This window comes from Ricinus communis, chromosome 7, assembly GCF_019578655.1.
Source record: "Ricinus communis isolate WT05 ecotype wild-type chromosome 7, ASM1957865v1, whole genome shotgun sequence".
Lineage (NCBI taxonomy): Eukaryota > Viridiplantae > Streptophyta > Magnoliopsida > Malpighiales > Euphorbiaceae > Ricinus > Ricinus communis.
The window spans coordinates 14,939,232-15,011,320 of NC_063262.1; the positions used below are offsets into that span (position 1 = coordinate 14,939,232).

At 36.8% G+C, this 72,089-nt stretch overlaps 1 long non-coding RNA gene and 2 other non-coding genes across 5 annotated transcripts; 1 reads left to right on the forward strand and 2 right to left on the reverse strand.

The window, feature by feature from the left end:
- The first annotated feature begins 9,665 nt into the window (after positions 1-9,665).
- LOC125370547 lies at positions 9,666-23,345 on the forward strand. 3 transcript variants are annotated; one of them, XR_007216588.1, is made up of 3 exons: positions 9,666-9,888; positions 9,983-10,059; positions 23,072-23,345. It is a non-coding gene; the product is annotated as an uncharacterized LOC125370547 (long non-coding RNA). The 3 variants fall into 3 exon arrangements; XR_007216587.1 differs by lacking the exon at positions 23,072-23,345 and adding an exon at positions 18,381-18,777; XR_007216589.1 differs by lacking the exon at positions 23,072-23,345 and adding an exon at positions 16,298-17,139.
- A 24,565-nt stretch (positions 23,346-47,910) lies between these two features.
- LOC112535444 lies at positions 47,911-48,018 on the reverse strand. The gene has a single exon (XR_003079572.1). It is a non-coding gene; the product is annotated as a small nucleolar RNA R71 (small nucleolar RNA).
- Positions 48,019-62,562: 14,544 nt separating this feature from the next.
- LOC112535446 lies at positions 62,563-62,669 on the reverse strand. The gene has a single exon (XR_003079574.1). It is a non-coding gene; the product is annotated as a small nucleolar RNA R71 (small nucleolar RNA).
- Between the last annotated feature and the right edge of the window lie 9,420 nt (positions 62,670-72,089).

Genomic DNA, 72,089 nt, shown 5'->3' on the forward strand with positions numbered 1-72,089 from the left:
AAAGAACCCAAAAGGTGATGATTTTTTCCATAAATTTTAAACACATAAGGACTAGAAGTTTTGTTAATTTCATAATCTCTTTTTTCACCCATTGATGTAAAAGCAAACATAGATTTATAAAGCCTTATATTCTCTCTAAATTTTGCTGAAACTGGATCATTATTATAAGACAACAAATTATCAAGGAAATCGGAGTTTTGTGAAGTAATGGTAATTTAATTTTTCCTTTTCTGTAACAAATTGTATAATATTTTGCTGCATCGTTAGTTAATTCGCCAACACGCTCAGCAAACCAGTACAGCAAACCACAATACTGACATTGATTGTCTAGAAATCCTAAGTCTGACTTTTGAAGATATGCCCCCATTAAATGAGCTAGATTTAATATTAATATTATATAATAAAAATATTAGGAAATAAGCACATATTAACTTTATACTTATGTTACTGGTAGAACTTTGAGCGTCCATCATAGAGATAGAGGATGATTGTGTAATTTGCCTTCTTTTACGCCTTATTACTTCTGTTTTGGCAAGATATTATAATCTGGAATGTTAATTTTTTAAAAGATATAAGCAAACTGTGCTTTAAACTATTATTCTATTAAAATAAGAAATGAACTATAAGCTGCCAACCTATAAATTTTGAACCTTCAATGACTATTACATCAACTAAATCTAGCTCCATCCCCCAAAGGTAAACATAATGAAATATTGTTATAGAAACGACTAAAAGTGGGTTTAAAAGCTTGAGTTGAAGGGACTTCTATAGATAGTTGAATATTTATATTAGACTATGATATTTTTCGAGTAATTTAATAAAGTATTTAAATAGCCAATTATACCTGAGCGTGTAATATCTAATTCTATCGGAATGCTAATTAGATTATTTGAGGCCTCTAAATTAGGCTCTATGCTATAATTAGAAAGACTCCAAATTTTTAAGTAATTGAAGATGTCTAAGACTGCAAATATAAACATGGAAATTAAAAATTGCATTATGATGCATATTAAAATATTTTACTGTAATTTAAAATTACAAAAATAAAGTGTCAATAAACAAAACAAAATATTAAAAGATAGATGATTAGAAAGTAGTGATGAGTTTTAACTATGAAAATAGAAAGACAAAGAAAGATGTATGAACCGAGCCAACTCACCATAAAAAACTGTGTGAGTTGCAATATAACATTCAGTAACAATGCAGTATTTATAAATAGAAGCATTATAAGTTTTGCTTAATGAGAGAGGAACTGCTTAGAGGCATTTTAGTAAGGGCGTAGGTTTCTAGAGGAGGTGGAGTGATCATTGCATTCGTCACTATTACAATCTCAAAGTCCACTTTTAAATAGCAAGAAAATTAGCAAATTACAAATACAATATTAAGGAACAGTAGGATGCATAATTGAGTAGAAAATATCTCTCATCGTTGGGACATGCATGCATGAAAGAAAGGTTAATATCCAAGTATCTTTTGACAACCCAAATGCAAGAAGATATGTATGACATATAGTATGACCCTGTTAAACGAATAAGTAATGTAAAAAATGCATGAACCAGTACTTTGGAAAATATTAAATTAGAGTTATAATTACAATGACACAACTAAAAATATTAGGCAGTCATATAAGCAAGTGGGATATGAAGTATACTAATTAACCTAATTTGTTTCACAGGCTTAATAGTTCTAAGCAAACGCATATTATCCAATTAGTAAGCCCAAAAATAAAAAACAGAGCCCATAACATTTTCATCAAAACATAGCAGCCCAAATTACTTAGACCTTGCAAAAACACGTATGGTGTCAAATGTGTGTGCAAGACACCACTGAAGGCCATGGAGATTGGAAACCCAAAAACATAGATGAATCACCAAAACATTCCACACAAAAAGTATCCATAAATTGCACTATTCAATATCCACAGCATTATTAATAGTAGGACACGTATTATTTTGTTGCGAGAAGTACTAAATTGCCCTCCAATTGCACTGTTCAATATACTACTGTTCACACTTTTCTTCTTTTATTATATACTATTGATGACAAACACATTAATCCTTTTACTTGTGGTTTAAATTTTGCACACCAATCATATTGAAAAGATTGTTCTTTTTTAATTTTACTGAGTCTAAATCTCTCATATGATTAACCAATTTCGATCAATATAGTTAATAATGAAAAAAGGCTTAAATTTTATACAATGCATAATTATTATTATTGAACGAAAGTAGTTATTTGCATGAAAGAGTAAAAAGTATTTAGATTGAAAGAACAAACAATAATAAACATAATATGAAAATAAACGGACATAGTTTAGGGTAAAGTTTAAAGCAACAGTAGAGGAACTAAAGCCCTTAGGAAGGAATAAATATAAAAATAGTGTGTAAACTTGTTAAAATTTAATAATCCTGTTTAACTTTTAAAAGTTACAATTTAATATGTGAAACCGAAAATTATTAACATTTAAGTGTATTGAACCAGTAACCTATATAAAAAAGCTGGATAATTATAAAAATAATATTTGAACTTGTTAAAATTTGACAATTAAGTATTTAAAGTTTCAAAAGTTACAATTTGGTGTGTGAATTTAGTAAATACTTACAATTAAATGTACCTAGCAAGTCAATAGCATTTAAACTTGTAATCTTAAAACACATATTATCCTCTTAGTAGATTAAAAAGAATAAAATGTTAAAAAAGTCTTTAAAAAGTATCTATTTTAATTGATTAATATACCATTCTTACTACCACCATTATTACACTTTCCTCACTATATTTTTATCAATTCTTTTAAATAAATTTCTATCCAACTATGAGCGACACTTTATCTTCTTCAACCCATCACTATAAACATCTAAAATAAAATTGATCATTATTGATAATGATAATCTTAAATATAATATTAATTACTAATACATCTTCAAATGACATGTGTAGTATTTATTATATATTTATATGTATCTTTGTAATTTTTCATTGTTTACATGAAAAATTTACCCTCTTTCATGTAAATATTATCTTTCACTATGAAAATATAATAGAGTTTCATTTGTCTACAATTAATAATTTTTAATCTTACATACTAAGTTGTAATTTTTAATAGTTTAAATACTTGATTATTAAATTTTAACAAGTTGACACACCATTTTATAATAAGCTGATATTGATAACTTGTAACCTGTAACCTGTTGTTGACCTGCTATATATACTTATTGTAAATATTTACTAGGTTCATACATTAAATTATAAATTTTAAAAGTTTAAACACTTAATTGTCAAATCTTAATAAGTTCAAACACTATTTTTATAATGATCTCTTTTAGAAATATAAGGTCTTTAATCGCTACTAGGATAAAATATGAATTGAAGTGTTTTTTTAATCTAGGGTATACATACCCTGCTCGATCACGTGCATACAAATAAAACAAAATCCTAACTGACTCTTTTTTTTTCTCTCCTTTTTTTATTTTCTTATTCTTTATTAAAATTTTATACTTTTAGGTGATCATCAATCAGCTTTTAAATTGACAATGACTTGATTTTTTCTTATTTTATATTTATTTTATTATTCAATAAATACTGAGTTTTATATATTTTTTATTTTATATTTATTATGTCATTTTATGTGTTTCTTCTTCATTAAGGTTTTAATATCCTTATGAGATTATGATAACCTAGAGCTAAAATATTAATACTGAAAGATTTTATTTAATATTCTCATAATTAAACTCATTTGAAGACTAAAAAGTAAATATATAATTAAAAATACTAAATGAAGCGAACTTATCATCAAATTGCAAATCAGAAGAGCATTATTCTAAGTGAAGAACATGAGCATAATTTTTTATTAATCAAGTGAGATTTTATCTTCTAATTTTTTGATCATATTTTTTCATATTTTAATCTTGATAAAAATATATTATTATTTGTCAATGAATGAAAGTAAAATAATTTTCAAAATAAAAAAATCACATGCAAACAAATGAGAAAACACTTTGCAATAAAAGAGAAGCCTAATCATCAACATAAACCAAATCATTTTGAAACTTTTACTTAACTTTATTTGAAAAATGAAAGTCCAGAATATACATAGTCTATTTAGGACCTTTTGGAACTAAATTTATGTAATTTTATGTTTAATTTGATGAGTATTAAATAAATAACTCAGTTGGATGCGTTTGTCAAGTTTCAAGCAATTTGAAGTGAAAGTTGAGTTTAAAGGGTAAAATTGCAAAGAAGAAGACTTCAGGGACTAAAATGTCATTTTCCAAGCCAAGTTGCTTAACTCAATGGAGATGGGGAGCAAATAATTGTTGGCGTGCTTGCACAAGCCCATGCAATAAACCTACGCGGACGCCTCGCGTGACTTGCTGTGAAAGATGGAGCCACAAGTTGCTGCCGCGATTGCATGAACCTGTGCGAGGTCGTAGGACGCGATAAAATAAGCCCGCACGACCTAGGGCAAAGTGACAACTTTTTAGGAGTATGATTTTTATCAAATTTTAAGGGTATTTCAGTAAGATTTGGACATGTAATTAGGGTTTTCTTTTAAAATATTATTTCTTAGCTTAAGTCTTTTCATGATTATAGTCACCCTTCTTTGACCTTGATAATTAAATTGAGTGTCTCTAATCATGATCTTTAAGTGTTTTCCTTGAAAGATTCATCTAAAGCTTCAAAAGGTAAAGTATCCTTTCTGCCTCCTAACTCGCGACTGCTATCAATTAGTCGCTACCACGACATTCATATCCATATGACTATTGAAGCTGAAGGATACATCGCAACCGTGAGCCAAGTATTCGTACTCGTGAAATAGTGAGAAATGGAGACATTAGGTTTAGTAGCCAGTGTCGCGACTACGATAAAGCTCGCTATTTTAGATGCTTTATCTCTACCAAATTGTAATAATGCCAAAGCCATCACAATTGTAAAAATCATATCCATTAGGAAGACTGCCAACCTTTATCTTTGACATGGTGAATCATGGACTACCACGTGGATTATAGTCGTTGCTACTTTAAGAATCGCGGTCGCAAAATGCAAGTTTACTAGCGCGAGCAAATTATAGTGACCACGACTATGCTCTAATAGTGCATTTAATGACTATTTAGAGCTTGAAGCCATGACATGGCCTGTATTCATAAAAAAACATCTCTTTGACTTTAAAAGGCTATAAATATCCCTCCTAAATGACATTTATGGTTGAAAAAACAACCTCCTATTATTCATATCCATTGTTCAATTATTTCACACCTTCTTTATCATTTTTGTATATAATTAACCTTAAAAAGATTGTTATAGAGCTTTGAATGTTCTTGTAAGGCTTTGAGTGTTAGCCTAAACACTTGGGATTAGGTTTGAGAGTTAGTCGAGGAAGAAATCTTGTAAGGGTTGTGTGTGAGCCATTAAAACATAAGTGTAAAAGTTTGGTGTGAGCCCTAAACACTAAGTTGGGAGTGAACTTGGAAAAACCCTATTGTATTGTGAAATATAGTTAATGAAATACCCAATTGAAGATTGGGGAGTGGATGTAGGATTGGTTAATACTTGAACCACTATAAACTTGTGTGTTCTTCATTTTTCCCTACTCTTCTATTCTTTCACATTAATCTTTAATTAGTCACTATTCTAGCATTCACCAATTCAACCCCCCCTTCTTAAAGGGCAAACAAGTAGTATCAGAGCAAGGACTCTTCATCAAGCTTAAGTGTAAGAGTTAAAGATCAAGATGGCTAACAAAAGGATATAACACCTAAGACCTACTTTGACGGGTCCAAGTATGCCCATTGGAAGTACAAGATGAAAATATACTTGGATAGTGATACAGTAGATATTTGGGAGAAAAAATAGAAACCAGCAACAAAGCAAGAAGATGGTATGGACATTCCTCTAGATAGAGATAAATGGGTAGATGCTCATAGAAGAGCAGGTTGCAAAAAACAAGAGAGCCATAATTATCCTTCTTAGCTCCTTATCTAGAGAAGAATGTGAGAGAGTTCAATATTTTCCACTATATATAAGATTTGGAAGACCTTGAAAAACTACCATGAGGGTACTAAATAAGTCAAGTCCAAGAAAACCCAACTATTAGTGATAAAATATGAGCTCTTTAAGATAAGCCTAATGAGAGTATCATTGATATGACCAACCGGCTTCTCACCATCACCAGCAACTTGAGAAAGTTGGGTAAGCACTATGAACTTATTTACTTAACAACAAGATCCTCAAAGCTCTATCACTCAAGGACTATAGTTCAAGCATGGCAATTATTGTAGACGCTAATGAGGACTTGGAGAAGGTGTTAACGAATGAGCTTATTGGCAAGCTACGAACCCATAAGATGGCTTTTAAGAAAGAGGAAGAGAAAGAAAAGGAAAAAGAATTGAGGAGGAAGCCATTGGCTCTCAAAAGATGCACAAGAAAAAAAATAAGAGAGTGATAGCTATAGTGCATTCGAATCTAGTGAAGATGAGGATGAAGAAATGGCTATGCTTTCAAGGAGAGTCAAGGAGATTATGAAGAATAGGAAGAGGGAAAAGAGGCTCTTTAAGAAAAAAATCCTCAAACTCTAACTCAAGCTTTAAGGATAACAAGGAGAAGAAGAGTGACCTTAATTGCTATGGTTGTGGAAAATAAAGGCACATTAAGGCCGACTGTTTTAAAAGTAAGAACAAGAAGAAGTTTAAGAAGGAGAAGGAAAAGAGAAAAGCCTTTAAAGCTACTTGGAATGACTCTTCATCAAATGAAGATGAAGATGAAGTAGTGGCCAACATATGCTTCATGGCACTTGAAGATGACTTTAATGAAGTATGTACCATATTCCACTGTTATGATGATTTAGATTGTGAAAATAACATGCATTGTGTGGATGACAATAAGCTTTTTGAAGCCATGAACTTAAAATGTAAAAAATACCGTTTAAAAATAAAAGCTTATAAACATAAATGCTCAAAGTTTGAGCAAGATTTAAAAGATCTTCAAAAATAAATCTCTTTGCTTACATTTTCAAATGATAATCTAAAGAAGTCTTTAAGTGAGCTCTCATCTCAAACCTCATCCTTCAAATGTCTTTCAAAAGAAAATGAAACTTTATAATTGGAGGTTGAAGAGTTGAGAGGCTGAATTTCAAAAGTCACAAGGGAAAGGAAGCCTTAGATACACTAATTGTGTCACAAAGGCGTCCTTTGATCAAAGATGGATTAGGCTTTAATAGTGCATCATCATCTACCTTATCCCCTCCTATATTGAAATTTATGAAAGGCTCAACACCAAAAACCTCTTTAATTGAGGGTGTTGATAGAAAGGCTAAAGCACACATTAAAGCTCTTAGTCCTAAGAAAAAGAAAAAAAGCTCCACATGGTCCAAAGAGTAAGCTTAAAGAAACAAATCATGCTTTTATGTCTAAGAAACATGCATCTAATTACACCCTAAAACATGTTCATGTGTGCATAATAAAGAATAGGGTGTGTTGAAAATCATATCTCAAGCAAAGAGGCATGTGAACAAAAGAAAATCCAAACCCAATGTTCAATGCCGTTGTTGCATGAGATTTGGGCATATAAATGTGTTTTGCTATGTTAGGAAGGCACACCTCTAATTAGTAGAAACTTCCATGACACCTAATTATGCTTTTATAGGTGTGCTTCAAGTCAAGTATGAAAAAGGATGATTGGCATGTAGATAGTGGATGCTCAAGGCATATGGCCGGTAATGTCAACCTCTTCTCACACTTGAAGAAAATTGATGGAAGAAATGTTACTTTTAGAAACAATGCCAAAATGTAAGATTATAGGCATTGGATCCATCAGTAAGAAAGACTCTCATCTCATTGATGATGTGCTTTTAGTTAATGGTTTAAAGTATAACCTCATGAGTGAAAGTCGATTATGTGACAAAGGTAACAAAGTTACCTTTGACTCTAAAGGTTGCCAAGTCACCTTCTTATGAAGTGACAAGGAAACACTTAGAGAAGAAAGGTTTGGCAATACCTACATAATTAACTTGCATAAAATTGCTAATGATTCTTTTGAGTGTCTCATGTTTGTAAGTAAATAGTCATGGTTACATCATAGAAGGCTAGGGCTTGCAAGCATAAAATTATTCATAGCCTCAAGAAGGATGATATGGTAGTTGGCTTATCAAAAGTGAAGTTTTCAAATGACAAAACTTATGGACTTTGCCAAATGGAAAAGAAAAACAAAACATTTTTCAAGTCTAAGAATGTAGTAACTACATCTAGACCTCTACAATTAATTCATATGGACTTATTTGGACCTACTAGAGTTGCTAGTTTAAGAGGAAAATATTATGCGTATGTGCTTGTAGATGACTACTCTAGATTCATTTGAATTAATTTTTTAGCTCATAAGAATGATGCTTTTGAAGTTTTTAAAAGTTTTACAAGAAAAGTTCAAAATGGAAAAGGATTTGTTATTTATAAAATAAGAAGTGATCATGGAAAGAAATTTGAGAATGCTCTATTAGAAATATTTTTGTGATGAAAATGGCATTTCTCATGATTTATTATCCCCTAGAACATCTTAACAAAATAGTGATGTAAAAAGGAAAAATAAAACTCTTGTTAAGATAGCTAGGAATATACTTAATGAGTATGAGTTACCTACATACTTTTTGGAGGAAGCCGACAACACTTCTTGTTATATAATCAATAGAGTTTTCAAACGATAATTTTAAATAAAACCTTTTTCGATCTGTAGAATGGAATAAAATTCAAAATCTCATATCTTAGAATATTTGGATGCAAATGCTATATTTTTAAATACTAGGAATAATCTTTGGAAATTCTCATCCAAAATGGATGACAGCATCCTTTTAGGCTATTCCTCCTCTAACAAAACTCATAAGGTGTTTAATAAGAGGTCCATGGTTGTTGAGGAGTATCATTAAAAAAAAAACAGCAGTTTAGCTACCACATTTAGAGACCACAATAAAATGGTCGATATTTAGCTACTACTAAGAGACCATATTGTTACCACTTAGAGACCAAATTGATTTTTTAGATTTTAGCGACCATATAAAGACCAAATAACTACCATAACAATGATGACCAATAAAAATGGTTGCTGATGGACCCACAAAAATTGGTAGGGAGTTTAGCGACCACAAACTGTGTCTCTATTGTAGAGACTACAAATTGTGGTCGCTAATGTGGCGCTAAATTTTGGAGGGTATATTAGAGATCATTTAGAGGCCACATACTGGGGTCTCTAATTTAGAGGCCACATCAAGTGGTCTCTATTTATTACTATTTAATAATTTTTATTTTAGTCATTTAAATGTTATTTTTATTATTATATATTTAATTATTGTTATATTTTTGTATTCTTTGATTTTTTGTTATAGTTATTATATATTTATATATATTCAATTATTCTTATTTATTATTTTTAATTAAATTTATTTATATTTATATATTAATATATAATTTGTAATTATATAATAAAATATTTATATATACATTTATAGAGGTTAAGACCACATGAGATGTGGTAGCTAACCTAAAATGGTATATCACAATTGCGTTTAGGTTAGAGACCACATCAAATGTGGTCGCTACTTAAGATAGAGGCTTTGGCATTTTAGTTTAATAAAAATGACATTAGAGACCACGTCATGTGGTCATTATCTAGTATATGTGAAAAGATAGAGAATTAAGCGTTTTAGTTTAATGAAGATCAAATTAAAGACTCTTGTAGCGATCACATCTTGTGGTCGCCAAACTAAAATAGAAATCGAGATAAAGTCCCTCTTCTCCCCAATTTCAGATACAAGAAAAAACCTAATTTCAGAGACAAAGTTCCTTGCTTCCTTACCATCGGTGACTGCTTAGCCATTCCGATTCCTTCTTTCGTCGCTCAAGTTCATAAGTCTCTTTCTCTCTCAAGTTTTTGTTGTTTCTCTCTCTATATCTCTCTCTTTTCTCTCTTAATTTTATATGTATCAATGTTACTCCAATGGCAGATTCAAGCTCCATTCTTTATCTTCCCCACACACACATTGCTATTAAAAAGAACTCCTCCTTCTCTCAGCAAGACAAGGTCAGCAACCATGAACTCTCCCTCATACAGTTTCGTTAATTTTTTTTTTAAATTTATGGGTTGGGTTTAATTGTTAGTTTTAATTAATTTGCTTTCATATGGGCAAGCATTAGTTTTTGAGTCTAAATGTTGAGTTTGAAGTTATGGATATGCAATAGCTTTTTTTGAGTGTAATTGATTTTTTACTGCTGTTCATAGTTAATTTTTATTGTTAATTTGTTAGGTTTTGAAATTGGATTTTGGTGTTGTTAATTTGGTGCTTTGTTTATCCCATATTTCTTTTCTTAGTTTATAATGTATAACAAAACACCAATATTATTTCAATTTGACTCTTGTATGCCTAATTTCATGTAGTTAATTTAGTGTTGAGATTAATAGTATTATCTGTAGATGTTTTAGTTTTAATAGTTGAACTATTTTTCCAAACTGTTTTCAAGAACAAATCATTTGCATATTTATTCTTTTAACAAGTTTTGTTTATTTTTCTAATTATTTGTTATTTGAAAACTAGTTTATAGAAATAGGTTGAGAAAGATTTTGCAAGTTGTTGATAAAATCAATAATTGATAAGAAATGCTCTGAGTAGGAGATAACAACTTTATTCAAGTCATGCAATAATGTTGTATGTGTATATGAACATGCATACTCGGAGGAAGTATAGATAAATATGTTTGTCTGTGTGTAAGTTGAGAGAGAGAATTAAGAGTCAGAAAATAAGTCATTGCATTTTTATTGAATTTGGACTGGTTTATCCATGTTGCATGATGAATTTAATAAGACATAAATAGAACAAATATGGAAATAAAAAGAAGAAAAGACAAACCAAATAACCAAATGCAGCAAAATCAATTATTTTTCAAAGGGCCTAGTGTTGATAGAGATAATTGTCCACAACATTGGAAAGATGGAATTCTAAAGGAATCAAGATCTTCACTAGATACATACAAAAATTGCATTCTTTGAATGTTTAGAGTCTTCAAAAGTAGACTTAGTACAGAGAACACGTAGATACCCAAGAGCTAGACTAGACAACCTCTTTTTGGCTGCAATGAATTAGTGCAATAGCATAGTAAAATGGGACTATGTTTTGTAACTTCATAGGTTCCTCAAACTTGTCATTCAGTAAATACATGCATGCACTGTGCTATATATTTATATTGGGAATTCAATTTGTTTTTTATGCATTTTCACATATTAAACCTTTATGGATTAGTGATGTCAAATTAAGATGAGAAAGATGAAAATCTTCAAGCTCTACGAATTGGTGGCAGTATCTGAACTTATCATCAGAGAACGAAAGAGATTCCGCCCCCGACCTCGTGGAAAAGATAAGTACTGGACTAGTAAGAGGGGACCTTGCAAAACAAAATTCCTCCATTGTCCGATCAAGGCTCTTATCTTTTCTTTCTTTATAGGCAGCATATAAACGAATGTTTAAATGGAAATATATATGAAAGGAAATCTGATGCGCGCTATCCGCAGACAAGTGCACCGATCGTATCAAGTAATATAATAATAAACAAGAGTAACATTCTACTAGGAACCTAATTGTGAGTACTACCTTCAATCATACACTAATGTTTAGAAATTAAAATATTGTTTGGGTGTAAGAATATTTACAAGTAAAACAATCTTAAATATAAAGATTAAAACAATTAGTAACTTATTAAGGATAAAGCCTATTTAGGTAGTAAATTCTCCTAATAAGTTAAATATTTTATGAAACAAATAACAATTAATTCAAATCAAGAGTTGAGTTGGTATTCTACAAAATTATTTAAACCTTTCTCAAGTGATTAAACCCCTAATTCCTAAGAAGAGGTAATGAATCTCTTCTCAAACCCACTCATTTAGGTTATGCATTAATATTAAGGAACTATTTAACTAAAGGATCTTGTAGATCTATCTCTAGTATCCCAGTCAATCCTCAATCTCTAAGATGTGATCGATTCATAAAAAGTTATCTCTAATCAGTTTATGAAAACAAATCCCAATCAATACATCGAATTATAATTGAAATATATAATTAAGCAATCAAAGAAAAAACACAACTCATAAAAAAATCAATTGCATTAACTTTAAATCAATCAGTACAAAATTAATTAGGGTTCATTAAACCCAAATAGCAAGAAAATTAGTTTCTAGACATGACGATAAAGATTAGGGAAAAAAGATCTCAAACCAGTCATGGAAGAGTATAAATGAAAATCTTCAATCTTGAATCCTCAATCTTCAAAAGCAATGAAGGAAATGATGTTCTTCCTTGAGAAAATAGTAATTAAAACCCTAAAATTGAAAGAAAGATGAAATTTCTAAGTGTTTCTCTCTCTAGAAGTGAAAATATGATGAAACTTCCTCAAAACAATCCTAAAAGTTCCTTTAGATAGTGTATTTTTATTATTGACACGGGGACCACATGGGCACCACACGGCCGTGTGACGTCCTTAGCTTTTCGTAGCTTGAATATGTGTTTCTGTCTGTTTTTTACTTTACGAGCTATTTTATGGCATCTTCGAAATCGAGTTGAGGCTTATGTCCTTCATCAAAGTTGTATATTTTGAAAAGTAGTTCATTTTATAATTTTGAATCACCTCAATTAGATCTCTCTAACTCTAGATAAATTCCAAACACCAAGACCGACTCAAATAGAAACGGACTGCACAACATCTAACTTCGATCTAATTTTTCTCATCTTTAGAAACCTAATATGGAGTTGACCCATTCATAAGAATTATATCTTAGGATGTCCTCTACAAAGTTTATGAAGAGCACTGTTCAATTATGGACCTGTAAGATTATGAAAAACTGGATTGAAGCTAATGCGATCAAATCTGCATAATGCTGAAATTCGCTTGTCAGTCTGACACTGGAAGCACATGCCCGTGTGGGCTTCCTGTGTGGACCTTTATGTAATCTGCCATTTTTCACAACTCATATGGGAAGACCACCTGCCTGTATAGCTTCCCGTGTTAGATAGAATTTTGGATAAATATGCCTTTTCTTTGCCTGATTCTCATGCTTTTTAATTCCATTTGACTCCTTGACATGTATTATCCTTAAAGTGCCTAAAGGAACTGAAAATCAAGTTTGAACAAATAAATCAAACTCAATTGAAGGTAAAATTAATTAAAATAAAGCTCAAAAGTAAGTGTCTTTAGCACTCATCAAAATCTTAAATTTAATGTCAATTTCTTTTCGTTCTCTGTGTATCTCTTATTGGAAAGGAACTATTAAGAAGATTATTGTTGAGGTCTACATTTTTCAAAACTTTCAAGTTAGTTGGATTTGTAATAAAATAAATATGAATATAAGTAAACTGAGTGAAAATTGATAAAATTTAAATTTCATAAAATAGATAATTAATACAGCAAATGTACGTACCGTCTTGAAAGGCTTCTTGCATCAAATTAAGACTAAGATCTAGAATTTTATGGGATGTGACTACCCCCAATGATTGTAGAATACTACTCTCCGTGAACTGGTTTCTAGTAAGTTTCAATGTCTTCAACTTCTGAAATTTTGATAAACATTAAAAATGAAGTAATACAATCAGTAATTATTTGCAGTAATTAACCAGGAAACTACATCATTACATTAATATTTCTTTATTTTAAGTACCTTCTGTACTTATAGAGCCATTGAAGTTGTTAAAGCTTAAATCTAAAAGTGTCAGGTTTTTTTATGGTTGCCAGTTCTGTATTCATCACCAAGAAATGAAAATTCATGGCAAGGAACTCAATAATCTTAAATTGTTTACATAACATCATAAAAATAAAATTAATTTTTTAATTTTAAAAAATTTATATTTAGAAAATAATAAAATAAAATATAAAAATCATAATTTATACTCCGTAAAGCTATACCAAATGGCAGTGGTATATCTACGAGTTATCAAAATCAGTACTAAATGAACAATGTAAATGTAAAAGCACAATTTGAAAGAATATAATACCTTCAACTGGAAAGGTTGCTTGAAATTTATTGCCAACAAGACTCAAACTCTCAAATTTGCGAAAACCCTTGGAAATATTAACAAATTGAACTTTTAAAAAATTAACAAATATGGGAAACATATGGTGATGATTTTATGCTCCACATGCATATTTTGCTTTTATAGTTTTAGTCCTTCAAATCTATTTGTATTTTTATTAGGTCCTTGCATTGTTAATGTTTTTGATATTCATGACCTTTCTAACTATTTTGAAGCACAAAATATAATTAGATTTGCTTTCATCAATTATTGGGGCTTTTAAAATGACATTGTTATAAATTGGTGAGAACTTTATAATTTTGATAGCTTCACTAGTATATACATAATAGATAACTGTTGTAATTTTAGTATTAAGACTTGAATAAATAATTATTTTTTAATATAGTTTTTGTATGAAGAAGTTTCTTAATATGACCTTGATTCTTAGAAATTGAAAAATACTTTGTTTAGTTATTTACTAGTATTGATTATGTTGTAATTATAGAAGAACATGAGTGATGATCGAAGCTGGATATATCAAAAGCTAATAAATGGCCTTCTCAATCCTAAGTTTGTTGATAGTATTGACAAATTCATTGATTTTACATGTACTCGTCTAGAATAGATGGACAAAGAAAAAATAAAGTGTCCATATCCATGCAATAAGTGTTAGAATCGTTAGTACTTAGATGTTGAGACGATGAAATTACATTTTCTAAGATATGGCTTCTTATCGGAATATTATGTATGGACAAGACATAGGGAGACAGAGGCAAGGACCCTTCAGCCAGTTTTTTTCATTTGAGGAACTTGAAATAATGGTTAACAACTAGTAGTAGACAATAGTGATGGATGCTGCTGGACCTTTATTGAATCCGAATTTCGATGGGCAAGAAAATCCTAATATCGTGGCACAAGAATTCTATGATATGCTAAATGTAGCAGATAATCTGTTGTGTCCCGATTGTCAAACCCATTCACAGTTATCTCTAGTTTCTAGAATGCTGAATATCAAGGCTGATCACTATTTGTTAGAGCATGCTTTTGATGCATTTGCTCAAGTAATCAAATAGGACGTGCCGAAAGACAATCTTGCCACTGAAAACTTTTATGATACGAAGCGCTTGGTTCTCGAGTTGGGATTACCAATAGAGAAGAAGCATTGCTGTTTTAATGGCTGCTTGTTTTATTGCGAGGAAGATGTGAACTTAACTCTGTACAAGATTGGTGGCCATCAACGTTACAAAAGATGGCATGCCACTGAAAGCAGTCAAAGAAGGAAAAAAATGTATTACTTTCCTTTGACACAACGTCTTCTTAGATTATACGCTTCAAAAGCAACTGCTAATGAAATGAGGTGGCATATAGAGCATGAGGTTGAGGACGGTGTAATGCAACATCCTTTAGGTTGCTTGAAAGCATTTTAATAATGTTCATCTTGATGTCTCTTTTGAAATCAGAAATGTCCATCTTGGCCTCTACATAGATGGATTCCAACCTTTTAGACAGTTCGGTCAATAATACTTATGCTGGTCAGTGATAGTGATAGTGTATAATCTACCCTCTTGGATATGTATGAAAGGGACATTGATGTTTTCAATCCTTATTCTAGGACCTCGAATCCTAAAACACATGATAGATGTGTATTTGTAGCCATTGATTAGTGAATTAAAGTAGTTGTAGGACTAGGGGGTTCAAGCATTTGACATTTCTTGGAATTAAAACTTTTAATTATAAGCAGTCTTAATATGGAGAATGAACGACTTCCTCGCATATGCAATGTTGTTAAGTTGGTCCACCACCGACCGTTTGGCTTATCCTTATTGCATGGAGGACTCTGATGCCTTTACCCTAAGTAAGAGTGGTAAGCAGTCACAGTTTGACAATCACAGGAAGTTCTTAGATACTGATCATCCTTTTAGAAGGAATAGGTATAGATTTCAAAAAAATCAAACTGCAACAAAAGTTAGATCCCTAGTTAGATTGAGAAAAGAAACATTAGGTATGCTTGATGATATCAGAATGAAAAAGGTAACAGATGTAGATATGCTGATGTAACGAATGATCCACTAAGTAAATCATGGGGCTGGAAAAAATGAAGCATCTTTTGGGATTTGCCCTACTGGAGCTCCAATCTAATTCAGCATGATCTCCTTGATATTACACATGTTTGCATGCTTAATTTTAAGTTTTTTTAAGGCAAATAATGTGTTTTTGTATTAAAATCACCCTGTTTTAGTTTCCTTTATGTCTCAAGTGTTTTTCTAGGTATATCATCAAAGTTAGAGAGAAATCAAACCAAAATCGGAAAGAAACAGACGAATCGGGTACGTTAGACTGTTCAACACTCCTTTCCAACACACCCGTGCTGAGGAGCACGGTCAGGGTCAGAGGGCATGCAGAAATGCCTTACCCTGGCAAGAAGAAGCAATTTGCAACACGGTTTCCGAGAGTGACACAGGCATAATAGCATGCCCGTGGTGAGCAGCACGGCCCAATTCTACATCATGCTGAAGAAGGCCAGATGTACAATTTTAGCTTAACACAACAAGGATCCAGGCCGTGCTGGTCAGCAGGGCCCAAATCCAAGCTGTGTTGGATTTTGAAATCTAATTTAAAAGAAAAGAAAAAGAAAGCAAAAAGGGATATCGAGGGATTCTAGAGAGAGAAATTTGGAGTATTTAAGACAGACTTTGAGAGCAACCTTCCAGATGATCAAGAAGAGAAAAACAAAGACGAATCCATTTTAACATCATCCAAATAGTTGTTTTTGAGGATTGGATTGAAGATTCAAAGGAAAGAAGATGGAGATCTTGAGCTGTAGAGATTGGATCCAGAGTTATTCAAAAGGGGATAGCATTTCCACCATTTGAGAAAAGAGTGTTCATGTTCTTTTCGATTCTTATTTATTTTGTATTTGATTCTTGTATTAGTTTAATTATGAACATGTATAACTAATCTTATTAAACCCATTTAGGAGTGATCTTTAGCTATGCTAGGCTTGTTTTAGGCTTAAATGATTGGATTGTTGATTTAAGATTGTAGTTTTCATTCAAGTATAACACAATCTATTGTTTCTTCTTCATTGTTGAATCAATTTTAGAAATCCTTTGTAATTGAGAAATTTAATTGAGTTTGGACAACTGCTAGTATGATTAAGTGATTTACATCTTAGAGATAAGTGTCATAACTTACTAGAATAAGAACTAGACAGTCTTATTAGTGGTAATTTAGAGATTAATGCTATTCTAAAATCAATTATTAGGAAGAAATTCCAACTTTAGATCTTTAGTATTAGAAATTGGTTAGCTCGAGAGAGAGGCCAATTCATTTAAGAAATTATCCACAGATCATAAATCTTAATCAATCAATTCATAATTTATTGTTTTTAAGCCAGCTAGCTAAAAGGATCCCAATTGAGTTAATTCATCTCATTGTCTTTTTTAAAGTTTCATTCTCTTTGTTAAAATTTAGTATTCATTTGCATTCTCAATCATTTTTAGTTAATGATTTTCACCATCTTTTGATCGGTTAGATAATAGGAATAGCATAGTAGTAGTAGCTTTTCAATTTCCGTAGGATATGACATTGATACTTACCATAGCTAGATTACATTTAATAGGTGCACTTGCCTATAGATTACTAATCGTGTTTAGCCAGCATCAAAATACAACCTTGTTGTTATGCATATTAAGAAACACTTTTTGGACAATGTCTTTAACACAGTGTTGAACATACTTGACAAAACAAAGGACACTTTGAAGTCTAGGAAAGAATTAAATGAGTATTATTGGAGGCTGGATCTTGGAAAGTCTTTATTAACTGGTAAATACCCAAAGGCTTGCTACACACTTGATAGGGAAGCTAAATTAGTTTTGTTCGAATGCCTTAAAAAGTTGAAATTCCCTGATGGATATGTGTTAAATATGGGAAGATGTGTGGATATGAAAAGGTTGAGGTTGTTTGGAATGAAAATCCACAACTGCCATGTCTTCATGCAGAGGTTAATGCTTATTGCCTTCCGTGAACTATTGCTAGGGAATTTATGGAGGGCTCTAATTGAGTTGAGCTTATTTTTTAAGACTTTAACTGCAACAGTCATTACGAATGAAGATATATCTACACTTGAAGCTGAGATCTCAATTATCCTATGCAAGCTTGAGAGAATTTTCTGTCCAAGTTTCTTTGATTCTATGGAACATTTTGCCAGTCACTTACCACACAAGGCTTGCCTTATTAGACCTGTTCACTTTCAGTGGATGTACCTATTCGGGAGGTTTGAAAGATCATTATAATCTTTTTAATATTCTAATGTATCCTTTCATTTTATATTGGCGTGCTAACTTTGTAGGGATCTTCGGAAGTACAAGAAGAATGTGAGAAATAAGGCACAAGTGGAAAGCTCAATATACAATGCCTATTTAGTAGAGGAGGTGTATGCTTTCTGCTCGTACTACTTTGAGGATCATGTGGCAGCAAAAGTAAGAACTATGCCTCGCTATTATGACGGTGGGGGTTGAGATGATAAACCAATTTATGAAGGAAATCTTTCAATTTTCAAATACATTGGTAGATCATTTGGCCATTCAAGAACAAGACATATGACACTAGAATAATATAAGGCTGCTTAGTCATACATTTTCTTTAATTAAAAAGAAGTAGATCCATTTGTGGGGTTAGAATTCTATTTTTATGAAAGACTTAATAACTGACATACAATTTTCTTAATAATATCATCTAACAGTACACTTTATAGTATTTACATGGATATATTACAGTAACATAGTTTAAACATTACGAATGAAGAAGTGGATGAAATACTTGAAGTGGACTTCCCTATATGGTTCAAAGCATACGTGAGTCTTCTTCTTCTAGCAATGTTTGTCAATAAAATGAATGTTTTTTAATACATTAACTGAATATATTTTTAGTCTTTCAAGTACACGATCCATCAAGCAATATTCATAATAATTTTCTCAAGGATCTCGCAAAAGAACCTTTGACTACTATTACAACATTCCTAGGGTATTTTGTAAATGGTTATAAATTTCACACGATAGAGCATGGTTCAATAAGAGGTTCAATGAATAGTGGGGTATGCATCAAAGGCTAAAATTATAGTGTTTCCGAGAATGATTTCTACGGTCAGCTAATTGAGGTTGTCCTTATTGAATATTTGTGGGTGGCGGTTTAAGACGCACACCTAAGTGTCTTTAGCGACTACGACATTGTAAGGCTTTTCAATCTAATCAGAAACACACTAACTAATCAATGAGACTAGCATGGTGATGGGAGTCGCTATCCTGATAATCATTGGAACACTTTTACTAATGAGTAGCGTTTCTCAGATTCTGTAAGGAAGCTTACGCCACAAATTCAGAGATGGATTTATAAGCCAACTTCCTTATTTGTGTACATTAGTCTTTAATTTTATTAATTAACAAATTATTCCCTATAAATTCATGCAATTTAGACACAGGCATGCCAAAATAACACACATAATTCACCTAAGTCTAGCCCATTTTATTCAAGCTAAGCCTTTGTTAGAGTTATTAGTCTAATTTACTAGTTAATTATGTATATAGCCCACCTAATCTAGCCCAATTACATATTATGGTTTTGATTTCCAGTCTTTAGACCTAATGGACTACTTATTATGATAAAGCTCGTTCTATGTGGACCTAATTCTAATAAAGCCCAATTCTAACTAAAACATGCTAAGTGCGGTAAGTTTACCTAGATCTTAGAGTTTTAGGCCTAGTTAATATTGATTAACCTATTGGACTATAATATTTATGTTGGCTACAGTTTTAACCCTAAGTCTATGTGGCCCATTTTAATTAATAAATCACATAAACATATATTTGATAATTATATAGTAAGCAAAATAAACAATATAAAGGTAGAAAAACAAACCTAATTATTACAACTCTGCCTACAACTAAATTGTGAAAGAAAAAGACCTAAAAACTAATATAGAATGTCAGAATATATTAAAATCGTCCAAAAGCCAAAAAATTGGGACTGAGCCTTGCATAACCGATCGACTCAACACAGAGCCAATTGGCTTTGCATTGAGCCGATCGGCTCAAGGGTTCCCGGCAGGCTTTCTGCCGATTCTCCAGAGCTGAATTTCACATGCACAGTGAATAAAATTAATTAGATATAAAAGAAAATAAAAATAAAGATAAAAGCAACATGATCAATCAAACGATTAAAAATATCCTAAAACTGATAAAAACCCTAAAATCTAAAAGTATAGTAATTACTAAATCATGCAATCCTATTAGAAATGTTTAATTAGTAAATCATAATAGAAATATAAATATGATCATTAATACTATTGCATGCATCTAATCATATTTAAAATCCTAATTGGAAAAATTATTAAATTTAAAAACCCTAGAGTTCTTATTATTAGATTCAAAACCGAATTAACATGCAAATCTACAAAAACCCTAATCTAATCATAGTGATCATAAATAATAACCCTAATCATGTTTCTAAAAATAAATAACAAAACGTGTAATACCCGAAATTTTTATATATTTAATAATGAGTTTCTATTTAAGTTAATTTTAGCTTTATTTTTATTTGGTTTAATTTGAAATGTTTTAATGGAAATTTGTGAGTTTGGTATTTTTGTAAATAAATATGTCGGTCAGGGGTATTTATGTAATTGTGTATTTTCAATAATTCTAATTTGGCCCAAATTGAATAGTTAGGGGCTAAATTGAAAGGCTAAAAAGAAGTTTAGAGGTTAAATTGGAATTTTGTAGGATGGAATTGTAAGTAATTAAGAAAGTTGAGGGACCAAATTGTGATAAGGAAAAGTTTGGGGGCTTAATGTCGATATTGAAAGAAAGAAAGAAGGATTAGGGAGAAAGAAGCGGGGAGAGAGAAGCGGGGAGAGAGAGGGAGACGTCGGGAAGAGGAAGGAAGAGGCGGCGGCGTCGTCCATCGGGGCACGCGGCGAGGCCGGCCGAGTCTAGCAGCGGTGGCGGGCAAGTTAGCATGAGGAGAAATAAAAAGAGAGGCAGCTTTGAAGGCCGTTCCGGTCGCTTCCGTACCGATCTTGGTGGCGATCGGCTCCCCTCAAGAGAGCTTCATTTGGCAGTCGGCGTCGGTTTGGTGGTAGGAGGAGGAGTTCTAAAGTGGAGGCGGTACCGAGCGCTTTTGGGTTTTTTTCCGAGCTCCGATGAGCTATGGACGATCAGAGGACATATCCCGACTCTCCTTAGCTCAAGCTTCACAATGGCACCGGTTTCGTGGCGATCGGGTTTCATTTTCAAATCGACGGTCGAGATCGTCCGCAAATCTCTCCAGACGATCGGGTGTCAGATCGGAAAGTCGGAAGCGAGGATCGTCATCAGCGCGTCGTTTCGAGTCCGATGGTGAGCTCGTATCGTCGATCGGACTCCGACGGCTGGAGGCGAGTCGACCGAGCTATCAAGCATCTCGGTAATTTTTCTTTGGCCTGTAATTTTGGAAATTCTAGGTTTAATTGTGTGTCTATTGGATTATATTGAGTATTTGATGATATTTGTGAGTTAAAAATAATTGTCTGTCAGTTTGCCTGCCTCGTGTTTTGTATTGTGGCGGAGTCGGGAAAATAGTGAAGTTTGGGGACCCGACTCCTGTTGTTTAAATTGTTGGATATTTGAAGTGTTTTTCTGGTAGGTCCTGGACCCGTTTTTACGGGGGTAATGTCCGTGTTGTAGGGGAGGTTCTGCCGAATTTTCGGTAGCATTCTCCCTAGTCGAGATTCTTAGACAGTCAGTCCTAGGAGTCTAGACCTAGGATTAATGATCGATTGTTTCAGCGTTTTGATAAATTGTTTTCCGTGACTAGATTGTCCGTTTGTTTGGCTCGCTCCAACCGAGGCACCGGAGCAGAGCTAGGAGGTCGCCTAATTCTGTGAATTAAAGTCATTTAATCATTGCACTATTGCTAAGTCTGATTTTAATATGCTATTTTAGAATTTGTGCTTAATATGATTATTAGTATCGCAAAATAAATGATTTCACTTGATTATTAATTATTGAAATAATATAAATATTATTATTAGTAACGTTATAATAATACAAACGTTATTATTTTCCCTCACGAATTGCACGTTGTTTTACCCTAAATCTTTAATCTTTATTTCGATATGTGTTGGATGATTTCATTAGACAATGATATTTATTATATGTGATGATTTCAATTTGGGGATGTGGCTTTCGTAAAACATGCCACCTGATGGGTTACATCAGGACCGCGTGCGCACCGGTAATGATCATGGACGGGTAATAAGATTTTTATGAGTTCACCCTGGTCGAGCATGGCTCTCTGGGCTGATTTGAGTAAATTGCGGTAATAAGATTATTATGAGTTTTGCCCTGGTCGAGCATGGCTTTCTGGGCTGATTTGAGTGAGATGCCGGAGTAAAGGACCCTGGTCGAGCTTCGCTCTCTGGGCGCCAGTCCTATTGGAATGAGATGCCGGAGTAAAGGTCCCTGGTCGAGCATTGCTCTTTGGTCGCCGGCTTGGCTTATTTGGATACTTAAGTGACCAGACTGGAGGTAAGGTCCCTGGTCGAGCATTGCTCTCTAGGCGCTAGTCTTATTGGATTAAGAGAGCCAAAATGGCTACTAGAATTTGGGGTTAGGGTTCTACTGAGCCACTCGTCCCGTAAAAGTAAAAATATATTTTTATTTATTCATTTATTTATTTATTATGGTATGATTATAATATGGGTTGTATTTACGTGCATGGTTGATATATTGATTCGAATGATTAATATTTTCTGTGAAGAAAGCAATAGGGTATGATTATAATATGGGTTGTATTTACATGCATGGTTGATATATTGATTCGAATGATTGATATTTTATGTGAAGAAAGTAATAGGGTAATGATTATAATATGGGTTGTATTTACGTGCATGGTTGATATATTGATTCGAATGATTAATATTTTCTGTGAAGAAAGTAATAGTCTCTAGATTATTTGATTTTAACTCACTCTCGAGAGTGACAGTCTCCATTTACTGTTTTTCAGATTTGTGACTGTTGGCCTTCCCGCGACTCTTATTCAGTAACCCGACTCCTTCATCATCGGGTGGTGTTTGTATTGGTATGTCAAATTGTAAAAAAAAAAAAAGAATCTTAGATCCTCCGCAGTAGTAATAGTAGGGACATCAGTGGTCAAATTTTCTGTATTTCCGAGTCTCGCCTAATTTTTATGGCAGCCCGAAGTAATTATGTAAAATATAACTATTAAGATAATATGTGGCTTTAATAATATTAATTTGAGATGAGATTTATTTGAGTTGTGAGTGTCAGGCTTACTGCAGGATTCGGTGGCCTTACGCCTACCCATTCCCTAGTGCCTGTCACGGGCCCACAGATGGGGTCGTGACAAAAAGTAAATAAAAAGGAATGAAGGAACTAATTTTAGGATGATGATGAATTTATGTTTGAAGGAACCCTCAGGTTGTCACCATAGTTGATGGATCTGCAAGTCTCAAGCAATGAGGACACAATTAAGTCAAACACCGGATAGAAATCCAGTTTTGGATCTACTGTTGAAAAAACTTCTGTTGATTTAGAAAAAAATTTCCAATTACATCGTTCTTTTTTCATTGGATTCTTTCTTAGTAGCTTGAGTTCTCAAGAACGACAATATTTTTCTTCTCTCTGGCTTTTCTCTCTATTTTTTCTTTTTCAAGTTTTCTTTTTTGTGTGTCATTATTATTTATTGCTAAATTTTAATTATTCATCGGTAATTTTTTTAACTTTAATCACCTTTTTCTATTTATAGAGATAGAGTTTCAAGGGAAACCTTAAGGGAGACGATAATTTTAAGAATAATGTTGATAAATATTCAAATTTAATTTTTAAAATTTAAATAATTATTATTAAAAATCATGATTATCATCGAAAAGATATTCGAGAACCTATATGTGGACGTAGAATCATCAAGAAAAGCGAGGTCGGATTGGAAAAAACCCAATTATATGTAGAGAAAATTTTGCAACACCTTGCAATTAGGTCCCTAAATTTATGAAAACTACTGTTTTGCCTCAAAATTTATTTTTCTTGAAAATTGAGTCCAAATTGATTTTATAGAGATAATTCTAGTTGGATTGACCTAAACCCTAGTCTCGAATTCGCCTGTTCTTCATCTCTCAAGACACGAGAAGGCAATGATTTTCATCATTAGGGTTATCTGTATTTCCCTCGATATCTAGATTCGGAAAAGAGGTACTGACAACTGCTCCCAATTTGTCAAAGTCTATGAGCATGAAATGTGTTAAATAAATTGAGACAAATTACAAACATCAAGGATATAGCAAAAGGATATGTGAGCTGTAGAAGCCATACCTTGTAAGCTCAAACTTCGATTGCTGATTCGATGTGAGGGCCACGCCTGCTTGAGTCATGGACATCGCTTGCTTAGGTTGAGGACTTCCCCTGCTTAAGTTGAGGACTTCGTTTGCTCAGTTTGAGGACTCCGCTTGCTCAGTTTAAGGACTCCGCCTACTTAGATTGAGGACTTTGCTTGTCGTTTGGGGAACTATATCTGTTGAATTGGGAGCTATGCCTGTTGAATTGGTGATTGTAGAGACTTCCTCTAGTTGTTTCCATTCTAGGAAATAGTTTGGCGCTTCGGGTTAATTTGGTAACTTTCTACTTTCGAGTACTTAAGTTAAAATTTCCCACCTTGGGGCATAGTTTGATTTATTTTGATGCTTTTTGGAAGCTATACCGGTATTTGGCCCATTTAGGGACTAAAAGTAATTTTGACGGGTCATGGACAAAACTTGTAATTTTCTCAAAAATTCCTGTCAGGGTGCTAATCAGGCTTTTTCATGTCTTTTGCGGATTTGTACCAACTTTTTGGTTGAAAACTCGATTTTGACAGGTTAGGGACATAAATGACTTTTTTGCCCCTTCTTTAGGACATATAAGTAGCACTTATGTCCATATTTCTTCTACTTTTCCATTTCCCTTACTTTTCTCTTAAAACCCTTTTTTGCTCTTTCTTCAATTTCTCACTCAATTCTTAACCAAATTCCATGAAATTAGTCTCAAAATGGCAAGCTCATCTTCTAGATTTGCTGGACACACCCCGATTGCACCAAATTGGGAGTTTCCTGCCCTGATTTCTCGTAAAAATGATCTTGGGCTTGTGAAGGGAGAGGAGATTCCATTTCTAGCAAAATTGTACATCTATCGCATTTTCTAGCTATTAGAGAGGTAATTTCTTAGCTTAAACCTTATTTTCTGCAACCTAGAGACTTGGTATATGCGTTATTTGCTCGAAATGTATGAAAAATCAATAAAAAATCGGTGCCCTGACCTGTAGAGCCGATTGGCTTTGTTTAGAGTCGATCGGCTCTATACAATGCAAATTGGTCATGCACAGGCTGAACGAAGGTTCTTCGGGACTTTTTGTAAAAAGTAACACTAGATAGTTGATAGAGGTATACTTACCTCTTTCGGGTCGTTTTGTATGCATGTGATGTTTAAATACTTGTATTTTGACCTTCTAGGGTGATGTAGTGTCGATCCGATTTGCTGGAAATTTCTACAGTGCTCGCGAGTGGTTCGATGAGCTTCTTAGCTCAGTTCAGGCCAGAATTGGAGACACGGGCTTTTGTCAATTTGTGGCCACACTCTCAGACTACTAAGAGGATTGATCATACTCTTGTCTACGCTCTGTTCGAGAGGTGGATGGACATAACTCATACCTTCCACATTTTGGTTAGTAAGCTGACTCTCTCTCCTCTTTCTTTTTTATTATCACTAGTATTGATTTCTCTAGTATGCTTGTGCCATTCGACGATGCGATCCACCACTAGTGTTTCGATGTTCGGGAGTGCTTTATTACTGACTTTCTTGGGTTCTTATCGACATTCAAGAACTCGAGATGCATCGCTTATTAGGGCATCCCTCAATATTATCGGGGCTTCGTTCCTCGTAATGCTTAGGAGGTTGATCAGACGGCCCGAGCTTTTCTAGTATACCTCTTCGATATGACATTGTTTAATGACTCGGGAAACTCACTGAACTTCCATTATCTAGCACCGTTGTGGGACTTGGACCGAGTCTCTTCTTATAATTGAGGATCTACGGCCTCTTATATTTGTACCATTAGATGGATATTACTGTCTAGGACAACAAGAGGATCTACAGTTTTTGGCACGTGATCTACATAAGTTGGCCGTTGACTTTTTTTTCCTTAGTTCCTTCTTATAGATATAATGAATGCTGACTCTTTATTTTGTAGGTTTGGGCCCTGGAGATCGGCCTTTTGGTGGGCTCACAGCCCATCTGCACCTCACAGGCTTTTCCTTACTTGAGTGGCTGTGGTTCGAGCTAGACAGTTACTCTAGAGTGGTTTTAGTTTCATGTGCACCGCATGTGGATCAATAGCTTAACCTAGGATAGGGTAAATACAATTCATTAGTTATATTCATCCTTTATTTATATTGTTACTTACCTTTTCTAGTTTATAGATTCAAAGTGATTGGCTGGGAGAGTGCAGCCAATAGGAGTCCTACATGCTTTCTGCAGTTGACCTCGAGCGGAGGAGGATCTTATTGACTAGACTTGCTTGTCGGGCCTTGTACTTAGAAGAGAGGATTTATGATTGGGAGTGAGGCCCCAGCAGGAGCCGAGTCCCATTATCTCCTCCTCTTTGCATGTTCTAGATAGTAGATCTTGCTAGGGAGGAGTTAGTAGATCTTGATAGGGTATGACGAGCCTAAAAACCTTACCATCCATTCCTAGTGGACGGACTATACTCCGTTCATCTCTCAGCTGTTGGGGCTCGTGCTTCTTGGTGATGATGCTGTAGCTCAAGTATTTTCTCAAATTCACTTAGGATTCTCTTTTTGTTGTGTGGTGCTCTTTTAATCATATATTTATAGCTTATCCATTAGGCTTTTGCTACTCGTGAGCCGATTGAGGGGCGTTCCTCCCGATGCTCCAGGCCTTCCCGTGTCGCTGGCTCATCTGCCAGTGTAGCCTCTAAGGCACCTCCTACGGTCATGTCTGATGTAGTTCCAGGGATTGCTTCATTCCTTCATGATCCAAGGGTGTCGTATTGAAGCCCGTATGATATGATGGAGTACCGCCTTTCCATAGAGCAGTGCCTCCCTCCGGAGTTCACTCCGAGCACTTGCAGTCATCTAAGCTAGTCTTCTCTTATGTGTTTTCACCTCTTTATTTTCTTGAAAGGTTAGTGACATATATATGTAGATAGAGGTTCAGAGGGATTAGTTCGAGCACGTATATCAGCTGGTTGGTACTATGAGGAGGCAGTTCTTAATCCTTGAGAAAGACTGGTGGGTAAGAAAATGACTTATGCAATATGTATGCATGTATGCAATGCACCAACTAATCTCCTTCTAGATTTTCAACAGAAGGACTATGAGGGCTTGTAGGGTAACTGGACGACTGATAGTGCCAGATTGATGCTTAGCAACATCGGATCGACATGTTGACCCTTCAGCTATCAGCCTTGCACACTAAAGAATGGACACTGACTTAAATGATGAGATGGGGGCTTGAGGAGAGAACTCTGGATTCTGATCCTTCTTTGTATTTTTCTTTTGTTGCGTGTAAAACTTGAGACTTCTTATTTATTTTTAACTTTTAAAGATATAAAATGTGGTTTTAGCTATTGAATTGTCTCCATTTTGCTTATTTCCCCTTATTATTATGTCTACAAAAGCTTGTGTCCATCGAGAATTAAGCGAACACCCGAAAGACTACCAAAACTAGGCCAAAAATCGCATCGTGAAGTCGTCGATAAGCTCTGTGGTTGTAGAGTCCGATTCAGATACTGATTTAAGGCCTATAAACCATGAGTCCTTCCTATTGCTTCATACACAATTTCATACTTCAAAAGTTAAAAAATATGTTTGAAGAAAGCGCTAAAAGCCTGCAAACTATCCTCAAAACCCTGATTGGTGATGATTGGATCAAACTTGGGAAAGTCCATCTTTCGTCTTTCAAGGCCATGCAACACACCAATCTTGATTATGGGTTCCTCCATTCTACTGTCAACATCTGGTGCCCAAGGGACCATGTATTTAGATTCAATGGATAAGGTTGTGCCTGATGATTGAAGAATTTTCTGCTATTCTTGGCTTTCCCATGGATTTTTCACATCCCATCACCCAGCCAAAACTCAACGAGCCCTCTCCTAGCAAACTAGTGGATTTGTTCGACATGCCTCCAGCTGAAGTACTTTCCCATTATTGTTGGTGAGTACAGTACCCTTATTTTATTAACGTCTTACTATGAGAAAAAGGAGAAGGGTACACCTTCTTGGATCCAGATGCTGGGCTTTTGCCTTTATGCCTAAATTTTTGTTGACTTCTCCTCAATGTGAAGGAGATATAAGAAATGCTGGCATTATTGACCAGGTGGAGCATGGAGCACCCATCAACGGTTTAGTGGCAACCTCGTTCTCTTACAGGTATATAGCCAATCTCTTTACCATCATGTTTCAGACTTTACCATCATGTTATCAATATACACCTCCACTTCCTTATGCATCATGTTGTGAAAAAAGGTAGTGCTACTCTCTTTTAAGTTGCCTCCGCATTCTTTAGTCCAAAAGGCATAACCTTATAACAGTACGTCCTCTACTCGGTGATGAACCATGCCTTCAGCTTGTCCACTACTGCTATCATGATCTGATTATGCCCGTAGAACCCATTTGTAAAAGGAGTATCTCATTCAAAGTAGCACCTTTGACTATTACATCTATATGGGGAAGACGAAAGTCGTCCTTTGGGCATGCTTTGTTCAAGTCCCGATAATCCACACACATTCGCACCTTACCATCCTTCTTCGGAATTGAAAAAATGTTTGCCAACCATTCGGGTAGTCAGCCACATCGAGAAATTTGACTTTAACCTGCTTAGCGACCTCTTCTCATATCTTCTCTACCCATTCCAGCCTTAGTCTTTATTTTTTGCTTGACCGGTTTGATGTGCAGATGAGTTGGGATATGCTGCTTAGTTATTTTCTTGTCTAGACCTGGCATGTCGTCCTAGGACTAACCAAATACTGCTTTTCTTTTTTCTATTATTTACTTAAGCTCTCTCCTCTCTTCAGGAGTTATATCATGTGCTATTAAAATGTTACGTGGATTTGCATATGTACCTAAATTAAATGAATCAACTTGTATGGAATTGATGTCAAACATGCACAAATCATAATTATCAAAATGCACACTACCATCAGAAAAAAAAAATCATATAAGTAAGAAAAATTATTCATATCATTGATATTAAAAAGAAAAGAAGCATCATCCTCATAAATGTCGAATGTTATTACATCATCATCATAAAAAACATTAATGATATTATTCTCAATAAGAGCAGCTAGTTCCTCTTGACTTATTTTCTTCGATTGAGCGGCAGGCGCTTCTAGTTTCAGCTCTTCTATCTTAGTGGTGACCTTCTCTTAAACTTCTTTGATACTCAGCTCAACCATCTTGTCGATAATTAGGTTCTTGAAAATCTTAAATCCTGGTACCTCAATCCCAACTACACTAACAAGTTTGGGCTTCCTAGAGTAGGGCTTGTACCCCTTGACAAACACGTCTTTTAGAGTCTTTCCCTTCAGTTTGCCCTCATCTTCTTCTTCAAAATATCCCAAATCTCACTAAGTCTTCTGACTTTTGAAGTTTGGCAGCTCCGCAACACCTTGTTGATTCTTTCCCAGTCCCGTTCTAAGCATGAAGTTTATTCACTTAAATATGCTTGCTACTTTATGATCCATGTATTCTTCATAGAGAATAACCACATGGAACCTAGTATGGGCATCCACCTCTTTTACAACTTCTTGGATTGCTGAGACAACCTTACCACCTTCGGTGTTGATGGAGACAATCTTGCCTTCATGAGGGAATTTTACCTTCTGATGTACTGTGGAAGGGACTCCTCCTAGGGCATGGAACAATGGCCTTCCTAATAACAATGTAAAAGTTATCAGGATGCCCAAGACGGTGAACTCTACCCAGGAAACGACGTTACACGGTTTTCAAGAGTCACACGGTCTACAACAAGGCCCGTGCTACTCTACACGGCCCGTGTCCTATTGCCCAGGGCGTGTTGAGCATAAAAATTGAAAAGTACGGTTTCTGAGAGCTACAGGGTTTAGAACACGGCCCGTGTTGATTTTAAGGCGTCTGAGAACACGGTTCTATTGCGAGCACGGCTTGGACACGGCCCGTATCGTGCATACGGGCGTCTCGGGTGCAGCGGCTATAGAAAGAGGGGAAAGACATGGGCGTTTGGCGTATCACGACTGTTTCAGAACAAAAATCTTTCTAATTCTTCTATTTTCTCGGGCACTGTCTACAAATTTTCAACTTTTTATGCAATTTTCTCGCATTTTTCCATTATCCAAGTAAGTTTTCTTCTTTATTTTTTCTAAGTTCTTTTTATTATTAATAGTTAGTTTTTTTATTACTTTTACTTTATTTATGTAGTTTTATCATTATTATTATTTATTTCTTTCTTTATTTTATCTGCTTTTCTATTTGATGTTATTTTGCTTAATGTTTTTTGAATTTTATTTTATTTATTATTTTTATAATTTGTTTTATTTTGTTATTTTATCTTATTTATTTTATTATTTTATTTTAATTTTTCTTATTTATTCATTTTATTTATTATTTTACTTTATTATTTTATTTTATTTTATTATGTTATCTTATTTATTTATTTTAGTTTATTTTATTTTATTAGTTTGTCTTATTTATTCAATTTTAGTATAGTGGTAAGTATTATTTTATTTTATTATTTTATCTTATTTATTTTATTTTATTATTTTATCTTATTTATTCATTTTATTTTATTATTTTGCTTTATTATTTTATTTTATTGTACTTTATTATTTTGTCTTATTTATTTATTTTATTTATTCTACTTTATTAGTTTGTCTTATTTATTCAATTTTAGTATAGTAGTAAGTATTCCAGCTTGTCTCACTTATTCTGTAATTCTGCCTATTCAGTCGTCATGCCATCAAAATTTTGGCTAAAATTTCTGTGTTGCTTGAATTATTTATTTGCTATGTATGCTCTGTTTCCTGTGCTTCTATCAATGACTAATATCTTTTCAGGTACAATGTCAGAACGCACCAAACAATAGCCTCTACGACAGGCACACTACAAGAGACATTGCAGTCGACGCTTCTTCTTCACAAGCAGCAGCGGCACCACCGGACCACCGGCCACGACCACCTAGCCGGCCGGACCTCGAGACCTTGGCACTACCGTGGGACATTGACTGCTTACATTTTAGTCGCCAGACCACGAGCGGTGCTTCCAAGCCCTTCGATGGAAGCAATTCGGGACTGGATGGTGTATTGACTTCATCTCGCTGGAGAGGGTCAGACTAGCCCCGGAGGTCAGATAGCTCTTTGAGACCCTACCATATGCTCGATTCTTCGACATTGTCGAGCCTACCTACTGGGACCTCACTATAGAGTTTTGTAGCACCTGCTTTCTTCAGCAGCAGATCACTAATTGGCATTAGCTAGATGCCATTTCTTTCAAGCTCGGGGGCAGAGAGTTCTCGATGACAGTACCTCAGTTTGGGATGCATCTAGGGCTATGGACTCAGCAAGATATCCCTGGAGAGGCCTACTAGGGGTGCTTATATACTCACCTCATCCCTGATAGGAGGATATGGGATGAGATTGTGACTAGACCAGAGCATTACTACCCGAGCCGCTTGAAGGCGTCCAACCTTCCAGACCGACTCTGCTATCTGTATACACCTCCGGTCTACACTATTATAAGCAAAGGGAAGAGCTTTGGGGTAGTGACGCAGACTGATGTCTTCATCCTTTGGGCACTACACCAGCGGAGGAAGCTGGATATGGGCTACCTCCTAGCAAATCAGATCAGGACCTTTGTAAGGGAGTCCAAGAAGATTCATTTCTATTTTGGCCCTTACATCACACGTTTGGCTAGGAGGTTGGACGTTCTAGATGATTATTTGGGTGACCTGACTCAGATAGGGGATATGTTACCAGTATGAGTCCACCAGATGGTTAACATGCGGATGGTGACAACTTCTCAGGGGCCCCTCGGTGTTGAATATAGATTAGTCAGACGGATCCTGCGGGAGGTTAGGGAGGCTTGGGCCAGAGCACTACAGGACCCCACTGTGGAGATACTAGAGATACGACCTCGAGATATGCCTAATCTGACATGTGCTTTCGCCCTCTCTCTTGGTGGTTCATCTTCATACACTGCCAGCACCTCCAGTGCTCAGATAGGCGCTCTTGAATATCCCTTAGATAGGCTTTCAGACCTTCAGCAGGAGCACTTCACTGAGTTCAGACAGTTCTAGGAGTGCAGCTCTAGGATTTTAACGACCTACTACAGCAGCTCTTGGAAGGCCTCTAGAGGCAAGTTACACAATCAGATCAGATGGCAGCTCAACGCCAGCGGATAGCTGATTCTGGCAGGGACGATGGAGTGTAGTGATTCTTTGATGACCTAGGTGATATTGAGCTGGACCTCAGCGATTGCTTCCCAGATGTGACCCAGCCTCTACCAGTTCCAGTTGCCACTCAGGACCCTCCATCGTCTACAAGAACAGCTCCTGCCGAGGATGCACCGATGCAACCACCAGCCTCACCTTCCACTCAGGACCCCCCCCATCACCTATTAGCACAGCCTCCATTGAGGATGCACCGATTTTCTCTCCACCAACTACGGCAGATGATCAGAGCAGTCTTCGTTAGATTTTATTTCATTTTCTACTTTTCTTTACTTTATTTTGCCAACATGTTATGTACTTAGATCTTATTGATTTTGCTTTCCCTATTTGTACTTTCCATGTGGGGTACCCACTTCATTTTACATAAAGGACAGTGTGTTCTTCAAGTGTGGGGTGGGTAAATCGTATGTTCCTTTCTCTTTGTTGCGACCTTCTTTTAGCTGTATCTGAAGTTACTACTGATTATGTATATTGTTAGGATGTTAGGACACTATGCCTTTATGCAATTAAGTATATATTTTTGAGCTGATTGACAATTTGATTTATAGAATTTCAGTTACTTTTCTTTGTCGATTCATTGTCCTTAGAAAACAATTAATGGTGATTAATACATCAACTCTGCTGGGGTAAACCGGTGTACTTAATTGTTTCTCGAGTTGTCGAATTTTAACTTAGAAGGTTGATTATGTCATATGCATGTGTTTCTTAAGTGGTGATTCAATTAATAATGTTGAGAACCAATTGCAACTAATACCACACTTCAAATGTGAGATCTTGAGCCAATTGAGCATTCATTATACATATGCTCTTTATATTTCTTGTTTGAGTATGCATTGTACTTGACTTTGCTTGTAGAACTTGCTTTGTAATGCTTGTTGAGGTTACATGAATTTGTGAATACCATGAGATGATTTGGACCAAAAGCCTACCATTTGTGTTTCCATTAGTTAGCCATGGTTGAGCTTTTACCCTTTTCTTCATTTTACACCATTTCACACTTTACATCTTAGACTTTTCATTTTACCTTTCTCTTATCTTTATGCTGAAATTTCTATGATTTGCTCACTCTTATTTGGGATTAGAATGCCATTTGCTATGTTCACCAAGTCCTTTTGATATTTTAGATGCTCCCTTCAATCCAAACTGTATTTTTGCCTTTACTTTATTCAGTTGTATGCAGCATCCTTATAAGTTGCTAGTTCAGTTTTCTTTTTTAAAAAAGAAAAAAAACAACAACAAATTTTTTATTTCTGTATCTCTTTATTGAATTTAGAGCATTTTAAAGCATTATTCTACAAACTGAGGATTTTACTGAATATGGTTTTGAAGTTTTGGGCATTTAATCCTTTGAGCATATATTTTTGTTTATTGCACGAATTTCCAGCATTTTTGCACCTCTTTCCCAATTCTCCATACCTTTACCTTAACCCATTACAATCCTGGTAATGACCCTTTGATTTTGGCATTCATTTGTTTGCAATAGCGGAGATAGGATTTATGAGCAAGCTTATGGTAAGCGGGTTTGGTGCATTGGCTTTGAGGGATTTGTTTCTCACCTTATATACACCTTGAGTGACTTGAGTGATTCGTGTGAGGAATTGGTTTTTGATGTTTGTTATTGAGTTGTTGTTTACATTATTCATGTATTGATATTATCTCAATTCTCTATTAATGATTAGTAACTTGACTTATGATTGAATTTCTTTTGAGATGTGTTGAATGCTATTTACTATGACATAGGGGCATGAACTTTGAGGATTTGCTGACTGCAGTTTTATGAGTTAAGTTGTTAATTGCTTGCATATTATTGTGTATTTTCTTAGCAATTATTGTGTTTTCATTCCAAGATCATCCATGTTTTGTGTTCTTTTCTATTCTAGGAGATTTTATAGGTCCATTATCAGTGTTTGAGCAATTCTAGATCAATTTCGGGCAAAAACAGACGTAATCAGAGGCGTTTTATTTTGGGTTGACTTTTTAAAAAGTCAATACAGCCCGTGTTGGAGCCCCTGCATAAATTCAAGGCCGTGTAGTTTAAACACTTTGAAGTAGCATATTTTTCAAGGGTACCACGCCCTACAACACGGCCCTTGTTAGTTAACTGGGCTAGAACACAGCCCATGTCGTCCAACACGGGCAAGAACATGGCCATGGCTGATTCAGCTCATTCTTCCAACTAGAGTCCAACACGGGCCTGGACATGTACCGCCACATTGAGGGACGCAATTTCGAACTCTTTGTCAGATTTGTGGGATGAATAAAGGCAGGAACCAAAAGAGAAAGGGGGAGTTCCGGATTGGTGATTTTGACTTTTGATCTTCCGTTGTAATTTTCCTAGACGTGTTGTCAGGCATTTGAGGGGGCTTCCAGGAAACGGATTCCACCTTGGAACGTCAGATTCGTGATCTTGGTTTTGGATTGAAGATTGAGGATGAGTTTTGGAGCAAATCAAGGAGCAATTTTAGACATCAACTACAGCATAGTATCCAGGCTTCGAGCTATTCATCCAATTCTAAGAAAAGGGTGTATATGTTTTGATTTCTTTGTTCTTTCACTGTAATTGAATTCCTATTTGCTTTAGACATGAACATATGTAGCTAGATTGGTTGAACCCATTGGGGTTCCTTACTATGTTGGCTTAGTACTGAATTGTTAGGATTGTTTGAATTCCTTTTTGCATTTATTTTGCAATTAATAATTAAATCCAGTTTTGCAATTAATAATTAAATCCAGTTTTCTTTATATTGAATGTGTTGATTACTGTTCATAGAATTCTTTCAGCAATTGAGAAATTCTAATTGAGTTTGGAAATTTAATTACAAGATTAGGTTAATTTTCACTTAGAGATAAGGTTAATTAATTTGCCGGATTAAGAATTAACAAAGCTTAATAGAGGCGGATTAAAGCTTAAGGCTAACTTAATAATCAATCGTTAGGAAAAGATTCTGACTTTAGGTTCTTAGGTTTAGGAATTTAGTTGTCTCGAGAGGGAAACCGAATTCAGTTAAGAATCTATCCACGGGTAGCATAATCGGACTCAATAATTTGTTATCTTTTGTTTGATTGCTAACTATTCTAGGTCCGCTTTGGGTTTGCTTTCTTGTCTTGATTGTTTTATTTCTCGCATTCCATTTAGAACTTAGCTTTTAGTCATTAGTAAATCTAGAAACCATCCGTCATTAATTTTAGGCTAGATAACAAAGAACGAAGTAGTAACTCTAGGATTTCACTTTCCCGAGCGATACGATATTTTAATTCTTGCCATTGTGCTAGGCTATACCGATAGGTTCACTGCCTTAGTTGTAGTTGCATACGCAGCTCATGATTGTCCTTGTGCATTGCACATGCATCATGTATCTCATGCTTCGCATGCATCATACTAACCTTTATTTTTTAGCCATATACTCTCCTGTGGGTTGGAAGAGGCAAGACAGTGGGAGATTGGAAACAATGCCTATTTCTCTAATAATAAGAGATGTATTAGAGCACCTAGAAAGACCAAGATGCTAGGCTACTGAAGAAATGACCAATGAAAGAGCTAATGAACAAGACGTCAAGATTCTTAAGAATATTGTCATCAATGACTTGAGGGGTGTGATTTAAGAAGAGCTCCAACAACTCTTGGCTGGGTGGTCAGAACTAAGCCCCACTTACTCCGTGGCCCCGCTAGTCCCTCATCACGACCGACCTGTTATCATAAGACTCCATCGCAGCTCATGGCCAACGCCAATGCTAACATCAAGACCCAACACAAGGGAGTGCTCTGAAATTTTGGGAATTTGACGAGTATATGCTAGACCAGGATAAGAGGGAGACTGCCTTTGCCACTAACAAAGCTGTGAGTGGTTTGAGTGCCCAGCTTGAAAAGATGCAAGGTATGCTAAAAATCAAAGTTTTGGACTATACCTGTGATTTTGAAGAGTCAAGTTTACTAAAGACAAGTTCCGCAAGTTCGGGAATGCCGACATAAACAAGTTCAACAAGACTGGTGACCCAAAGGTTCATTTAAAGCAGTATATGACAATCATGGGAACTACTCAACTGAGTAGGACTCAGATTGTCAAGCTGTTTGTGTTGTCACTTGAAGGACCCGCTGTCAACTAGTACTATGGCCTAGAAAAATCCGCCAAAGCTGAATATTATGATGTATGTAATTCTTTTGTCAAACAGTATGACTACAACACTCACTTGGAAGTGTTAATCAGGGATCTTAAATCTACCAAGTAGAAACCAAATGAGTCCTTCTCTGATTTCCTAACTAGATGGAGGAATAAGGCAGGATTGATGAAGAAGAAACCCTCTGAAAATGACCAAGTTCGTATGGTGATCCTAAAGATTCTTCTAGGATGGGTTGAAAGGTTGCAAATGATGAACCTTAAAGCCTTTAGGGATCTAAATGATGATCGACTGTAGGTCGAGGAGATAAAGAATGATAAAAGAAAGATTCTGAGAACCGACAGAAGGGCAAACTACCAGGCTGGAGGGAGCAAGACCCTGGATGTGAAATTATGCAACAACCGAGGAAGTTCTCCAACTTCAAACAACCTTTCTCTAAGATCTTTAAGAGATTGGTTCAGAATGGCAATGCTCCAACCTACCATCCTTAAGAACCCACTGAACCCAAACACACTCGGATATAAACCCAACACCTATTGTAAATTCCACCAAGCACCTGGCCACCAGACTAACAACTGCATTTGGCTAAAATATGAAATCTAGGACCTTATCGATGCTAGAAAGCTTACTGACCCTGACTAACCTAGCATTAGAAGAAACTCCTTACCAAGCTACAACAAAACACCACCCTCAAACCAAGTGTCCATGATCAACTTTGACTTTAGTAAAGAGGAGATCATGAACTCTTTTGTAGATATACCTCAAACCGAGCTAGAAGTAAAATTAGACAGCCCATAAAGAACCTTCACCGAGCTAGGGGCACCACTATCCGTGGCGTTCTGATACTTAAATTAGAGCTGGAAGCTTAAGCCCCAAACACTAAAAGATAGTCCTAAGCCTCAAAATGGTCAATATTGTAAGTATCACTAGGCCTTCGAGCATGTGACGGACTAGTGCAACTGTCTCACACACAAGATTCAAGACTTAATCAACTTTAGAGAATGGGAGGTTGAGCAATTTCCTCGATATGAGTACGAAGATGATATCCTTGATATTGCACATGTTTGCATGCTTGATTTTGAGTTGTTTTTAGGGAAAATTATGCGTGTTTGTATTAGAATCACCCTGTTTTAGTTTTCTTTGTGTCTTAGGTGTTTTTCTAGGTACATCATCAAAGTTAGAGAGATATCATACTAAAATTGGGAAGAAACAGACGAATCGGGCGTGTTAGACTATTTAACACGCCCGTGATGAGGAGCACGGTCAGGGTCAAAGGCCGTGCTGAAATTCCTTACCCATGGCCAAAAGAAGCAATTTGTAACACGGTTTCTGAGAGTGACACGACCTAGGAGCATGCCCGGCTAGCTAAAGGGATCCCCAATTGGGTTAACTCATCTCATTATCTTTTCCAAACTTTCATTCTCTTTGTTAAGATTTAGTTTTCATTTGCATTCTCAATCATTTTTAGTTAATGATCTTCACCACCTTTTGATCGGTTAGATAATAGGAATAGCATGGTAGTAGTAGCTTCTCAGTTCCTGTGGGATACAACATTGATACTTGCCAAAGCTAGATTATATTTGATAGGTGCACTTGCCTGTAGATTGCTAGTCGTGTTTAGCCAACAATAAGTTTTTGGTTCCGTTGCCAGGAATCTTGTTTTGAGAAATATTGTGAACTGTGTATTCTTGTTAATTTAGCCATTTATCGATTTGCTAAGGTTAGATAATAAAAAAAAGATGCTACAGTAGTTCTAGGATCACCCTATCCTGAGAATATAACCTTGATACTCGCCATTAGTGCTAGTCTGCATCGATAGGTTCACTGCCTTATATTGTAGCTACATGAATAGCCTATCAATGGACAACAAACAATGCAATTTGTCTCCACTTGTTTCCATTTTCTTTCGGGGATAGAGCAAAGCGGTGGCTACAGTCGCTACCTCCAAACACTATCACTAATTGGGATTCTTTGGCAGAGAAATTTCTGTTTAAATACTTTCCTCCCTCTAAAACTACTAAACTTAGAAATGACATAGCTTCTTTTGTGTAGTTTTACAATGAGTCAATGTATGACACCTGGGAGAGGTACAAGGAAGCATATGCAAGAAGAAGAGGAGGCGCGGATAGAGATTGAAGCCCTTATGAAAAGACCAGCAAGGATGGGAGACAACAACCAGGCTGCGGATGAAAACAAGACAATGTACTTATTTGCTAGACTTTCTCTTGAGGGGACATAGACGAGTATATTACGACCACCTGTGGCAGCCAATAACTTCGAAATAAAGCCGGACGTGATACAAATGGTCCAAAATAGTGTACAATTTGGGGGATTGCTGAGTGAGGACCCAAACGGTCACATCGCCAACTTCTTAGATATCTGCGACACCTTTAAGATAAATGGAACGACTGATGATGCCATTCAGTTGAGGCTGTTTCCTTTTCTTTGAGGGACCGAGCGAAAAGATGGCTGCAGTCACTCCCAGCCAACATTATTACGACATAGAGATCGTTTGCTGAGAAGTTTTTATATAAATACTTTCATCCTGCTAAAACTGTTAGATTGAGAAATGATACATCTTCTTTTGTGCAGTTCGATGACGAAAGCATGTATGATGCTTGGGAGATTAATGTGCGTGGAATACACACATCTAAATAGGGTTTTTAAGGCTGATTTTATGTACATTTGGATGTGAATTGGTCCCAACACTCACCCTATGCATTTCTTTATGTTCTTTAGGTCCAAAGAAGTCAAAGAGTGATAAAGGGAAGAATTGGAGCAGAATTGGACGTTAAAGTTGCCGAAACAAGTCGAGTTCGCGCATCCCTAATTTGAAAATGGCCGTGTTAGTTTTAACACTGGCCGTGTTCCTAACACGGGCACCAAAACGGGCCGTGTTGGGTACATTAGACATCAAAGAAGAAGAGGCATTAGGGAGCACGACTACAGAGAGTAACACGACCATCAGCACAGGTCCGTGTTCCCAACACGGCCAGGAACACCAGACCGTGTTCCCAACATGGCCAGGAACACCAGGCCATGTTCCCAACACGGCCATGTTTGCGGCAACTGGACGAATTAATTAAAAGAAAGAGCAAGAGGAAAGAAAAGAAGAATGGGGGGAGAACGTCCCAAACCCTAATTGGGAGATTGATGTGCGTGGAATACACATATCTAAATAGGGTTTTTAAGGCTAATTTTATGTACATTTGGATGTGAATTGGTCCCAACACTCACCCTATGCATTTGTTTATGTGCTTTAGGTCCAAAAGAAGTCAAAGAGTGATAAAGGGAAGAATTGGAGCAGAATTGGACGTCAAAGTTGCCGAAACAAGTCGAGTTCGCGCATCCCTAATTTGAACATGGCTGTGTTCCCAACACGTGCACCATACGGTCCGTGTTGGGTGCATTAGACATCAAAGAAGAAGAGGCGTTAGGGAGCACGACTACAGAGAGTAACACGACCATCAGCACGGGTCTGTGTTCCCAACAAGGCCAGGAACACCAGGCCGTGTTCCCAACATGGCCATTAAAACGGCCATGTTCGCGGCAACTGGACGAATTAATTAAAAGAAGAACAAGGGGAGAATGTCCTAAACCCTAATTTTTCTCTCTCTAAGGGTTTTCTGAGTTGGAACCAAGGAAAAAGGAGACTTGGACCAAGGTTTAAATCGGATTGCCTTCAAAGATTGAAGATTGGGCGAGGTTCGTTGATTGGCTTCAATTTGAGCAAGAGGAACAAGAATCGATTCAAGATTAGGCAAGAGGAATTGGAGCTGTTTACTCTCATCCAAGGGTGTATTCGGGTTTCTTTACCTTTACTCATTATTGTAATTGAATTCTTGTAGGTTTTGATAATGAACATGTTTAGCTAGATTGATTAAATCCATTGGGATTTCTTTACTATGTTGGTTTAATATTATATTGTTGGATTGTTTGAGTTAGTTTTGTATTCTTCTTGCTTTCAGTATTAATAAGATAATGCATTATTCATGAGACGTTGTGAATTGTGGTGTTTAGATTGCTTTATGTGATTGAGAAGTCTATTTGGCAATTGAAAATTTGAATAGCAAGAACTGGTTAATAATCACTTAGAGATAAGGATAATTAACTAGCCGGATTAATAATTAACAAAGCTTAATAGAGGCGGATTAAAGCTTAATGCTAATTTAAGAATCAATCATTAGGAAGAGATTGCAACTTTAGGTTATTAGGTTTAGGAACTCGGTTATCTCGAGAGAGAAACCGAATTCAGTTAAGAATTCATCCACGGGTAGCATAATTGGAGTCATCAATCCTTTATCTTTTGTTTGATTGCCAACTAGTTTAGGTTCCCTTTGGGTTTGCTTTCTTGTCTTGGTTATTTCAATTATCCATTTATTTCTGCATCTCCCTTAGAACTTAGCTTGTAGCTATTAGTTAGTTTAGAAATTATTCATCATTCATTTTAGGTTAATATAACAAAGAATAAAGGAGTAACTCTGGGCTTTCACTTTCCCTAGGAATACGACCTTGATACTCGCCATTAGTGCTAGACTGCATCGATAGGTACACTGCCTTAGATTGTAGCTGCATAGATAGCAACCATCAAGTTTTTGGCCTCGTTGTCGGGGAATGTTTGAAAACTAGAGTGAAATTTGCTATTTGTTAATTTAGCCTTTTTTATTATTTTATGGTTTTTATCTATTTATTTATTTTTTATTATTTATTTATTTATTTTATTTGTACATATTTATTTAGTTTAAGTTTATGATTCAGGTAGTGAATGATAAGGAGGTTCAATGCTAAATTCAAACTCTTTGTATGACACGTTGGAAAATGGAATCAGGATCCAAGAGAGTGCTAAGAATTGGGATACCCATGCATCTTTAGAAGCTCTAGTGGAATCATTTTGTAGGGCTACCGATCAACTCTCCACTCCTATCCTTTCATCTCAAGTTTTTTGTGAATTTTGTCGTGGTTTACATTTGAGTAATGATTGTCCATTGTGCAGTGATTTTACTCATTGTTCTTATAACTGTGAACATGTGAATTATATGGGAAGTTGGCTAAATGCCTCATATGGAAGCACCTATAATCAAGAGTGGAGCACTCATTCACCCTTTGGATGGAGCTTAGATGGCCAAGAATCACCAGGATCTCAACAACCACATCAGCAGCCTAATCTTGCACCTTCAACTCAAGATGAAGAGTTAGTGTCAGAGGAGCTGATGATGAGGTTCTTTACAAGTCTTGAGGATAGATTCCAACAAACAGAGAGGGTACTTGAAGGTCAACAAGCCTTGATAGAGAACATAGAGCATCAAGTAGGCTTGATCTTCAAGTTACTAGTGGCAGAACAATAGGGAACTCCATCAAACGCTACTGAATCCGAGGAACATTTGAGCACCATCACTTTGCGTCCAGGTGAGGATTTTTCTGTTTTATCTACTATGTTTGACTATGATGCTTCTGTGCAGGACGATTTCTTCAACATGGAGATGGAACCAGAAAAGGAAGAGGCGAACATGATTCCTCTGAAAGACTATCAACAGGAATGTACAGTTGATGATGCTGAGTTGCAGTTAGAGGAATTTTTGGTGGATTTTCCACAAGTCCCTTCGATAATGGAAGATGAGCACGAGTTATCCAATGAAGAAGTCTTGGAGGAGCTCGAGTTTCTTCTGGCAAGTGAACCAAGCCAAGGACTGGAGAAAACCATCGACATTCTTAAAGAAATTGCCCAAATGTCGATCCTTCCAATTGGTGAAACTCCAGCTTTCAAATTGAAAGAGCCCCTAGAGCATCATGACTACGTGCAAATATATGAGGAGCGAGTTCTCACCATCATATCGGCAAATTTTGCTTGACCACGGAAGAGGAATTTGACGATTAGTCCTCTAAGCGGATACTTGAAGCCATTTGCTTGGAAGAAGGATGGATGGTCATCAATCCCCAACGTTTGCTTTTCACCATGAGTCCAGCTAAGAAGACTTATCACATCAAAAAGAAGCACTTTTGGGAGGTACCCCAAATTCCAATTTTCAATTTTAATATTCTACCCTTTCATTGTGAACTTAGTCTGATTAGATTTTACAGTTTGTTTTTGTTAAGTTTTATTTATGTTGAGTGTATGAATTGAGGACTTATTGGTTGTGCAGGTGAGAAAGAGTGAGAAAGTGCTGAGAATCTCAAGTTTTGCAGTTTTTGGAGCTTAACACGGGCGTGTTCAAGACCGTGTTACCAACACATTTATTGATGTAGACCGTGTTGATCAACACGGACCATGTTCTAATTGCAGAAAAATAAACTTTAAGGGGACACGTTCACAGAATATAACACGGCCATAAACCCTAAACCGTGTTGGCAACACGCCTCGTGTTGATACAACACGGACCGTGTTCCATTAGCGCAAAATCAAACTAAAGATGGACACGTTCATAGAAGGTGGCACGGGAATTTATGCCCGATCGTGTTCCCAACATGTCCCCGTGTTTCCTAAACATGAGCATTTTCATAGAAGTTGGTAAGTCAGCACGTTTAAATTCACTTAACACGGCTCGACATATGACTGCAGTTCATGAACACTACCGTTAGTGAACACAGCGTGTTCCTATTAACGCCTATATATACCACCTCATTTCAAAATGGCCGAAAATTTTGGCAATTCTCTCCTCTCTTGCTCTCTCCCTTTTTTATTCTCATCTTGAAAGCTTTGGATATTGCATTTGTCAAGTAAGTTCCCTCCAACTTCATTTTCCATTCTTTATTTTTTTTTATATTAGTTCGAATTTGTATTTTCTTTGTGTTCGAATTTGTGTTTGGATTTTTTTTATTTTATATTTTTATTTTATTTTATTATTTGGTGCATGGATTTACATTCATGTTTGTGTTTAAATTTTCTTTTGTTTTCTTTAATTTAGTTTATATACTTAACTTGTTCATATTTTCCGTTGTTCTTTTCTACCATTATTCATGTCTGTGATTAATTCTTTATTTTCCTCTTTATTATTATTATTATTCTTGGCCGCTAAACAATAGGCTCTATCATATGTAGTCGACTTTGTTTGTGTCTGTTCTATATTAACTTATTGGTTTGCCTTGTGATGGATTATGGCGAAGTTAAACTTCATATAGATGAATTGAAATTTAATTGGTTAGCATTGGTTGGCAGTGTTATGGATTGAATTTTCTTTGCAGGACATTGAGCGGTTTAATTTTATCGAGTTAAATCGCTTGGTTTGTCCATTTTATGTCGTTATGCTGCCAGAATTTCATTGATCCTTAGTACTAAAAAATTTTCTTTTTCAGGTACCAATGTCCACCAGACGAGGATCAGGAGTTTACAAGAGGAGGCGGACCGATGGTTCCTCTTCCTCTCGATTGTTAAGCGTTGCACCGACTAGTTCAGGCCAAATTAGACCACCGCAGCGGCATCGATTCCTACTTTTCCAAGGGCAGCCCACCTTCGAGTAGAGATATCAATCGATGAGGCATAAAGATTTGGAAAGGGGCGAGGATAGATCACGACCAGAGACTCAGCCTTGACGGCAGCTGGTACCAATTTCTATCTTGAGACGCCCCATTTCAAAGATTTCTTTGAGATAGTTGAACCAACATACAGGAGTTGATCGTGAAGTTTGCCAAAGACTTTCTTCGCAGAGCTACTATGGACTTTCAAAGAACCGGATGCGTGTTCTGCATTAGTAGAGCAGACTTTTCACGATGAGTGTACAACAGTTTGGGGTACACTTGGGCTCAGGGACCGCCGAGGATGTCACCGAGGTTTATAGTTGCCGTATACACACGCCCGGTGTGTCATATCCGCAGATGTAATGAGATTTTTATGACACTGAGGGTACAGTGCCGTACCCAAGGTGTCTAACTTGCACGAGGGATCATGACTTGCATGCATTCACCGGGCTAGGACCATCACCGGGCAGGGAGATAGCGGTGGTTTAGTTACCTAACCGGACCCGCTTATACTTTACAAAGATGCATCGCCACCACCACGACATGGGATACTTGTTGGCTGCATGATCAAATGCCTTCCGCAACAACTCAAAGAAGGTATTTTTCTGTTTTGGGACTTACATTACTCGACCGGCTAGGAGCTTAGGAGTTTTGGAGGAGGCGATACCACATTTGATGAGCTTGGGGGTGATGGAGACGTTGGGACTTCAGCTTGGTTAGTATGGGGATGGTGACTCGTAGAAGTGTGGTCCGCTAGGACTGTAGTATAGATTGAGGAGTGCTCTGGCAAAGACTCAGAAGGAGGACTCACCCATGAGCCCTCGTACACAAGATGTCCTACCTTCTCTTCCGATATTTCGCAGTCTTCCTCCAGACCGCCTACTTCAGCCTCCTTCCGGTTCTTCATCACTATTTTAGGAGTCTCCCAATTGAGTTTGGGAGAGTCAGACATACAAGTGCAGAGGTTGGCAGAGGAGTAGTAGCACTTCATTCGACAAGAGGCTTTTCAGCAGAACCTTTACACAGCCGAGTTTCCAGAGCCGGATGATGGCCTGGGCCAGGTAGAGGGCTATGCTTGTGCCCCGATCGAGCAGAGCAGAGGTTAAAGGCCTCTATGGCCAATGACATGTTTGATGATATTTTGCATACATACCCCCGCTCGCCCACAGAGCCGGGTTCCAACGCAGAGCCGTTTTGACATCCCTCTAGCGGATGATCTAGCGGACCCTCCCTCTCTGACTGAGCACCCTTCACCACAGCAGCCTGACGAGCCTCCTATTGACGCTGCTCCTGCTGATCCACTAGCTCCTGCATGTGACACTCATTTCACCCCAGAGCAAACACCTCCTCCATCACGTACTCACCTAAAGTTTCGAGCATCCCCGACGATGCACCTCTTTTCACTCCGGAGCCATATTCAGGGCAGTATTAGCTCTTTTTCCTTTTTTATTTCTTATATTTTGTACACTGAGGACAGTGTCTCGTTCAAGTGTAGGGTGGTGATATTTATATACACTTATTTTCGTGCTTTTATTATTCTGTATATGAAATTCAGATCCTTTTCTAGTGTATATATCGCATTTCATTTATCCCATCTCAGTAATTTGTTTACTCTTTATGCAATTTTTTGTAAAATTTTGAAAATTTTTTCACTTTGTTTCGATGCTCTTACTATTGACTTGATTTAGTTTATGTCCATATGATCGGGTAAAACTAATAGTGTTCAGTCTTGCGGAAGAATGTAAGTTATTTAGTCTGAGTTTTGCAATAAGTTGCTTTGGTTTATTTAATTCTGTTTTGATGATTTTTATTTGGAACTTACTCAAAAAGCACACTTGTGAGAAATTGAGCCTCAATTGTAAGCATACACTTTATATTCTTTTATTTATTTCTTGTTGAGAGTGCCAATTACTGTCTTTACTTTTAGAACTTGCTCGGTAATGCTTATGAGGGCCACAAGGAGAGCTTAACACTTTGGTATGATAGAGGCACTTAGGTTTTTCATTCTAGCCAAATAGCCTTCATTCGTTTATTTATTCTATAGATAACCCCCTCTTTCACCATTTTTTTATCATATTTCATTACCACTTAGTTTTATGCTGCTTTGGGTTATGATTTTGCATATGAGTTATTTTTATTGGGAATTTTTGTCTTGGGAATAGCATTGGAAACTTGTAGTAGCTTCCTTCAATCCATAAGAAATTCACTATATTATGTGAATGTTTCTTCCCTATATATTTCAAAAAAGAAAAGAAGAAAAAAAGAAAGAAAAGAAAAAAAATAATAAGAAGAAGAATAAGAGGGAAGGGTGATGAAAAGAAAGAAAGTAAGTGAGCTAATTGTTTAATTGCTTTTGGAAGTTTATATTTTGACTTGATTCCTATTTCCCACCTTGGACTACTGTTCATTGTTTATCCTTTGTAATTATTGTGGCTTGTGTGCAGGTCATTTATCTCATTGCAGAACACCATAGGTTCAACTCTTACCAAATTTACCTATCCCTACCTAATCCCCATTACAACCCTTATAAAGACCTCTTGACATGGTTGTTGATTCTCCATAAGTGGTAGGAGTAGGATTTAAGAGTAAGCATATAGTAAGTAAGGCAGTATTTGATGCATTGGGCGATTAAACACTACCCTTTAAATACTTTGAGTGATTTAGAGTGAATCTTGTGAGGAGTTGGTTCTGAATAATTTTGTTGAGATAGTATTTTGTGAATCATTAGCATCTTGGTTGTGATACTTGAATTGATTGCTTCTTTTCTTTTTGCTTGACTTATGCTTGTTAAGGATATGTGTAGGGGCTCTCTAGCTTGTTTATCAGTTTAAGTGTTGTTTCTTAGTGGTTTATTTTCCTTATTTTACTTTTGATTGCTTGAGGACAAGCAATGAGCTAAGTGTGGGGTTATTTGATATGCGTGGAATACACACATCTAAATGGGGTTTTTAAGGCTGATTTTATGTACATTTGGATGTGAATTGGTCCCAACACTCACCCTATGCATTTGTTTGTGTGCTTTAGGTCCAAAAGAAGTCAAAGAGTGATAAAGGGAAGAATTGGAGCAGAATTGGAAGTCAAAGTTGCCGAAACAAGTCGAGTTCGCGCATCCCTAATCTAAACATGGCCGTGTTGGTTTTAACACTAGCCGTGTTCCCAACACTGGCACCAAAACGGGCCGTGTTGGGTGCATTAGACATCAAAGAAGAAGAGGCGTTAGGGAGCACGACCACAGAGAGTAACACGGCCATAACCACGGGTCTGTGTTCCCAACACGGCAAGGAACACCAGACCGTGTTCCCAACATTCCTAACACGGCCATCAACACGGCCATGTTTGCGGCAGCTGGACGAATTAATTAAAAGAAAGATCAAGAGGAAAAAAAAGAACGGGGGGAGAACATCCCAAACCCTAATTTTTCTCTCTCTAAGGGTTTTCTGAGTTGAAACCAAGGAAAAATGAGACTTGGACCAAGGTTTAAATCAGATTCCCTTCAAAGATTGAAGATTGGGCGAGGTTCATTGATTAGCTTCAATTTGAGTAAGAGGAACAAGAATCGATTCAAGATTGGGCAAGAGGAATTGGAGCTGTTTACTCACATCCAAGGGTGTATTCGGGTTTCTCTACCTTTACTCATTGTTGTAATTGACTTCTTGTGGGTTTTGATAATGAACATGTTTAGCTAGATTGATTAAATCCATTGGGATTTCTTTACTATGTTGGCTTAATATTATATTGTTGGATTGTTTGAGTTAGTTTTGTATTCCTCTTGCTTTCAGTATTAATAAGATTGAGAAATGATATATCTTCTTTTGTGCAGTTCGATGACGAAAGCATGTATGATGCTTGGGAGATGTACAAAAGACTTGCTCCGATGTTGCTCGCACCACGGACTACCAGTATGTATGCAGGTTCAGACCTTCTACAGTGGTTTGAACCTTGCTACTAGACAGATGTTAGATCCTGCAGCAGGTGGGGCCCTGAACAGTAAGACGCCGGAGCAGGCACAAAATCTAATAGAGGAGATGGCCATGAACAACTACTAGTAGCAATCCTCTAGAGCCTGCTTATTCAAGCTGTGGAGTGGTCAACCGCCCAGACTCCACAAAGAAATTTTGGCAACTTAAGTGGAGCTTCTGACTGAGAAATTAGACCAGCTTTAGATGCCGGTTCATGCAGTCCAGAAAAGCTGCGAGTTTTGTAGTGGCTCGCACTATGGTGCAAACTGTAACGCGGGAGATATGTTTGCTTCACCTTCCAATTCTTCATCCTCTATTGTTTCTGCTTACCTTGAAATGTAGACTATATAGGTAATGCACCTAGGCAGCAGAATAACCTGTACATCAATACATACAATCCCGGTTGACGTAATCATAGCAGTCAGGGACCACCCGGTTTTCAGAGGTTGCATCAGCAACAGCCACAGCCGCAAGTTGGTCCACCCCAACTACCTCCACCTCAAGAGAAGAAGCCTAATCTTGAGGAGTTGGTGATGAAATTTGTGTCCTCTATCGATAACAAATTTCAGCAGACGGACAACGCACTTAGAAATCAGCAGGCCTCCATTCAGAATTTGGAGACTTAAATAGGCCGGATTTCTAGGATGTTGGCTGAGAGGCAACCAGGGACTCTGCCTAGCACTACAGAGCCCAATCCGATGGAGCATGTGAATGTAATCATGTTGCGGTCAGGTACATTTGTTCCTGGTCCTTTTTCTGCTTCTAATACTAATGCTGATGTGCTGGTAGATTCAAGCAGGGAAGTTGAAGCTACTAAGGCAAAGGAACTAGAGAAGGAAGAGGTAAAGGAGATTCCACTAAGAGAATACCAGCCCAAAATCCTGTACCCTGCTAGATTAAAGCAGGTGCAAGTCAAGCAGTAGTTTGGTAAATTTTTAGATATTTTTAAACAACTGCATATAAATTTACCTTTTGTTGAAGTTATTTTACAGATGCCTAGGTATGTGAAGTTCTTAAAGTAGATTCTTAGCAACAAGAGGAAGTTTGAGGACTTGGTATGCGTGACGCTAAACGAGAAATGTTCGACAACTTTCCAAAACAAGTTACCGAAAAAGCAACATGATCTAGGGAGTTTTACTATTCCTTGTGTTATAGGTAACTTATCTATCAATGATGCCTTAGCTGATTCAGAGGCTGGAATTAATGTAATGCCGTACAACCTGTTTGTAAAATTGGGGCTGGGAGGAACCAAATCCACTAGGATGAGTATACAATTAGCTGATAGATCTGTTAAGTATCCTAGGGGTATTGTAGAGAATGTGCTGGAAAAAGTAAATAAATTTATATTTCCTATCGATTTTGTGATCTTAGACATGGACAGTGAGAGTAGTGTACCCTTAATTCTAGGAAGATCTTTTCTTACAACATCTAGGGCAATGATAGATGTTTGTGATGGAAAGTTAAAACTTAGGGTAGGGGATGGGATTGTCACCTTTGACTTGTATAATCCCATAAGCCAGTCTTTAGATCATAATAACGTTGTGTATGCTGTTAATGTAATTGCAGATGATATTGAGACACAATTGTAGGAAGTGTTAGTTGAAGATTCTTTACAAGTCACTTTGCCAAGGGGAGAAAAGCATGAGCTGTCAAATCAGGAAGTGTTAGAGCAGCTTGAATTTATGTTAGCAAACTAGCCAAGCGGCAATACTGCTGAGTTTACTGTGATTAACAGGATAGGTGTGCAGAAGTTGAGGCCATCACTTGAGGAATCATTGGTTCTCGATTGGAAAGAGCTTCCACAACGTCTTGACTATACGCATATGGATGAGTATGACGGGCTGCCTGTCATTCTAATAGCAGACTTGACAATCAAGGTGAGGGAAAGGACATTGCCCACTCGAAGGAAGTACCCAAAAGCCGTTGCTTGGAGGACTGCTGACATTCTGAGGACCTATAACCTGGCAGCTAAGTTGCAGCATATGTCAAACCCGCACATGAAGGGAGTTATCACCGAGTCCAATCGAATGACTCGAGAACCAAAAAGAAGCACTTTTGGGAGGTATTCCCATATTTAGCTTTACATTTTCTTTATTTATTTTATCAGTCGTTTGCATGTTTGATGGTAGTTAGAGCACTTACTCAGTAACTAAACCTAATTGTATGAAGCTAGGGTTTTAATAACTTAAGTCGGATTTTTGGTGATTGGTGAAGATGAACTTCCCTGTTTGATACATTATTACTTGAATTATAGCCTAAATGTGTACGTATTGTGTTGAACGCAGGTAGGGAGTTTGGCGGTTTGAGATGTCGAAGAAAAGCTTGGAATTCAGTGGTTTACCACGGTTTCTGTGGGCATCACGGGTTTGATCAGCATGGCCGGAGTCCTACTCGTGATGAACATGCACATATATAGTTTGGAAAATCGACCGTCCACCGCGGCTTTCGAGGCCACCACAGGCTACAACACCAGGTCGTGCTGACCATGCTCGTGATGGACATGTACATAGCTCACACTCAAAATCGGCCATCCACCACGGCTGCCGAAGGCACCACGGCAAGTAATACTGCCGCGGTTACTGAAGACGCCACGCCCGCACGTGGTGAACTTGCACATGCAGATGCCAGGGTTCAAAGACGGCCGAGTCCGTGCCGTACGACTTCGCGGACTATAAAAGCAAGCCATTTCAAACCGCCTCCAACTTTTCCCTCTCTAAAGTTCTAAGGTGCTTTTCTTCTTCTTCTCGATTTTTCTTACCTGTCACGATAATTTCAAGTAAGTCTCTTCGCCTTTTGCTTTTATTTGGTTAAATTTGATTTTTTTTATTTTTTTTATTTAGGACACTTTGATAGTTGTCAATATTTATTGCTTTGATTGGTTTATTGGTTTTTTTTAATTTTTATTTACATTGCTTGAGTTTGATTTGGATTATATTTAGCTCAGATTAGTTGCTGTATTTGTGTGATTTTTAATAATTACATGCTAAGTGTGGGTTCGGGAGTAGTAAAGTTAATTTATGGCATTCTATTTTGATAAATTAATAGCATAAATTCTCTTTATTTGGTGCGTAATACTGTGGGCTGGAATGCCATTGTGAATTAGTTTTCTGCAGGAAATTGAGGCTTTAGTCTTAGTTTTACCCCTAAAGTTTTATGTTAATCAAATTATAGCCGTTATGCTGCTAAATTTTTTGTGTAATTTATGTTAACTTGGTTTCTTGTTCGAATACTAATGAATGACTGTATTAGGCAATATGAGGGACCGAGATCAATCCCGTCACCAGCAACCGTAACGCGCCACTACTAGCAAGCGCTCGCATGGCGAAAGAACTTCTTCTTCCACTTCACCTTCACCTGGGCAACCACCAGCACCAACACCAGCACTCCCACAACAACAGCAACTAGTCCGAGCATGAAGAATAGCAGCTGCAAATCCACCCGCACCTGGTCGACATCCCTTATGGAAATTTTAAAATGCTAATAACGAGAGCCGCATCCAAGTCATGAAATGGAAGCAAGTAATGGCCACACGATGCATTAACTTTGTATCCCTAGAAAGAGTGGGATTGGCTCAGGATGTTCGTGCACTGTTCGACACACTGCCTTACGCACGATTCTTCGACATCATTGAGCCTACCTACTGCGAGCTCACCATTGAATTCCTCAGCACCTTCTTCCTACAACAACAGATCACAAACTGGCATCAGCCTTATGCAATTTACTTCAGACTTGGAGGAAGGGAGTTCTTAATGTCAGTTCCATAATTCGATATGCATTTGGGTTTATAGACTGAGTAGGAGACCTCAGGCGAGGAGTATCAGGGATGCATCTACATCAACCCAATCTCGTACGACACTATGTGGGATTCATTAGTACTCAGGCTAGAATCGTACTACCCTAGCAGGTCTAAGGCGTCTAGCCTTCCGGATCAACTCAGCTATCTTCATACACTGTTAGCTTACACTATTACAGGTCGAGGAGATAGTTTTGGAGCAGTCACACAGACCGATGTATTCATTCTCTAGGCTATGAAACATCATAAGAAGCTTGACATGGGATATCTGTTGGCTCATCAAGTTCGTTCCTTCATAGTCGACGCCTAGAAGAAGATGCACTGCTGTTTTGGCTCATATATGACTAGGTTAGCTAAGAGACTAGATGTACTAGATGACTGTGATGCAACCAAAGATGCATCTAAGTCAACTAGCATGGATCCACTAGCCTATGGAGGACCGATGACACGAGCAAGGAGTAAAAGGTTCAAGCAAGCCTTAAATTCTTACTTGGAGCATGTTTTGAAGATGGCTAATGATGGTGCTTTTAATGAAGATAACAACGCCTTGAAGATAGTGACATTAATTGCTATTAATGAAGCTTAAACTTCTGGTCATGGAACAAGGTCAAGGTCAAAGATCGGGGATCAAAGTCAATGGGCTTTCCTAGGGTTTCTGAAGCATCAATGACATTAGGTTTCTAGAAGCATTGGGCCGCACTCAAGCATCGGGGCCGCACATTGTGGTTTCTAAGCACTGAGGTCTCACTCTAACCCTAGGGCAAACCACCACTTATGCTTAGAGAAGGAGGCGGCCGCACATTAGAAGTCTTTTAGGGTTTGATTCTTTATTGCTTATCTCTTAGTCCTTTTTAGGGTTAGAATCATTTCAAAACTCTATAAATAGAGCTATGTATTTCGAGCTAAAGGACATAAGATCAATATACATTTCTAAATGAAGTTTAATTTGAGTTGTTAACTCTTATTCCTTAAGGTGTTCCTTATTGAATTTCTTGAGATTAAATTAACTTGTTTGATTTAGTTTCACATCTACATGTTTGATCAATCAATTAACTTTTTATTAGTTTCTTGAGTTGTTTGAACATTCTTCATTTATTTATAACTAAAGGGCTTAGTAGTTCTATTGCTAAGTTTGTTAGTTCCATAATCAATTGCAAACTTTCAAGTTAGATCTCAAATACAAATTCGAACTTATTGGTAAGGGTGCTTCCTCTTAAATAGGGAGAGCGTTTATCGGTTTGATTTTCTCACCATTACTTATCTTGGTGTTTGAACGTATCCGCCCGAGTTCAGATTACTGGTATCGAGCCAAACTTGTTAGTTGGTTCATTTTTTTCAATTAAAGAGTCCGCTCTTCTATTTCATCTCAATTTCGTCAGCATCATTATTAAAAAAAAAAAAAGTATACTATTTTCATCATTTGCCTGCATATCAAGGCAGATTTCCAAAAAAAAAAAAAAAAAAAAAAAAAGAAAGGGAAGGAACGGAAAACTAACCCTAACCATTTGTGTTGGTAGTTCTCAAGAATTGACTCTTGATTGATTCATTCCGCAATTCCTTTTAATTAATTGGAGCCGTTCTTCATTCTTATAATTCCGATTTGGGTAATTTTATTTGTTTTCTCTTAAAAAGCTTTTCTTTTGGGTTAATTGAGTCTTGTTCGATTAGTTGTAAGCTTGTTTTGTTCACACGCTTATAATTCATTTTATTGATTCACGAGTGTTCTATTGAACTTCGGAATTAATAAACGTTAAGAGGTTGTGAAAACTTGTTCTTGTGATTACTAGAACAATTTGATTTAATTTCTATAAGGAATTCAATTCTTTGTGAGTGAAACACGTGAGGGAGTGATCTTTTCTTGTTTTTGCCTTTAACTATAAGAAGCCTCCAGAGTATAACACTTGATCACGTCCTTTTTTTCTTGGTCTTTTGGTTTAACCATGTCATATGAACCATCATTGACTTTGGAAAATTTAGCTTATACATTGAGAGATGTAGTAGAACATATGACAAAACAATTTCAAAAACAAGATGACAAATTAACTAGGTTATTGAATGATATGCCTAAAACGTCTAAAGGGGATGGTTCTGATAATGACCAAGAAAGTGAGTCTAAAGGGTCTAGACATAATCTCCAACCCAAAATTGACACTAATTTGGGTAGCATTAAGATGAAAATACCATCTTTTCATGGTAAGAGTGACCCTGAAGTTTATTTGGAGTGGGAAAAGAAGGTTGAAAGGGTTTTTGAATGTCATAACTATAGTGAGTCTAAAAAGGTTAAACTTGCTGTTGTTGAATTTTGTGATTATACGCCATTCAGCGGATCAATCGAGTGGTCGAGGCCAGGAACACGGGTTGGTTCATGGGATGAGGTTAAACGCATTATGCGTAAAGGTTTGTGCCATCGCACTACCAAAGGGATTTGTACAACAAGTTACAAAATCTAGTACAAGGTAGTAAGAGTGTTGAGGAGTATTGGCAATCTATGGAGATAGCTATGATTAGAGCCAATATAGATGAGGATAGGGAAGCCACAATGGCAAGATTTTGCATGGTTTGAATCGTGATATTGCTAACATAATTGAATTGCAGCATTATGTAGAGATGGAGGATATGTTGCGCATGGCCATAAAGGTGGAAAAGCAATTAAAAACCAAGAGCGGGGCGCCCCTAGCTCAAAATGGAGTAACGCATGGAAAGGGAGCAACCAGCCCTTTAACAAGGGTCGTGAGGCATCAAAGGACATCAAGCCAGCCCCTAAAGTTGATGTTAACACTAAACCAATGACGAAAGTGACCTCGAATCAAAGAAAGTGCAATGCTTCAAGTGTTTGGGGTATGGACATATATCTTCCCAATGTCCAAACAAGCGAACCATGGCAATTCGAGGTGGTGAAGTGGTCTTTGAGAGTGATGAAGAATCCGAACCAGGTGAGGAGGATTACCTATACATGCCCCGAGTTGGAAGAATGTGATGATGTGCAATTGGGTGAGGTTAGTAATGTACTTATAACTTTTAGAGCTCTTAATCTACAACCTATTGATGATGACGCTCAAAGGGAAAACATATTCCATACTACATGTAAAGTATAAAACCACGATGCTAATTGTAGTTTAATCATTGATGGGGGTAGTTGTACTAATGTAGCCAAAGTGCTATAATGGTTGATAAACTTAGACTTCCAACTATTAAGCATCCCAAGCCATACACCTTGCAATGGCTTAATGATCAAAGTGGGATTAGAGCATAAGCAAGTACGGATTGCATTTAGTGTAAAGAAGTATAATGATGAGGTATTATGTGATGTTGTTCCCATGCAAGCATGTCATACGCTAGGTAGACCATGGTTATATGGATAGATCCAGAATTCATAATGGCTCTAACCAATGCATATTCTCTTGTAATGGATGGAAAACCAGATGTTTTGGCACCATTAAGTCCTAAAGAAGTTTGTGAATTACAAAAGTTGTAAGGACCGAATGGAAGCATATGAGAAAGAAAAAAGAAAGTGTGAGAGTGCATATGAAAAGAAAAGGTGCACAAGCAAAAGGGAGTTGTGTGGAAAATAATGAGGGGGAGAGCAACGAGTGGTAAAAGGAGAGTTTAGCGAGGGTTTGCGCAAGAATGTGAGCAAAGAACGAGTAAGGCGCAAGAAAAAGGGGAGGCAAGCGAGAAAAAGTGAGTTTCTTAGTTAGAGAGCGAGACATGAGAAAGGCTTTGAGTGAAAATAGGCAAGTACTTGTACTTATGTACAAGGAGACTTTATTTAACACTAATAATCTTAACTCTTCTCTTCCTAAAGTGTGTTTGTAAGTGTTTTGCGGAATATGACGATGTGTTTCCCGAGAGTTACCTCTAGTGGGTTGCCACCACTAGGGGGATAGAGCACCAAATTGACTTTGTGTCGGGGTCATCCATTCCAAATAGACCAGCCTATAGAGTCAATCCCGGAGGAGACCAAAGAGCTCGCAACGCCAAGTTGAGGAACTACTAAGTAAAGGTTATGTTAGGGAAAGTCTTAGCCCATGTAAGTCGCTCCTGTTTTGTTAGTCCCTAAGAAAGATGGGTCTTGATGATGTAGTATTGATTGTCGTGTAATTAACAAGATTACCATTAAATATCGTCCATCCTATTCCTAGGTTAGATGATATGTTAGATGAATTACATGGAAGTGTTATCTTTACTAAAATTGATTTGAGAAGTGGCTATCACCAAATTAGAATGAATATAGGTGATGAGTGGAAAGCGACATTCAAAACTAAATTTGGTTTGTATGAGTGGTTGGTCATGCCTTTTGGCTTAACTTCACACCAAGTACTTTTATGAGACTAATGAACCATGTTTTGCGTGCGTATATTGGTAAATTTGTGGTAGTATACTTTGATGATATTTTGATTTATAGTAAGAGCTTTAGTGAGCATGTTGAACATGTTCGGATGGTGTTGATGGTTTTGCATGAGAATTCTTTATATGCTAACCTTGCTAAGTGTGATTTTGCACAAACAAACTTGTGTTTCTTGGTTTTGTTGTTAGTAAAAATGGAATTCAGGTCGATGAAGATAAGGTAAAAGCAATTAAGGAGTGGCCAACACCAAAGAATGTTAGTGATGTGAGGAGCTTTCATGGGCTTGCAAGCTTCTATAGGAGGTTTGTCAAGGACTTGAGTGCCTTGCCGCACCACTTGAGCTTGTAAAGAAGAACGTGAAGTTTCATTGGGGAGAACAACAAGAAAACGCATTTAATATGCTAAAGGACAAACTTACTTCATCTCCCATTCTTTCACTTCCCGGATTTTTCTAAAACTTTTGAAATTGATTGTGATGCTTCCGGTGTAGGTATTGGAGCTGTTTTAATGCAAGATGGGAAGCCAATAGCCTATTTTAGTGAAAAGTTGAATGGAGCTAGCTTGAAATATCCAACTTATGACAAGGAATTGTATGCTCTTGTGCGTGCACTCAATGTTTGGCGGCATTATTTGCTACCTAAGGAGTTTGTGATTCACACGGATCATGAAGCATTAAAGCACTTGAAGGGACGAACAAGTTGAATAAGCGCCATGCTAAATGGAGTGAATTCATTGAAGCATTTCCCTATGTCATTAAGTACAAGCAAGGTAAAGAAAATGTAGTTACTAGATGCACTATCTAGAAGGTATGCTTTACTTGCTTCTCTAGAAACAAAATTGCTTGGTTTTGAGTATATTAAAGACTTGTATGTTGATGACCACGATTTTGGTTCTATTTTTCATGCTTGTGAACATGGTGCTATTGATAAATTTTACAGACATGATGGATTTTTGTTCAAAGAAAAACGTCTATGCATTCCTATGTGTTCTATGCGTGAATTGCTTGTGAGAGAATCACATGAAGGTGGTTTGATGGGACACTTTGGTGTTCAAAAGACTTTAGATGTTTTGCATGATCATTTCTATTGGCCTAAAATGAAATCCGATGTGAATAAATTATGTGCTAACCGTATTGTATGCAAGCAAGCTAAGTCTAAATCACAACCTAATGGGTTATACATGCCTTTGCCCATACCTAATTCTCCTTGGATTGACATATCTATGGATTTTGTGCTTGGATTACCTAGGTCTAAGCATGGGCATGATAGTATTTTTGTTGTGGTGGATGGGTTTTCCAGAGATATTTGTTGGTGTCGTTTGCATGGGCCCTTTGTCAGTGGACTGGGACACTGGTTTGGGACTCTGGATGGCTGAGACTAATTGCACTACATGTGATGGTCAGCCAGTTTATCACAGTGCAGTGGGTGTGTCCAGCCCTATTGGATATTTGGGATCCTGGAATGGTTGCCACCCTGGATCAGACAGTCCATTCGTTTGGTGAGCCGTGGTTGTGGTGATGGATCCCTTTGGCTATGGGCCGGAGTGACCGCGAGCAAGGGTAAAGGTTCAAGCAAGCCTTAAATTCTTACTTGGAGCATGTTTTGAAGATGGCTAATGATGGTGCTTTTAATGAAGATAACAACGCCTTGAAGATAGTGACATTAATTGCTATTAATGAAGCTTAAACTTCCGGTCATGGAACAAGGTCAAGGTCAAGATCGGGGATCAAAGTCAACAGGCTTTCCTAGGGTTTCTAGAAGCATTGGGCCGCACATTAGGGTTTCTAGAAGCATTGGGCCGCACCCTAAGCATTGGGCCGCACATTAGGGTTTCTAGAAGCATTGGAGGTCTCACCTAACCTAGAGGCGACCACCACTTATGCTTAGAAGGAGGCCGCACATTAGAAGTCTTTTAGGGTTTGATTCTTTATTGCTTATCTCTTAGTCCTTTTTAGGGTTAGAATCATTTCAAAACTCTATAAATAGAGCTATGTATTTCGGGCTAAAGGACATAAGATCAATATACATTTCTGAATGAAGTTTTATTTGAGTTGTTAACTCTTATTCCTTAAGGTGTTCCTTATTGAATTTCTTGAGATTAAATTAACTTGTTTGATTTAGTTTCACATCTACATGTTTGATCAATCAATTAACTTTTTATTAGTTTCTTGAGTTGTTTGAACATTCTTCATCTATTTATAACTAAAGGGCTTAGTAGTTCTATTGCTAAGTTTGTTAGTTCCATAATCAATTGCAAACTTTCAAGTTAGATCTTGGGGCGACAAATTCGAACTTATTGGTAAGGGTGCTTCCTCTTAAATAGGGAGAGCGTTTATCAGTTTGATTTTCTCACCATTACTTATCTTGGTGTTTGAGCGTGTCAGGTTCGAGTTGTGTCGGTAATACGTAAGAGCTTTCAGTTGGTGACATGAAACCATTAGGGGTTAGACAGATGATCAACATGCAGATGATCACGGCCACTCGATACCCACATGGCATTGAGTACATGCTCGTTAGTGTAATAATTAGGGAGGCTAGAGAGACAGCAGCTCGAGGAGCCCAAGACCTTACGGCTGAGATTCCAGATGTTAGGATTCCTAACCCAGCCAACGTATTTATGCCTACATCTGGAGCTTCCTCTTCTTATTCTAAGGGACATCGAGTGCTCAAATTAGTGCTTTGGTTGACCGACTAGATCGAGTTTGTGATTTACAGTAATAGCACTATACTGAGTTTATGCAGCACATAAAGGAGTTTGGTCAATTTCAAGTTGAGACTAGGGCACAGTTCCAGGGGTTAAATGATATGCTTCAGCAGCTTATGCATGGATTGGATAGGCAGGCCACCTAGATGGACCTAATGGCGGAGCAGATACAAAAGATGGCAAATTTCGGAGCACAAAATCAGCGATTCAACAATGACATGGAATTTGATCTAGCAAGTTGTTTCACGGATCCTGTGCCACCACCGCCGCCGCCTCCTTCAGTGCCTTCCCCTACTCCTCACCCTCTATCTGATCCAGCCAGTGAGGATGTGCCTTCGACAGACTACCAGTAGTGATAAAAATTTATGTTCTATTTCTTTTCCTTTTCCTTTTTATTTTCTTTCTTTATTTTTATTTTTATTTTATTTTATTTTCGTTTCTTTTTACATTTTCATTTTATTTTATTTTATTTCATCTTATGTTATTTTAGTGGAACACTTTGCCTTGCCTTTATGCTATGTGCATTTAATGTGATCTTCAAACTTCTTTGTGCTAGCCATGTTATATACCCATTTTTTTCTCTAACACTGAGGGCGGTGTTTTACTCAAGTGTGAGGTAGGCATCTGTGGTTTTATTACCCATGATTGTTTAGGCAATGATAATGGACTATTCTTAGGATGTTAGGACCTAGGTTTTTCATGATGTTTAAGCTTAGTTTATTCTTTTGTAATTAATGACTTAATTCACACACTAGTAATTGATTGTCCCTCGCGATTTTTATTCTTGGAAAGCAATTTAACTGTATTCAATATGTCAATGTGGCCGGGTTAAACCGGTGTTGCTTGAGTTCCTTGTAAATTTACAACCTTTATATTTGAACTTTGATTATGCCAATCTCTTATACAGTTTATGTGATGATTCAATTGATAAGTCTGGGAACCAATTACAAACTTTAGCCACTTCAGACATGAGTTTTTGAACCAAAACTCGAGCATCCATTGCAAATTATGCTCATGATTTTTCTTGTTTGAGTGTGCGTTGTACTTAATGTTGTTTCTAGAACTTTCTTTGTAATACTTGTTGAGGTTACATGAACTTTTAAATACCATTGGATGATTTGGGCAATTTAGGATTCACCACATCTGGCCAAAAGCCTACCGTTTGTTTCCATTAGTCAGCTAGTTTTGAGCCTTAACCTTTTCTTCATGATTTGCACCTATACACTACACATACACCATTCTATACATTTATCTTTTTCTTCACCTTGTATACTGAATAATTATGTGTTATGCTTCTTCTTTTATGGAACATAGTGCCTAATTTTGTTATAAATTCACTTAGTCTTTTTAATCATTCTTTAATGCTCCCTTCAATCCAAATTGGATAACTGTTCTTGTTGTTTATGTCACTAATCATGCAGCCCCTGTGTAAGCTGCTGTGGTAAAAATTTTCCTACTTATTTCTTAGGTCTTTTCTCTTTTGGATTTAATTCTTGTAAGCATCATTTACTTCAAATAAGGCTTAGTGAGTATTTTTATTGATTTGGCATTCAGCTCCTGAAGCATTCATTCTAAATAATTACATGATTTTTCAGTATACTTTACACTTCTATCCAAATATTCTTACCTTTAGCTTAGCCACATTTCAATCCTTGTAAAGACCTTTTGATTTTGGTATTCATTTATTTGCAGCAGCGAAGATGAGATTTATGAGCAAGCTTATGGTAAACAGGTTTTATGCAGCTGCATTGAGGAAATTTTCTTGTTTACCTGTAAACACTATGAGTGATTTGAGAGATTCCTGTGAGGTAATGGTTCCTGGTCTTTAATGCTGAGTTGTTATATAAGTTGTACTTCGAGATGGTATTACTATAGTTCTTCTTTGAAGGTGTATGATTTGTTTAGCTACTCAAGTTTCATTCTTCATATGTTGAATAAGGTTAAGTTGTGAACTTTAGCATGGATTTTAAGGGGTGATTGTTGCTTTTATATGTATTGAGCTATTGATTGCTTGAGGACAAGCAAAAGCTTAAGTGTGGGGTGATTTGATATGCATTGTTTTATACATGTTTATATCCTAATTACTTCCATTTTTATGCATAGTTATCTTATTTTATGCCAGAATCTCATGTGTTTTGGTTCCTTTCATGTTTCAGGTGATTATCGATGGACATTATCAGTAGTCGAAGGAAATACATGCAAATACGGACCAGAATCCATCAAAATTGAGCAAGGGTTACCATTTCAAGGTTGAGCATGGCCTGGACTCTGGCTGTGTTGAACCATCAACATTTGACCCTCAAGAGTGTCATTTTGGCATGGGTTCCGAGGCCACCACGGCCTCCATTCTGACCCGTGGTGTCTCGGCCGTGAGGCACGGCTGGACTACACTGTGCTAATCGGCCGGGCTTGACCATGATCGTCTTGGGACAATTATATAGGCAAAATCAAATTATTTGGCTAGGGTTCAATTTTTTGACTTGATTTTTCACATACATGCATGAGCCACCCTTTTCCAGACTTCAATATTCGACTTTGGGAGACTATTTCGCCTATTGAAGGAAGAATTCCATTGGTTTAAACATCACATTGAAGATCAAGAGTGGATTTGGAGGCATTCAAGAGGCAATTTAGGGTTCATCATTTAGATTTGGGGATTTAAGGTTGTTCATCTAACTTGAAGAATAAGGGTGTACATGTTTTCAATTTGCTTTTCTGTGTTTGTTCTTCACTTTGTGTTACTTATTAGCATGAGTAGCTAGAATTGTTGAATCCATTGGGGTTCCTATATTGTTGGATTGCATTTAATGTTTATGAGACTTTGATTATCAATGCTTATTTTCTTCTTGCTTTCATTATTAATGAGAAATCACATTATTCATAAGACGTTGTGAGTTGTGATGTTTAGATTGCTTTATGTAACTAAGAACTTCATTTAGTAATTGGAAATTTGAATAACAAGAACTGGTTAATGATCACTTAGAGATAAATGTAATTGACTAGCCGGATTAAGAATTAACAACTCTTAATAGTAGTGGATTTAATCTTAAGGCTAACATAAAATCAATCGTTAGGAAGAGATTCCATCGTCTAGGTTCTTAGGTTTAGGGATTCGATGTTCTAGAGAGGGAAATTGAATTCAATTTAGAATCCGCTCACGGGTAATCACAATTGGTAATCAATATAATCTCTACCTTCACTAAAATCCAACTAGCTTAGGTCCTATTGGTTTTGCTCTTTCCTTTGATTGTTTCACGAAATCCTTTCAGACTATTTGACATTTAGATTATCACTTAGCTTGCATCTAGTAATAGAATAGCAACTTCATCGATTGGCTAAGGTTAGATAATAAAAAGACGCTATAGTAGTTCTAGGATCACCCTTTCTCGAGAATATGACCTTGATACTCGCCATTAGTGCTAGTCTGCATCGATAGGTTTATTGCCTTAGATTGTAGCTATATAAATAACCTATCAATGGACAACAGACAATGCAATTTGTCTCCATTTGTTTCCATTTTCTTTGAGGAATAGAGCAAAGCAGTGGCTACAGTCGCTACCTTTAAACACTATCACTACTTGGGATTCTTTGGTAGAGAAATTTCTATTTAAATATTTTCCTCCCTCTAAAACTACTAAACTTAGAAATGATATATCTTCTTTTGTGCAGTTTGACGATGAGTTAATGTACGACACTTGGGAGAGGTACAACGACCTACTGCGATGCTGCCCACACTATGGACTACCAATCTGGTTACATATACAAACTTTTTATAATGATTTGAATTTGGCTATTAAGCATATGGTAGATGCGGCTGCAGGTGGTTCTTTGAGCAGCAAGACACTAGAGCAAGCCCAAAACTTGATAGAGGAGATGGCCATAAACAATTACCAGTGGTACACTACTAGGAGCAGGACGGGAAGTCAAAGGAGTGTACACCAGTTGGATGCCACTGCAGCCTTGGCGGCTCAAGTGGAGTTATTATCCAAGAAAATTGATCAACTCTATATGCCTATCCAAGCAACTCAAGCAAGTTGCGAGTTTTATGGTGGCCTGCATTTCAGTAGTAACTGTATGCCGGGAGGTATGTCTGCTTCTTCTTCATCTAACCATGAACAAGTGTCAGTTTAGGCAACAGAACAACCTGTACAGTAACACATATAATCCACCTCAGTCTCCTCAGACTCAAGAGAAAAAGCCTAACTTAGAGGAGCTGATGATGAAGTTTGTGTCCACTTCAGAAATTAGATTCCAGCAGACGGACGCAGCTCTTAGAAATTAATAGGCCTCCATTCAGAACTTTGAGAATTAAGGCTAGATTTCTAAGATGTTGGCTGAGAGACAGCCGGGGACTTTGCCTAGCAATACAGTGTCTAACCTGAGAGAGCGTGTGAATGCAATCACTTTGCGGTCAGGTAAGTATATTCCTAGTTCTTCTCCTGTTTCTAATAATGATGTTGATGCGCATGTATGCTAGCACGGAATACACATAAAGAAGCTAGAGGTTTTTTAAGGATGTTTACAATACATGAGCAGGCTCATTTTCAAACTCACAATGGTTTATGATCCTATCTTTAAGCTTTTGAGGAAGCATCAGCCCGTTGTGTGGGATGGACATTATTAGAAGGCCTTCGACATAATCAAAGAGTATCTGATTAAGTCACTGAAACTCAAGCCTCTGAAGGATGGCAAACCATTGATCCTATATTTAGCTTTGGAGGAAGAAGCCATAGGAGCAATGGTAGCACAGTGCAGATCCAATGGCATGGAGCATGCAGCCTATTATCTCAACAAGAAGTTGTTGCCTTATAAGTCGAAGTATAACCTCGTACAAAAGACGTGCTAAGCTATGATATGGGTTACAAGAAAGTTAAGGCACTACTTTCAGTCCTATAGAGTTTAGGCAATTTTAAAAATAGACCTTCTAAGGTACCTATTTGAAGGTCTATCTCTTATAGGAAAGCTGGCTAGATGGTTAGTACTCCTAACAGAGTTTGACATTGAGTACATCACTATGAAGGTAGTCAAGGGTAGGGCCATAGCGGAGTTTTTAGCTCAGAATGCGATTGAAGGAGACGACCCTTGGGATTTGGAGTTTTCTAATGAGAATCTGGGGGCAATCAAGATTTAGGAGTAGAAGATGTACTTTTATAAGGCTGTAAATGTAAGAGGTGAGGCTTAGAAGTAGTTCTAATCATCCCAAAAGGAGAGATATTGCCAATGGCCAAGAGATTGGAGTTTAAAGTGACCAACAACATGGCGGAGTACAAAGCATGTTTATTTGAATTAGAAGTTGTCGTGGTAGCAGGAGCTAAGCACTTGATGGTCTACGGGGACTTTATGCCGGTAATCCAACAAGCTCTTGAGGAATGGAAAGTGCAATTTCTCTAAGTGTTCCTTTATACACTTGCCTTGATACAAGAATTAGATGGTAGATGCATTGGCTATCCTATTATCTATGTGGGTCAATCCCTTGCAGCTTCCAATGAAATCTTTGGTGATTGTGAAATTGAAGGCAATTGGTTATTAATGGGATCAGATAATACAAGTTCAGATAGGACCGGAAGAGAAGCCATGGTTCTACGATTTGAAGAGGTTCATAGAGAGCAAGTAATAACCAGAAGAAGCGATTGCTAGGGAAAGATACGCATTCTAGGTTCAAGCTAGAAATTACATAAGCTATGAGGGAGTCCTATATAAAAGGATGGTGCCGGGTGTACAACTCTGATGTGTGACTAAAGTGGAAGCTTAAGTAGTGATGAGGGAAATGCACAAAGGAGTATGTGGGCCACATATGAATAACATAATGTTAATCATGAAGATCATGTGCCAAGGTTATTATTGGTTAACAATGGACAAGGATTGTATAGCAATGGTGAGAAAATGTTGTAACTGCCAACTGTACACTGACCTGAGTCATGTACCTTTGATTGAGCTACACAACTTAACATCTCCTTAGTCCTTTGCAGCTTAGGGGATTGACATCATCTATGAAAACAACCTCCCTCGAAAGGTCACATGTTCATAATCGTAGCAATTAACTACTGAAAATAGGTTGAAGCCGAGTCATGCACCACTGTGGGGCAAGGCAGATGGCTAGATTTATAGAAAGGAACCTAATATGCACATACAGGGTCCCATATCATGTTATGATGGACAATGTGGTACAATTCATGGGTGAGACAGCGGACCTGCTAGCGGAGTACTCTAAGCCCTTTTCCTATCTCTTTTGAGGTCAAGGAATCGATTCAGAACCTTCTATCTTCTACGGGCATAGAAGGGCTATCAAGATAGACTCGTACCCACCTAAGAAAGGTGGGATTCTATCTCCCACCATACTGCCTATCCAGATTACCATACTCACTAAGAGACTTGATTGCTTACTCTCCCTTTCTTGGTTATTCTCCATATTCACTATCATTGCTTATGCTTGGCATACTAAGAAAGGAAGGATTGCCATGTAGGGTTGGGCTTCTTAGTGAGCCTTATTGTGCCTAAGCTCATAGAAGCATGAGGAAGATTTATTCCTAAAAGCTAAGAAAGATATATTAGAAAGAGAATGCTACTACTTCGATTACCAATAAGATCAAGCATCACAGATCTTCTCCATATAGACCTCAAGCAAATGGAGCGGTAGAGGCAGCCAACAAGAACTTGAAGAGAATACTTTTGATGATGGTGTGGAATCATAAAGACTGGTTGTTTTGGTTACCCTTTGCACTTTTAGGATATCAAACAACCGAGCGAACATCGACTGGGCAAATACTATACTCTATGGTTTATGGGACTGAAGCAGTATTGCCAATTGAGTTAGAGTTGAAGTCTTTGAGAGTTTTATTAGAGGTTGAAATACCAGAGTATCAATAGGTCGAGCAAGGTTACCAATAATTGACTTTGGTTGATGAGAAAAGGATGAAAGCCTTATACCACATTCAGTTATATCAGAAAAGGATAGCTAGGGCATTCAACAAGAAAGTAAAGCTGAAAAAGATCAAAGCTGGTGATATAGTATTGAAGCATACAAGACCTCCTACATTCGACCCAAGAGGGAAGTTCAAGCCAAATTGGGAAGGCCCGTAGTTGGTAAAGAAGATCCTGCCCAAAGGTACTGCTAAGATCTCAAACATGAAGGGGAATGAGTTCATAGAACCAATCAACTCAGATCGTCTCAAGTAATACTATGTATAAGAATATAAAATATAAAAAGTAGCATATTTATCAAAAAATCTGAAAAGGGTAGTCAAGCAAAAGTTAAGGCAAAAGAAAGAAAATAATCAGCTAGAAAATCTGAAAAGACTGGCTGATAACATAAGTTATATCTTGAGAAATCAAAATGTACCTATTTGGACTTTTACTAAATGAATAAATTCTTTAGAATTGTTATCAAACATATATGAGATCTAAAAAGAAATATAATTTCTATCTTCTCTCCTCTTCACATCTGCATCCTTAGATCGAGCAATTAGTTCTCGAGTTCTCTTGGATCGAGCAAAGCTAGAAGAAGAGGAAATTTAGAGCTGAACCCAAGCCTTGAAGTCATCATCAGTGGTCAGGTCGCCCTGGAAGTCAAGGTTTCACACTTTCTCTCGGTGGGGCCAAAGTCTCATACCCATGAAATCTTGTATGAGTGGGAAGCCTTCAAATTCAAGCAGAAATTACTGGCAGCAAAGTCTCGAAGATGTGTAGAAAGTGGATGCTCATAGTCCGGGTAAGGGTATGCAACCACCATATACCATGAGTATGACATGCTTGATTCTCCACTAAGGGCAAGTCCAGTAAATGAGTGTGTCCGGAACGCCTTTCATCTAAGAAATCTAGCCATCATGACCCCGTGGGGTAACAATAGATCAAGTATACACGTGCTTCAGCTAGTACTTATCAATATTCCTTAGGATGGTCAATATTTGAAGCTTCTCCTGCAACCAAATCTACAAAAGGAGGAAATAAGAAAGAAAAAGGAAAATAGAGAAAGAGAAAAAAGAAAATACTAAACTAAAAATCTGAAAGGATAGCTCAGGCAAGAATAAAGTCTGCTAAGTCAAAAATCCAAAAGGGCCGGCAAAGGTTAAGACAAAAGCTTGCTAAGTTGAAAATCCGAAAGTGCGGTTTAGGAAAAAATTAAGGCAAAAAAATTAAATTTGTAAAAGAAAAGATATTTGGTTGTGTACCTGTAAGAGAATGAGGCTGCCACCAAACTGTTGATGGATTTGTACATGTTCAACCCAATTATGGTTTCAGCCATGATGACTAGAACTGGATCTGCTCCATGCTCCACCTGGTCGATGATACCAGCAATTCTAATATCTCCCTCTCCTTGAGGAGAAATCAGCAGGTTGGCATAAAGGCCAAAACCCAACATCTGAATCCAAGAAGGTATGCGCTTTTCCTTTTTCTCACAGTAAGAAATCAACAAAGTAAAGGTAATGTACTCACCAATATAATAGGAAAGTACCTCTGCTGAGGGCATGTCGAACAATTCCACTAATTTGCCATGAAAAGGCTCATTGAGTTTTGGTAGGCAATGGGATGTGTAGAATCTATGGGAATGCTAAGAATAGCATAATTTTCTTTGAGAATGAGGCACAACTCTTATCCATTAAATTTAAAGGCATGATCCTTTAGGTACCAATAGTTGACAACAGAATGGAGAAACCCATAATCAAGTTTAGTGTGTTGCATGGCCTTAAAAGACGAAAGATGGAACTTCCCAAGTTTAATATTATCATCGCCTGTTAGGGCTTGAGGAGAGTTTGGAGGCTTTGGCACTTTTTTGATTCATATTTTTATCTTTTTGAAGTCTGAAATCCCATGTGAGGAAGTAAGGGGGCTATGGTATATATAGGTCTTAAATTAGCATCTGATTCAGACTCCACAACCGCAAAGTCGATCGGCACTATGCATATAGGTTTGAAAAATTAAAATTTCATGCTTATGTGTTACTACAAAGACTATTGTGTCAGCCTTCCATTCTGTAAAACCATTTTGCAACAAAAAATAACTAAGCCTTTCATACTAAGCTCTATGAGCTTATTTTCATCCATATAATGCCCTAGCTAATTGGAATACATGGTTTGGAAATTCATGATGCTCAAACTAGGAGGTTGTTCAACGTACACTTCTTCTTCTATAAATCCATTTAAAAATACACCTTTATTCATGTGACATGCATAGGCTAGCAATATCCTAATGGCTTCTAATTTTGCTATGGGAGTAAAAGTTTCATCATAGTCAATGCCTTCCTCTTAGTTATGGCCTTTGGCAACCAATCGGCTTTATTTCTAATGTTGGAGCCTTGTTCATCTAACTTGTTCCTATACACCCATTTACAAACTATGATAGGATAATCTTTAGGTGTAGGGACAAGTTTCTAAACTTGATTTCTCTCAAATTGGTTGAGTTCCTCCTGTATGGCAATCATCCAACACTCATCTTTAAGAGCCTTACTAATGGTCCTTGGTTCATGATTATTATCTAGATTTTTAAATTGGGACCTAGTACTTACACCTTTGGTGACATCATCTATGATGAGTTCTTTTGATTGCCCCTTTGGCTCCCTCCATTCTCTAGGCAACTCTTGTTGTGCTTCCTCTTGGAAAGGTGAAGAGAGTTCATCTAGATGAGGTTGAGATTAAGAAGACTCTCTCTTGATTCACATCATCATTGATCTTAAGCTTCTCAAAGTCACCTAACAAATTGTCAAAAGAACCTTTCACAAGATCAAGTGTACTAGACTCATCAAAAATAACATTTATAGACTTCTCAACTACCATAAACTTTTTGTTGAATATCCTATAGGCTCTACAAAAGGAGGAATACCCTAAAAATATACCTTCATCCGTTTTGGATGAGAATTTTCTAAGATTTTCCTTGGTATTTAAAATGTAACAGTTGCATCCAAATAATCTTAGATAAGAAATTTTAGGCTTTCTTCCATTCAATAGTTCATAAGATGTTTTATTTAAAATAGGTCTTTTGAAAACTCTATTTATTAAATAGCATGATGTGTTGACGGCTTTGGCCTAAAAGTAAGTAGGTAAGCTATACTCATTGAGCATTGTTCTAGCCATCTCTACAAGAGTTATATTTTTTCTTTCTACAACATCATTTTGTTATGGTGTTCTAGGAGATGAAAAGTCATGAGAAATGCCATTTTCATTACAGAATTATTCAAACAAAACATTTTCAAATTCCTTTCCATGGTCACTTCTTATTTAGAAATAAAAAAACTTTTTCATTTTGAACCCTGTTTGCAAAACTTTTAAAAGCTTCAAAAGAATCATTCTTATGAGATAAGAAACTAACCCATGTGAATCTAGAGCAGTCATCAATAAGAACATATGCATAATGTTTTTCTCCTAAGCTAGCAACTCTAGTAGGGCCAATTAAATCCATGCAGTTGAAGAGGTCTAGAAGTACTTACAACATTCTTTCTTTAAAGGAAGCTTTATGTTGTTTTCCTATTTGGCAAGGTCCATATGTCTTGTCCTTTGCAAACTTCACCTTGGGCAATCTAATTACCAGCTCATCCGTTTTTAGGCTATGAAGTAGCTCCATGCTTGCATGTCCAAGCCTTCTATGCCAAAGCCAAGAGTTTTCACTAAAAGAAACAGGACACTTAAAAGACTTATTAGCAATCTTGTATTGGTTCATTATGTAGGTATTGCCTAATCTTTCTCCTCTAAAGAATTCCTTGTCATTCCCTAAGGAAGTGACTTGGCAACCCTTAAACTCAAAGATGACTTTGTTACCTTTGTCAAACAATTGACTCATACTTATTAAGTTATGCTTCAAACCATCAACTAAAAGATCATTGAATTACCAATCGACCAATGCCTACAGTCTTACTTTTGGCATTGTTTCCAGAAGTTACCTTCCCTTCATTGATCTTCTTTAAGTGAGAGAAGAGGTTGATATTCCATGTCATATGTCTAGAGCAACCACAATCCACATGCTAATCTCATTCTTTCAAAGTTAACTTGAGGCATACCTACCAAAATGAAACTAAGTTTTCTTTCTTTTAGATAGCCAAACCATTTTGAGTCCTTTGTGGTTAGCCAAGATGGTTTCTCCTAATTGGAGTTGTGCCTTTCTAATGTAGCAAAAGACATTTATGTGTCCATTCCTCATGCAATAGTGACATTTGGATTGAATTTTCTTCTGTTCAAATGTCTCTTTGCTTGAAACTTGGGTCTTTTGTCCCTTTTAGCTTTGTTATGTATACAAGAGTAGTTTTAGATGTATGATTTTTATCCTTATTCCTGTGCATGTATGCATGATTAGTTTCTTTAAGTTTAGTCTTTAGAACTTGTGCAGCTTTTACCTTCCTTTTGGAAGGTGTAGTTTTTTTATGTGTCTTGACCTTTGTATCAACACCCTCAATAGAAGAGGTTTGTGGTGTTGAGGCCTTAATAAATTTAGAAGTAGAAGGAGATGAGATAGATGATGATAATGCACTATTAAAGCTTAATCCATATTTTACCAAAGGAGTTCTTTGAGACACAATTAGAGTGTCAAAAGCTTCATTTCCCTTATGAAAATTTAAAATGGAGCTTCTCAATTCTTCAACCTCCACCTTTAAGGAATCATTTTCCCTTGGAAGAGACTTTAGTGAGGTAGTTTGAGATGATAGCCCATTCAAATATTTCTTAAGGTCATCATTTGAGAGAGTTAATGTAGAAATTTTCTTTTGAAGATCATTTAAATCTTACTCAAATGTGGAGCATTTTTCTTTATAGACCTTCATCTTAAAATAATATTTTTTACATTTTAAATTCATGACTTCAAGTAAGTCATCATCATACAGGCAATGCAAATCATTTTCACACTCATGGCTATTGCATGAGTGAGATGTAGAACATACCTCATTTGGTTAACTTTCTTCTGCTGTCAAATATAGGTTGGCCACTTCCTCATCTTCATCTTCGCTTGATGAAGTGTAGTCCTATGTGGCTTTGAAGGCTTTTCTCTTCTCCTTTTCCTTCTTAAACTTTTTAATATTTTTGCTCTTGAAGCAATTGGCCTTAATATGCCCTTGCTTCCCATATCCGTAGTAAGTGAGATCACTCTTCTTCTTCTTGTTTTCTTTGAAGTTTGAGTTGTTGTTGGAGCTTGAGAATGACTTCTTAAAGGGCCTCTTTTCTTTTCTTCTATTCCTCATGATCTCCTTGATCCTTTTTAAAAGCATTGTAAGCTCTTCATCCTCATCTTCACTTGATTTAGATCCACTAGGGCTCTTATTCGCTTGAGGTTTAGTGAATCTTTTGAGAGCCAAAGGTTTCCTTCTTGTCTCCCTCTCCCTTTCTTACTCTTCCTCTTTCCTAAGACCCATCTCATGAGTGAGGAGCTTCCCAATAAGTTCATCCCTAAACACTTTCCGCAAGTCCTCATTGGCTTCTTCTATACTTGCCACTCTTGAACCATAGTCCTTAAGTGGAAGAGCCTTGAGGATCTTGTTATTAATGTCAATAAATTTATAGTGCTTGCGCAACTCTCAAAGATTGTTGATGATGGTGAGAAGCCGATTGGTCATGTCGGTGATGCTCACCTTTGGCTTCAGTTTGAAGAGTTCATATTCTATCACAAGTAGTTGGATCTTCTTGGATTTGACTTATCTTGTGCCTTCATTGTAGTTTGACAAGGTTTTCCATATCTTGTAGGCAGTAGGAAATGTTGAACCCTTTCGCATTCCTTTCTAGAGTGTGAGCTAAGAAGGATGATCATGACTCTTTTGTTTTTTTCGTTTGCCTTTCTATGAGCATCCATCCACTCATCTCTATCGAGAGGGATGTCTATACCATCTTCTTGTTTGGTTGAGGGTTTCCACTCCTTTCTCATGTAATCCCATACATCCATCATATTGCTATCCATGTAGAATTCCATCTTATACTTCTAATAGGCATAATCAGACCCATCGAAGTATGGTCTAAGGTGGTAGATACCTTCATTGGCCGTCTTGAGCTTTGACTCTTGCACTTAAGCTTGATGAGGAGTACAAAGCTCTTATACTAATTGTTTGCCCTTATGAACCAAGAAGGGGGGATTGAATTGGTAATAGAGAAAGAAGGAAAATTAAAAAATTGGTTTGAGAAAAGATTAAAAGAGTATAGAGAATCAGACACAAGAAGTTATAATGGTTTAGGTGTTAACAAGCCCTACGTCCATTC